Source organism: Silene latifolia, chromosome 2, assembly GCF_048544455.1.
Source record: "Silene latifolia isolate original U9 population chromosome 2, ASM4854445v1, whole genome shotgun sequence".
Classification (NCBI taxonomy): domain Eukaryota; kingdom Viridiplantae; phylum Streptophyta; class Magnoliopsida; order Caryophyllales; family Caryophyllaceae; genus Silene; species Silene latifolia.
In genome coordinates this window covers 139,240,123-139,312,211 of record NC_133527.1, presented here as the reverse complement: position 1 = coordinate 139,312,211, position 72,089 = coordinate 139,240,123, and the positions used below count along the sequence as shown (strand labels likewise).

The following is a 72,089-nucleotide window of genomic DNA, read 5'->3' as shown; positions in this document are numbered from 1 at the left end:
AGGGGACCTTGATTTTCTGATGAAGGGCGGAGGTAACCGTCTTGATGTCGTGGATCCAGAGATGCCCCAGAAGCATGTTGAAGGAGGCGTCAATGTCGACTACCTGAAAACTGGTTTGCCTTTCCAGTGGTCCGGTTGCGATGGTTAGATTGATAAGCCCTACGACCTTACGACGAGTGTCGTCATAAGCGCGTACTCCTTGATTGGTTGGGACCAAATCAGCTTCTTTGATACCCAGTTTATGAGCCGTTTTAAGGGGAATGACATTAACCGCGGATCCGTCATCCACAAGAACTATAGGTACATTCTTTTTGAGGCACTGTACGGTGATGTACAGGGCCAGGTTATGGTTAACTCCGAAGGGAGGGATATCTTCGTTAGAGAAGATGACCGGGTCATTCAGGTCGGGGACATCCCTTGTCACGTGTGCTACTACTTCTTCGGAGGAGGAGGTAGAGGGCACAGTCAGTTTTCCGAAGGCTTGTAGCAGAGCTTGTCGATGCTCGAAGGATGTAGCAATCAATTGACAAATTGAAATTTCGACTTTTGCTTTCTGCAGTTGTTTGAGGATCGAATTCTCGGGAGCCTTTTGTTGAGTGTCCATGTCCGGGATAACTTGGTCGTTCGTTGTTGGAACGACTGCTGAATTGTTCGGGTTTTGATAGGGCCGTCCGGACAGGGTGATACGTGCCTAATGTATAGTCTTTTTAGCCTATTTCAGCACGTATTTCCATGCATTTTTATACTGTTTTTATAGTATTTTGCCCCGAATTGGCTACTTTGGTTCGTTTTGTCCATTTTGTAGAAATGAACGCGAAAGTAGTGGAATCGTACGCTTTTTCGTCCTTTTTGCATGCATTTAGAGGAGACGGGATTTTCCTGAGTGAGATACTGCATTGGGAAGCGTCAAGGCACGGTTTACGAGGCAGTCGGTGATGGACTTGAGCTGATTTGAAGACAGAAGACTCGACCGAGCAGTCTTACCACTCGATCGAGTGGTTTTTACGTCCCCAGTTGGTCGATCGAGTTGTTTTCTACTCGATCCAAAGTTGCTGAAAACAGAGTTACTCGATCGAGTAACTATTCTACTCGATCGAGTATATTATGCTGAGTTTTGTTCGATCGAGTTGTTTTATTCCACTCGATCGAGTGGTTTCTGTGGGTATGGGCTTTAATTAGCCCGTGAGTTGTTTTATTTCGATAAACTTAATTATTTTCCTATTTAAACTTTACGTTACTAGGTTATTAGGTATCAATTCTCTACCGATTCTTTACTTAGCCTTGAACCATCAAACATTACTGCGTACTTCATTCCTCTTCACTGTAACTTTACTTTGGGATTTATTTCGCTCGGATTTTGTGTTCTTTACGCCGGATTCGCACGATTGTAATTCCTTTCTCTTCTCTTAATAATAATTAATCGTTTGTTTGCTTTAATTCCTTGTTTACTTCATTTATTCCTTTGCCCTAATTACTCTTTATGCAATTTAATTATAGTTTTAATATGTTGAATGCTGGTAATTAATCTGCTGTTAGTTTTGATAGTTTAATTAGCGATATGAGTAGCTAAACCCCTTTCCTGTTGGGATTAGGGGATCTGCGGTAGGAATGTGACGATATAGTAAATGAAACAGATGAATTAATTGTGATATTCTGTCACCATAGCAATTTAATTGTATTTATCGACTTAGTTGAGTGCACGCTTCTGAGTCATCTCTTTAATCTGGCTAAAATTAATCCTAGATCGAAAGATTGGACTAAATAGGCCTGCTATGAACAGTAGACTACCCTGGCGAGGATGAAAGTTAAGTTAGTGGCATTTTAGGATAGAAAGTGGACCGAAAGGACCTTTCCATATCCGTCTTGCTTTAATTCATCTGAGTTGTTTACAGCTGAGTCATTGGACTACCATAGTGAACCGAAATCCTGACATGTTCCTTCTCTCTTGATAGTTTAATCCTATTTTCTTGCCTTTACTGCTCTTGTCTCTACTTCTCTTCCTTTAAACTTTGTAGTTAGAAAACAATTCAAACAACCCCCCCCCATTTGTGACCAAATAGACGGACTTCTACAGATAACTTGCCTCCCTGAGGAGATCGACCTGACTTCCCTAGCTATATAGTTAGTTTAGTTAGTTTGTTAGTTTATTTTTGATAGGTACACGACAGACGTATCAAATTTTGGCGCCGTTGCCGGGGAGGCAATTGCCCTATCTGTTTTCGTTTCGTTTATTTTATCCGTCTCAGGGAATTTTTATTTCTTGAGGCAGTTCTTATTTATTTTCTTTCAGTCTTGTTTATGCCCAGGTCAGACAGGTTTGAGTTAGTTTCAGCTGATTCAGAGCCAGAGAGACTATTCAGGCATAGACTCCGTCTGCAGAGAAAATCACGAAAGGAAGACTTGAGTACTTTTGAGCCAGAGCTAGATCATTCTCTTTTCACATAGGACATTCCTATTTCTGCCGATCAACCAGTAAAGATGCCAAAACTTTCTAGTCATTTGGTGCCTAAAGCAACCTCGATTCCAAAGGTTTCAATCTCCAGACTGAGGATGGGAATACATTCGACATTCGTCCTTCCTACATCAATCTGGTGGAGAGAAACCTTTATAGAGGTGTGGTAGGTGAAGACCCGAGGAAGCACATGGAGGTCTTTACAGATTACTGTTTTACTATCCCCGCCACTAAGGGCTAACTCAAGACAAGATTAAGGAGGTTTTGTTTCCTTTCTCTTTGACCGACTCAGCCAGGGAGTGGCTGACTGATTTGGACCGCACAGCTGCAGGGGTTACAGATTGGGAATCTCTTGCTCTTGCCTTTTACAAGAGATATTTCCCTCCACAGCGCACCAATCTGCTGAGGGCCAAGATTACCAGTTTCAGGCAGAATCCCGATGAGACTTTATATGAGGCATGGTCCCGATTCAAGAAATTGGTGAGGTCTATTCCTCACCATGGTTTTGACCCATGGTTTATATCTAACCAGTTCTATAATGGGATATACGATGACCACAGAGCCATACTTGATGCGTCATCTAATGGGAGATTCCAGGAAAATACCGATGATGATAAGGGATGGGCCCTTATTGAAGAGATGGCGAATCACAGTGCTGAGTATGGAAACCCAAGGGATAGTATAAGAACAGTTCATGCAGTAGATAAGCAGGTTGTGGCTCAGCTGGAAGCCATGAATGCTAGATTTGACAAGTTAGAGTTACATGCTGCTGGGGAGCCTCAGACGGTCCATGTTCTTACTAGAGGGGAGATCGTCACATGTGAGAGGTGTGGGAGCAATGATGGTCACACTGCTGTTGGCTGTCTTGTGGAGAAGGAACAAGTCCTTGCCTTTCAACAATATAGGCAAGGAGGGGGTTCCTATTACAATAACCAAGGGGCAGTCCATCCCAATCTGAGGTGGACTAGTCAAAATGTGCTCAATCCTACCCCTCCTCCGCACCAGCAGCAGCCGTATGTCCCTCCACATAAGAATCAACAAGGCTTTCAGAAGCCTCCTTCCTTTACTCCTCCCAATCACGGTGCATCATCTTCCGGTGGGGTGAGTGAAATTGGTGAGATTAAGTCTATGTTCCAGTCCTTTACAAAGCAGTGGCAGTTGAGTGATCAACAGAAAGATGCATCCATTAAGGCACTTGAAACTCAAGTTGCCCAATTAGCCACGAATCAATCCACAAGAAAGCAGTGTCAATTACCGACTCAAAATGAGAAAAACCCACATGAGACTGTAAATTTAATCAATTTGAGAAGCGGTCGTTCATACGAGGGACAAGAAGTGTTGAAATCAGACCCGAGGAAGGCTATAACTGATGATGAACAGTGTTCTGTCGAAGGAAATGAGTTGACTGCTAAGAAAGTGCTCGATCGACTGGTTTCTCGAGGTCGATCGAGCAAATTTGGTGAAGAAAGTGGTCGATCGAGTGGTTTTTCTACTCGATCGAGTGAACAGGAAAAGGCGACTGTTCGATCGAGTGAAAATTCCACTCGATCGAGTGATTTTGTTGAAGAAACTACTTGATCGAATGGGATTTTTGGTCGATCGAGTAGTTTGGATGACGGGGAGCTTGATCGAGAGCCTGCTAGTGCTCGATTAAGCGAGAAATCACCTAAAAGACCTCGTTCGAGAGGTAAGAAGCGTCCAAAGGATACAGAGCTTGCTCCGGCTGATACATTGGAAGAGAGAAACAAGGGACTCGAGATACGTATCACGGTTCCCTTCCCGAGGCGTCTGCAGAATACTAAAGCTAATCAACAATTCGGAAAATTTTTCGAACTTCTGAGAAGCTTAGAAGTCATTGTGCCATTCACCGAATTGCTGACAAAGGTACCCTCTTACCTTAAATTTATGAAAGAAATTTTAACACGTAAGAGGCATATTAGTGATAATGAGACAATAGCTTTGACTGAGGTAGGGACGGCCCTATTTTAAAATAAGTTACCTCCCAAAAAGACAGATCCGGGTAGTTTTTCAATTCCGTGTCATATCGGTACGCACTTAATTGATAACGCGTTATGCGATCTTGGCGCTAGCGTGAGTGTCTTACCGCTATCTCTGGCTAAGAGGCTTGGTTTGACAAAGTTGAGTTGCACAAATATGACTGTTCAGATGGCCGACCGTAGCATATCACGGCCACTAGGTATAATAGAAGACATACCTGTTCAGATCGGGAGGTTCTTTATTCCCGTGGACTTCGTTGTTTTAGACATCCCCGAAGATGCACACACCCCTATTATTTTAGGGAGACCATTTTTCTCTACTTCCCGTGCAGTAATAGACGTCGGGGGTAAGACGACGACTTTTCAGGTAGGGGATGAGGAGCTGATATTTCATCAGTCTAAGTTCCAGAGGGCTCCCATGCAAGCTCAGCCTTGCAATGCCCTCTCTTCTATTGACCCTATTACTGACACTCAAGATGAAAATCTGGAGTATTGTGCTGCTATTGTTACCCCTCCGCCTCATATTGAGAGCAAAAAGGAGGAAAGTTCGTCTGTTTTCCTTGCTGCAGGTACAGATGAAAGCAATGAAGAAGCTGTCAAGGGACATTGTGCAATTAAGGTCAATCAAGTTGGGAATGACGATGCTAGAGCCGGTGATAAAGGAGCAAGGATGAGGAAAGTTCGTGCATATGTGGATGTGAACTATTCCCCTCTTATCAATTTAAATGATTCAAATTCAAGCTCGTGGAAGCTGAAGAGGGAGATCAATGTTGCTGAAATGACGTCCTCCAGTCAGGAGCCCTCCGAGGGGCTACTGAATTGCTTTGGGAACTGAGCGGGGAAATGCCCCGTGTAACACCTTGTAATAAATAATTTTTGAATTTTCCGTTGGATTTCTTTTATTGCTTTTAATTAGAACAATTAGTTTTTAGACAATGTTTAGCGTAGATTTAAGACTATAGACTGTTCCTATGCGTATTTGGTATTTTGGGATATTTTTGCACGTGTTTTTATGCAGGTTTGGGGAATTTATACGCAATTCAAAGGAAGAAATGACGAATTAAGGAGCTTACACGAGAAAAAGAGCTCGATCGAGTACTTTTTGTACTCGATCGAGTGAATTGTGGTCGATCGAGTGCTTCTTTTTAATCGATCGAGTAAAGCACATATGGGGACTTCTCGACCGAGTAGATTTCTACTCGATCGAGTAGATGGAGCATCAAAGTGCTATGAACAGTAGACTACCCTGACGAGGATGAAAGTTAAGTTAGTGGTATTTTAGGATAGAAAGTGGACCGAAAGGACCTTTCCACATCCGTCTTGCTTTAATTCGTCTGAGTTGTTTAAAGCTGAGTCATTGGACTACCGTAGTGAACCGAAATCCTGACATGTCCCTTCTCTCTTGATAGTTTAATCCTATTTTCTTGCCTTTACTGCTCTTGTCTCTACTTCTCTTCCTTTAAACGTTGTAGTTAGAAAACAATTCAAACAACCCCCCCCCCCCATTTGTGACCAAATAGACGGACTTCTACAGATAACTTGCCTCCCTGAGGAGATCGACCTGACTTCCCTAGCTATATAGTTAGTTTAGTTAGTTTATTTTTGATAGGTACACGACAGACGTATCATCGGGTAAGATGACCGATCTCTTTCGCCTACTTTTCTCTCTCTGGGACTATATAGATTTCCTCAGTATCATCTCTACAGATACCATTGATTTCGGGATCCCGAGGGTACTTTGGAGGGGTATTCCTCGGTGGGCAGTTTTTGTGAGGGAAATTTTTGTGAGGGTAAGTTTTGTGAGGGTAATTTTTGTGAGCTTGATTATTGTGGGGTTTATTATTGTGAGGTGGGTGCCAGAATGGTCGCGGGAGCAATCCATCCCGGTGAGGGTAGTTTTGGGTGCCTGGGGGACCCTCCCTCGAGCGTGGTGTTCGAGGATTGGAAATCAGTCGTCGGTAGGCGTCATCAAGTCGGGTAATCCTTTGGGAGAGATTGGCTATAGCTTTTTTAACTTGGTGAAACATGGCAAGCATAGTTGCGGCACTGAACACAAATACCCCATCTGAGGCATCCTTCTCCAGGGCATTCACCTAGTCATCAATTGGAAAGATGAGGTGTGAGCGGTCCAAGGTTGGCTCTTCATCGGAGATAGCATGGATTCCCAAAGGGTTTGTCTTGTTGTTTGGTTTAGTTGGTGGAGGCAAAGGTAATTCCTCTTTCTCGATCATGTCCTGAATGACGCGTTTGAGTTTGAAACAAGTTTTCGTGTCATGACCTTTCCCTTGGTGGTACTGACAGTAGGCATTAGGGTTCCAGAAGCGGGATTTCTTAGTATCAGACGGATCCGGGGTGGGTCCAATTGGTTGTAATTTCCCTTGGTCCATAAGACTTTTTAGGGCGCTTTCATAAGTTGACCCTATGTTGGTGAACACTCTTTGAGGGCGCTCAGCTCTCTTGGTGGTTGGCTCGAGGAGGTTGACCTCGTCAATTTTGTTCGTTTGACCATAAGGGCGAGATCCGGGTGATGTGGATCCCTGGTAGCCTCTACTAGTGGTTGTTGCTAGGACACCCTTTTGGAGGTCGTCTTCAATGCGTGTTCGAAGCATTTGCAGATCCTGGAATGTCTTGATGTTTTAGTATCTCAGTATGTTGGCATATACCAGGCGAAGATTGTTAACAAACGTTTCCACCAAGGTTGACTCACTCGGCTTGCTGACCAACTGAGTGCTTACTCTCCTCCAACGGGTCAAGAATTCGGTGAATCCCTCCTTGTCATTCTGGGTTAGGACCTCAAGAGTACGGGTATTAGCTTGGATTTCGACATTATCGGCATATTGCTTAGCAAACTCAACTGCAACCTCATCCCAGGTAGTGAGGTTCTTCGGGTCAAGGGAGTAGTACCATTGGCGAGGGATCGGTTCCAAGGAAGATGGAAAGATCCGGGTGAAGAGTTCCTGTTTAACCCCTTTTGTGGCCATGTAGTCTTTGAAGGCTTGAATATGATTGAGTTGGTGATCCACTCCCTTGAATTTGGGCACATCAGTCAGGGTAAAGTTGTCAGGTAACTGATCCCCAACAGGTTCAAATCTTCTATTGTTCTCAAGGTGGATATTGTTACCCCGGGCTAGGAGTCGTTCTTCCAAGAGCTTGAGCCTTTTCTCAGTTTCAGTCAAGGGTAGAGTGTTGTGTTCTCCAGCCTCTTTGTTTTCCAGGGTGTTGATACGGGTCTCGAGACGGTCCAGGGTGACCATAAGAGCGGTGAGTAGGCTGGCTAGCTGAGCAGTTGTGACATCTCTGTTGTCGTTGTTGTTGATGGATGAAGTTGAAGACGGGGCCATGGTTCTATGGCAGAAATACGGCTCACATTAAAACTCAATTTGCACCGTTCAAAGACTGAACGCAGATAACACAAGGGACGGAACAAAGATTGGACTCAACAAGACAAGGGTGACCGTGTGTGGTACCTCGATGCTGACTCGATTTATAACGTGACAGTGTTGACCGGACTTTGGCTCGCGTCCTACGTAGCGGCGTGACGCCATTGGACGAGTCTCGTGGTGAGACGACTCATAAGTAAAGACCCATAAGTACGTTTGCTTCGACTCGATAGACGCGAGGCGGCATTGGAATGGTGGACTGAAGTTTTCGAAAATAGAGATTTCCAAAAATATTCGTTTGTCGCTTTATGGACGGCTTCCGAAGATAGGGATCTCCGCAAGTTGGTCAGCTGAAAAGGTCATCTTAAGTTTGTTTGCAAAAGACGGTTTGAGTTTGATTCGGCTCGGAAAATAATGTACTGTTTCCCAAGACGGTTTTTGAAATTCAAAATTTTATGTTTTAAAAATCAGGTCTGAAATGTTTGAAAAGGTCTCGGGGATGGTGCATGGTCCTCGAGATCTCGAATGTGTCTCGAGAAAAGGGTGTGTCCTTTTCTCGGGTTTTGAATGAGCCATTGTCGGCGCGAAACGGGTTAAAATCTGTGTCTAGACGCGGCGATTATAACGGGCATAAAAAGGTGTTTTGAAATGGTTGTAAAAAACCTAGTTTGGAAATCGTTATTACGACAGCGTAGAAAGGCGTGTTGAAATGGTTATGAAAACCGGGTTTGAAAATTATCATTACGACGGCCCAGAAAGGCGTGTTGAAATGGTTATAAAAACCGAGTTTGAAAATCGTTATTACGACGGCCTAGAAAGGCGTGTTGAAAAAGCGACGGTCGGCGAAAGACCGAGGTTTGAAACGGCCATTATAACGGCGCAAAAGGTGTTTTTGAAAGTTTGAAAATGACACGGAAGGACTTATGATCACATAGCACCGGTCGGTGAAAGACCGAGACGTGAAACGGCCTAGAAAGGCGCCATTATAACGGCGCAAAAGGTGTTTTTGAAAGTTTGAAAATGACGGCCTAGAAAGGCGTGTTGAAAAAGCGACGGTCGCCGAAAGACCGAGGTTTGAAACGGCCATTATAACGGCGCAAAAGGCGTTTTTGAAAGTTTGAAAATGGCACGGAAGGACTTATGATCACCGAGGTTTGAAACGGCCATTATAACGGCGCAAAAGGTGTTTTTGAAAGTTTGAAAATGACACGGAAGGACTTATGATCACATAGCACATAGGCACTCACAGTTTCATTATATTATGCATAATGCTGACACGGGTTTTGGCTTAAAGGGTGGGTTACACACCAAGCAATCAAACCCCGATTTGCGAGAGGGATACCAATCCAAACAAAATGTGTAAGGAGGGTGCCCTAGCATCGTGCTCGAAGGTATGAAAGCTCTTTGACGAAACAGAAATGTGTAACGTCAATGGTATGCTTGACTCAATCAGGATTCAGAAAGCGGGGATAAGAAAACTCACGCCGACGAGACGAGCCAATTGGTCAAAAAGGGTTAGGTTGTGGGCCCGGACAAGGACCCGACCGTGACCGTAATATCAATTAATGCATTCCAACTAAGACCTCATTCGAGTCTCACCATCTAGGGACCACAAAGAAACAAGGGTCCTAGTTTTCGCCAGCGGAGTCGCCAATATGTGGACATGGCCACCTACACGCCAAGCCGATCTATTAGACGTATAGCGGTCTTTTAAAAGCCACGCTCGGCGGCGTAAAAATGCTTTCGACCAGATCGTTTTAGATTGGTCAGTTTCGTCTCGGTAAGGGTCTCGAAATGATTATAGATGTTCGGAGTCGCCACCAAGCATTTGTGGGATGCTTGGAACCCGTTCGAATCCACTTTATACCCCGGTCAAACGAAGCACAAAGAAGTGTTTGAGATAGGTACTAAAGATAAGGAATCGTCCCTTTTTAGCATCCTATCTCTAGAATGACTCTCATACGCCCAGGATAAGGTCGTCCACAATCCAAAGTTTCTGAGTAAGAGGTGAAGGTACGTATTGGGAAGCCCTGTAATCTGACAGCCAATCCCGCCCGCGGTAACGGCCTCTACTGATCGATCTTGGTTGGTTGAATGCAATAGTTGATAAAACGGTTTAATGCATGAATGCGCATCCAGTAGTTTAAACATAACATGTTATAGCTTTCTAAGTCAGTTGATTTAATCCAAGTATCAAGTATAAGATGTCGAGTTGGATTTATGGTTGATTTGCATTCAAGACGGAAATTAAACATCCATTTACCGAATTAGGTTTATGGTGCATAACACGATCCATTTGTCTTATTAAGGCATTTTGCAAATACGGTATTTGAATGAGTAAATTAGTCATCTGATCCGTCCTATATCCGGGTTAGCCGGAGTCGGGATCTTCCTAGACCAATGCTGGAAGGGGAACAGACCCTGCATCAGGCAGCCAGAAGAGGCGCGAGCCTATTGGCGATGCAAGAGGGCCTCCCCTGGTTTTAAGATAGAAAAAGAAATGGCATGTTTAGGCGCGAGTCAGTCAACGATATATGACGTGTTATGACCATTAAAAAACGTTTGTAAAACGTGTTGAAAAATGGGTATCTGAACCCGTTTTGGTTTGAGAAGACCGTTTAGGCCGCTTTTGTGTTGATTTGAAGAACGAGACTTGAATATCTAACCGTCATTGTTTTGGCGATATTCGATGTCGGGTTCGACTTTGCAAGCTTGACATGAATAGTTTTGAAAATGATTATGAACTATTTGTTTTAAGTTCATTTGAATATAATTAGTCAATATTCATCATCGTACTCGGGTTAAAATCCGACATGGTATATGGAACCAAGGATGACTTTGTATTGATGACTAATACATTTGTTTTGAAAATGTAAAGAAATGATGAAAGGCTTTAAAATACTTTCCAAAATGTAAAGAAATGAAATAAAAGGCTTTAAAATACCTTTTAAATGTAATTAACCAAATATTATCACCGAAACATGGATTAAACCATCATGGTATTAAGAACCAAGAGTGAAAAATGTTTTACGGTTAAAAACTTGTAAAAATAAAGAGGGTTCCAAAATACTTGAAATGGTAAAAACCGTTTACAAATATGAAAATAAGGGAGATGAAGTGACCAAACACGGATTGGACTTAATGTAGGGCAGGGTCTTTTAGGCGCGAGCCTATCTGCTACGTAAGTAGCCTCTGCCTCAACCAAAAGTCCGGTTTTGGCTCATTATTCCCATGATTTCGACAATGTTATGCATGATTTAGCATGTTATAGTCATGAAACAAGTAAAGACATGATAAAAAGACGATTTTTTTCACCCTCATATTACATGCTAGGCTTATGGCGAGAAGTCGAGGTAAGTGTATCAACTCGTTTGGTCGGAAAACTCGGTTTAAAATCGTTTTAGTAAGTAAAAAGAGTGTTTTGTTAAGTTTAGTGATGGTGTAGTGGTCGAGATGGTCGGTCAAGTGATTTAATGCACGATGACGGTACCAAACAATGTGTAAGGCTTGTGTTTACGATTGGTAGGTCGTAAACACGTGTCGGATTGTGACTTAGGAAGTCGACTCGAGAATTTTAAGGGAGAAAAGAGGGGGCGGACACTCGCGTAACCCTCAATGGTAGCATTTGAGGGGGTATTTATAGGAAAATGAGTGGTTGTGTGAGTTTTGAGCGACGTGGCCACCTGGGCTGCTCAAAGAAGTGCGAGCCATGTAGCACGTCTTCGAGGTGTCTTGTCACTATCACACAAGTGCAATCATGATTTGTTCTATCCTAGGATTTGGATGAACATGTTTGGTACTTGACTATGTAAGATTTCGGGAAATCTTAACATAGAAGCATTTGAATGGTTTTTTTTTTTTTGTGTTTGACTCGTTGTTGGAGTCGGGATTTAAATTTTTAGTCGGTTTTTGGTCCGGTGTCGGTTTTGACTCTAGTTAGTGTCATTGCGACCCTGTCATCATGCATTAAACACTCCATGTACTTTTGAAAAGTTTTATTTTGGAAATCGTTTTAAGTTTTCCGAAGTAAAGTTGTACACAAAATGTCGATCAAACGCCGCGATTCCTAAGCATGTTGCAGTCCGATAATCATCGGGTGTTTGTTGGAGTCTCGGCAGATACTTGGTATCTACACATAGACACTAAGAACTCGTTACCCTTAGCATTCTATGTCTAGAATGACTCTCGTGGATGCCAATGAACACGGATGTTCACATAGATCTGGAGTAAAGGGTGAGGGTACGTATTAGAAAGTCCTTTTACTGAACACCTAATCCCGCCCGCCTCGATAGCGGCCTCTCCTAATGATTAGGGAAATCGTTCATACTTGATATGCTGTCGATTATATGCATGCAATGCAACATCCAAGGTTTTGATCCTAGCATGTGAAAGTTAACTAAGTCGGTGAACATATAATTTAGCAGTAATTAATGTCGAATTAGGGTTTAGGATTAATTACTTGTGAAAACAAGTAAATAAATCATATATGATACAATACAATAAATATGTTGCGGTAATTAAAGTTACATAATTACAACGATTCAATTATTTACGTCAAAAATATATTTAAGACGGATGATTTGTGAAAAAGAAAGGAAAATAAACTAGGTTAGAAAATATGGACATATTAGGAGTGATATTATGGCTAATAGTCGATTAATACGTAATTAACGAATTAGGTCAAAGCAAGAACGGAAGTTCAGAGACAGAAATCAACCCGAAACAGGCGCAGCAGTGCTGCGTCCCTTGGAAGAGGCGCAGTGGTTACTGCGTCTGTTCCTGAGGTGAGTTCTGGCTGTGAAGTCAGAACTGCGTGTTTGTTTATGTTCATTGGTTGATTTAATGGTTGATTATTAATGTTTGACTCGGATGAAAGTGATTTAACATGTTATTTACATATGAAATTGTCCTAAAAGCGATAAAAACGAACTAAACAGGTTAAAACGAATTAAAGACAGGTTATAAACTAGTTACAAATCAAACAGGGTTATTAGGAAGACGAAAACGAGTTGAAAGAACTAGAGAAACTGGAAATAAACGGTAAAAATATGTACAAAGGATGAATTCAATAAACTTGATATGAGCGAATCGAGTCTCTAAAATCCGGATTTGATTTAAAGCCGAAAACCCGCAAATATTTTTTTTGGTGGAACTGTAAGTAATATTAATATCAAAACCAAGCCTACAAAAAAGAGACATCAAGTCACCAATTACAAACCATTCTCACGATTTTGACCTACCATATCTGAAATAGAGTAACCAGGCAAGAACCATTACAACTAATACACCAATACTACCAACAGCTGAACTAAATTACATCAAATCACACTGCTTGCACCATTCAATCTCCTCCCTTTTAAGAGTACCAGTATCACTACCCAGAAGCCTGAATCTGCATTCCGTTTTGATCTTTGAAATGAGAGAGACAGGGCAGTGCACATATCCTTCTATCCTGCAAGTATTCCTAGCATACCAGATGTGACAATGAACAGCAGCAACTAATGAACTGAGGACAAGTCTGATGAAACAAGTAAATTTCTTCATTTTTAGCACAGAAGCTGCAGTTAAATGACCAAAGAATTGAACATTGAGCCACAGTGAAAGTTGGGTAAAACAGAGTTTTGTATAGCAACAGTCATGGAAGAGATGAAAATGAGTTTCATCTTGAGTACCACACAGGAAGCAAGAAGATTGTTGAGTGATTCCCATCTTAATCAACCTACCAAGATTAAGTAATCTGCCATGGTAAATGTGCCACAGAATAAAAGAATGTCTTGGAATGTTAAATATATTCCAAACACTCTTAGCCCAAGGTACCTTTAACAAACTGTGCTGAGTTCACCATTCATAGCCTGCAGAGATTGAGTAGCCATCAGTATCAGTCATCCATTTCCCTTCAATAAGCGCCACTTTAAACATCTCCTTTACCTCACAAATCTTTCTCCATGCCCAAGAACTAGCATAAGTTGGTTTATAATCCAACTAAGAAATATTTTTCATATAGATCTTATCCACCCATTGGATCCAGAGGTGGTCTTTTTTCTTGGCAATCCACCAAACCAACTTACCCACAGCTGCAATATTCCACTGCTTAGTATCAATAAGGCCCAGGCCACCATATTCCTTCCCTTTGCAAAGAGTAGACCAAGCTACTAAAGGAGCCTTGGAGTAGCCCTCTCCACCCTCCCAGAGGAAATTCCTACACAAGGCCTTGATTCTGTCTATAACTCCCATAGGCAGGATGAAAATTTGGGACCAGTAGTTATGAATAGTAGCTAGTACAGATTTTACTAGTACTAATCTCCCCGAGTAAGATATTTTCCTCTTATTCCAACCCCTAATTCTTAGCAGCATCCTATCAACAAGCACATTATAATCCAGCTTGGTTAGTCTTTTGTGAGATATCTGAACACCTAAATACTTAAAAGGAAGAGTGCCCTTTTTGAAACCAGTATACTTCAAAATATCAGCTTCAGCACCAGGTGTGAGACCATTCAAAATAATATCAGACTTTTCATTGCTGATTTGCAGACCAGAAGCACCAGAAAAGCAATTAAAAACTTCCATGAAAGTCATAACAGATTTGATATCACCACGACAAAAAAGAAGCAAGTCGTCAGCAAACATGAGATGAGACAGTTTGAGACTCTTGCAAAGGGGGTGGTATTTAAATCCTTGGTACTCACAAGCTGCCTGCAACAATCTACTGAGGTACTCCATGCATAAAGTGAATAAAAGTGGAGATAAGGGATCACCTTGTCTTAGCCCACGTTTGCTAGGGAAGAAACCATGGGATTGACCATTGAGCACAATGGAATAGGAAGTAGTAGTAATACAATTCATGAGCCATTAGGTAAACTTAGGAGGAAAGTTTAAACTTTGGAGCATTTGGTGGATGAACTTCTATTCAATAGAATCATATGCCTTTCTTAGGTCCACTTTCAACATACAACGAGGAGACACAGATTTTCTAGTATACAACCTTACCAAATCCTGACGATAAGGATATTCCCCATTATACTCCTCCCCTTGATAAATGCAGCTTGAGATTGGTTTATAAGATTAGGAAGGATGACAGCCAATCTATTACAGAGCAATTTGGATATAACCTTGTAAAGTGTATTACAAGAGGCTATTGGCTTGAACTCCTTAACAGAAATAGGATTCTCTATCTTAGGAAGAAATACAAGGTTAGTATTGTTCAGTTGCTTCAGCATTTGACCAGAAAGAAAAAAATCCCTTACAGCTTTGCATATATCTGACTGAATAATGCTCCAACTAGCTTTAAAAAAACAGCTAGTATAGCCATCAGGTCCTGGGCTTTTATCATCAGGGATAGAGAAGACAACTTGCTTGATCTCATCAGGAGAGGGTACCTGACATAGAGCATCCCAATCATCATTCCCTACTTTAGACCCCTTCTCAACAATATGGGAGTAAAAACCTGTAGTAGATGCATTAGATCCTAGGAGCTGCTCATAAAAATTCACAAAAGCTTGGATAATATTATCTGTTTTTGTACAGGTCTTTCCCATATGATCCTCCACTCTCAACACTTTATTCTGAATTTGTCTACTCTTAATAACTTTGTGAAACATTGCAGAATTGGTTTCTCCATCCTTTGCCCATTGGCACTTAGATTTCTGCCTCAAATAATCATCACGAGCTTGAGCCAACAGTAAATAACTCTCCTTGGCTTGGTACTCAATATCCATGAGAATGAGGTCCCTAGGATTAGCTTGCAGCTTTCTTTGGCACTCCACAAGGATTGTATAAGCTATCTCAGCATTTCTTTCAACATCAGAAAATAAGTTCCTATTCAGAGTTTTTAGGCCAGGTTTCAATAGCTTCAACTTCTGCACCACCCTGAACATAGGAGAACCATGAATATAATGACTCCAACTCTTCTTCACAATGTCTTTAAAATCAGGTACCCTACTCCACATGTTAAAGAATTTAAAAGGTTTCCTGCGAGGAATCTTGTCAACTTCATAAGAAATGGCACATGGCCAGTGATCAAATGACCCCTCAGGAGCAAAATGTGCAAAATAATCAGGCCACACATCAAGCCAAGTAATGTTGACAACAACCCTATCAATTCTACTGAAGACTCTAGTCTCACTTGGCTGTTTGTTAGTCCAAGTGAAAAAAGCACCAGTAGTCTTCATATCATGCAACTCACACTCATCCAAAACCTCCTGAAAAGGTATCATTTCAGCATCCTTGACAGGCTTCCCAACTCTCTCACTGGCATACTTAACATTATTGAAATCACCAAGTACCACCCAGGGTTCAGTAATACTCCAACTCTTAAGGGCATTCCAGAGAGGAACTCTCTCCTCAACATTATTGAAGCCATAAACAAAAGTAGCATAGAAAATATGATCCCCCACTTTATCCTTAACTTTAAGATGAATATATTGAGCATCCATCTCAATTAAATCCACCTTGACATATTTATTTTTCCACAAAACCCAAATCCTACCACCAGCATGATAATTATGATTAGTTATAAAAGACCATCCATTACACATGTTATTAGCAACATTATTCAGAGAGCCAGGTTTGACCCTGGTCTCTAGGAGCCCAAATAATACCACCTCAGATTGATGCAAATACCATTTCACATCTCTTTGCTTGGTGTCACTATTCAAGCCCCTAATATTCTACATACCAAATTTAAGCATTAAGGGTAGAGGACTCCCCCCCCCCCCCCCTCTTTATCAACCATTTCTGCAGAATTAGTCAATTCAGCATTAATGCTTATTACAAAATCTCCTTCCTTGCCTCCTGGTAGCCTAGACTCATGCCTAGTCATTCTTGTCAAAATTCTTGCTGGAGTGAACATTGAAGCCTGAGGGATATTTGCAGGAGTATTGGCTGGGGTAATAAGACCTTCAGACTTATTCTCAGGACCTCCACCACCCTGCCTGGGATATTTGAGAACAGGATATTCTTTAGGGTCAAGATTGACCACAGCATCAGGTTTCTTCCTCCATACCTGTTTAGGAGCTGGATTAGTTGGACCATTGACAGGCTTCCTAAACACTTTAGCTCTCCCCCTGCACATATTAGTACTATGACCAATACCCTTGCATTTTTTAGAAGTGATTGGAAGCCAGTCATATTCAAGTAATACAGTGACCTCTTGCCCATTTTCATCATCAAAACGAATCCTATCTGGAAAGTGCTGATCAACTTCCACCTCAACCATAACCTTTGCATAACCCAAGAGAAGCTTATCCAAAGTACGATCATCCACTCTAACGAATTTCCCAACCAAGGAAGCCAGCTTTTCAAGACATTTAGCCCCCCAGAATTTCAAGTCAAGGCCCACTAATTTCACCCAAATTGGAATAGTTTTGACTGACACCTTAGTCATTTTGACATTGGGTTCCCAGGACCTAAGGATAATTCGCTTCCCATCAAACAAAAACATTCCCTGTGCTAACACTAGACGTTTATGTTCCTCTTTAGCAAAACGCACAACAAATAATCCATTTGGTTAAAAAGAGACCTTAGAAATCTCATAATTCTGCCAAATACAACGGAGATACCCTTCCATCGCCTCCCATGGAGGATTTGCACCAATCACATAACCATAAACCGCTAAATTCCAGTACTCTATTTCATCTTTCACATCATCCAAAGTGAGTTTCAGACCATTACCTTTGGTAGGGCTATCCAGTACCTCATCCTCCACAATCGGGGCAAGTGTTGAATCATTCTTCGGCTTAGATGATACCTTTGTCCATTCCTTCTCATCAGAACTCATAACAGCTTCACACTCAGCTTGTGAATAACTTGCTTTCGCAAGCATATTCGCAACCTCTAATCGAATTTTCGCAATTTCAGCCGCACGATCAGCAGTAGATTCAGAAGAACTAGGTTTCGAAAAAGTTCCAGTATCCTGTATATTCTGATAAATATTGGTATTATTTGGTATATTACTAGTTTGTGTATAATTTTGTGATACTGTGTTATTATTAGTATTAATTGATGATTTATTATTATTATGTGAGTTGATTTTATTAGACGGGGATTGAGAATTCTTCGCCATAGTTGACTTACTATTATTATTTGAAGTATTTTTAGTAGAAGAAAATTGAGAGGTTGATGTTATCTTCGCCATTGCTGAAAGATCAAAGAAACTCTAGAAACGAGAAAATCGCTTTCTCTCTGTAGCTTTCGCTCTCTTCATTCTTTTTGGTTTTTTTTTGTTTTAAAACCCGCAAATATTGATTATAAGAGATTTAAGTCGGAATTAAAGTGTGATATTTATTAAGAATATGTATTAAAATTATTATGTACAAAGAAAAGAGCAGAAAGTAAGAAAAGGAAGCAGAGGGGACGAACTAACAAAGAAGCGAGGAAGAAGAAAAAAAGCAGGAACTGCGGCAGCCTCTGGAAGAGGCGCAACAGTTGCTGTTTTTCCTCTCGACGTCTGCCTACTATTAATCCGTAAAAACAGTTTAATAAAAGGGTTTTAGGAATCGGTGTTAAGCATACTTTTGACTTAAATATTACATTAATTGATACAATAATAAATACAATAGTAAAAGATGGGATTTACACCCTCAGACTTACATGTTTGACGAAACAAGATTAACTAAGTTAACGTTTTAGTGATTGCTCGACTCGAATGTATGATAAAAGTGCCCTCGTAAGTGGATTTAGATTAAATTGATTGAAGTGTAGTGGTCAAATTAGTCGGTCATGCAACGAGACTGGTACTCAGAATGATCTGAGTTTACGTGGTCGATTGATCAAGCATGTAAACGTCAAAAGCTTGGAGCACGGTCTTAGAATGCAAAGGGGGAAGAGAAGGGTAGACACTCGCGTGAGAAATATGTGAGACAGCGGTCCCTATTTATACTAATCACACGCAGAAATTATGAAATGACTTGAACTAAGAAACAAATCTCGAAAAGATCTGAAAATTTGCAGAAAATGGTTGGGGAAGAGGCGCAGCAGCTGCTGTGTCCTTTCTTCGGAGGTTTCCTCCTGCGCAAGAAAGATTTCCGCGTTTCTTTTAAGGAATTGCGGTAGATCTCGACTTCCTTATTATTTGAAATATGATTTTCAGGAAATATTTTACCAAAAGGATAAAAAATAAATTATGGAATAGAAATATCCGGAATATTCAAGAACATTCCGACTCTGCATTTTAAACGGTTTATTAGGAAATTAAGCGGTTTTTGACCCGGACTCCAAATGAACTCTAATTACTGTCAAAACGACCGTAATGGCGTGTAGATGACAACCAAGGAATAGACACAAGTATTTGAGCTATTACTTGACGATAAACTTACGAATTGTCATAAATCGTTCCGCGTACCAAGCATGTGGCCCAATCATCACTGGCTGGGTGGAGGAGAGAGATGTGACTGAAGCTAGGTTTAGGAGAAAAAGAATGACGTGATTTTCGTTTTACGATTCCATGATTTATATCTTACCGCTGAACTCCCGTTACTCGATCGAGTTTGGGGCTTACTCGGTCGAGTGACATCCACTCAATTGAGTCACTGAGCTACTAGATCGAGTAGCCTTCACTAGATCGGGCTTCCCAAACTTAAAGGGTTATATGTCACGAGATCGAACTCGCAAGGCTTCCAAAGGTCTAGATCTATGTCTAAGGTCAGTCAACGATGGTCAATGGGTCCCTAACAGGGCGGGTATTATAGATATGGCTGAGGACAACCAAATTCCTATTATCCTGGGTTGACCATTCCTTTATACAATGGGGAGGTTATAGATGTTAGGAGAGGGAGACTGACATTAGCTGTAGGGGATGATACTATTGTTTTCAACTTAGAAAAAGCTTTGAAACATCCCATGATAGAAGAAACTTGTCATAGTATTGATATTGTTGATTTTATTATTGATGACTGTCTTGTTATGTGTTTGAACAGGGATCCTCTGAAGATTTCCCTAGTTTTTGATTCAGCTGTTGAGACAGGTTCATGGAGTCAAGAAGTTGACGAGATTGAAAAGTTGCTAACTGGAGAGGACTGCCCAAAGCAAAAGGTATATAGCTTAGGAGCCCATCTAAAGCTGCCGAGGTAAATAAACCTGAACTTAAACCCTTCACTCTCATCTTAAGTATGAATTTTTGGATTACTGTGATATGAACCCAGTAATTGTCAATGCTAGCCTAACTGAAGGCCAACTTTCTACTTTGTTGACCGTTTTAAAAACATATAACAAGGCCATTGGGTATAACATTGATGATTTACAAGGTATTAGTCCTGAATTTTGTACACACCGTATTAACTTGGAAGAAGGTCACAAGCCTAGTGCACATGGTCAGAGACAGTTAAATCTTCCAATACAGGACGTGGTAAGGAAAGAGGTACAAAATTACTTGATTCTGGCGATATTTATTCTATATCTGATTCTTAGTGGGTCAGTCTTATTCAAGTTGTACCTAAGAAGGGAGGTACTCCAGTAGTTAAGAATGATAAAAATGAATTAATTGCTACTAGGCTTGTTACATGATGGAGATTATTTATTGATTATAGGAAGTTGAACATAGCTATTAAGAAAGACCACTTCCCACTTCCTTATACTGATCAGATGTTAGAAATATTAGCATACCATAATTATTTCTGTTACCTAGATGGATACTCCGGTTTCTTTTAGATACTCATCCATCCCGACGATCAGGAAAATACGACTTTCACATGTCCATATGGTGTATTTGCATATAGGAGAATGCCTTTTTGTTTATGCAATGCCCAGCTACCTTCCAGCGTTGTATGATGGCCATATTTTATGATTACATAGAGTCTATTATGGAAGTCTTTATGGATGATTTTAGTGTTTATGGTACTGACTTAGATGTTTGTTTGAAAAAATTTGATTAAGGTTTCATAGCGCTGTCAGGATAGCAATCTTGTGCTCAACTAGGAGAAATGCCACTTCATGGTTACTGAAGAGGTGGTCTTTTGTCATTTGGTGTCAGGTAAAGGTATCCAAGTGGATAAAGCTAAGGTTGAGGTAATTGAGAAACTCCCGTACCCAGTGAATGTTAAAAGGATTTTTCAAAAATTGCTCAATCTCTAATCCAACTGCTCCACAAGGATACACCTTTTGTGTTTACTGATGAGTGTGTTAAGTCTTTTGACAGGATTAAACAGGCTTTTATCTCAGCTCCTATAATCCGATCTCTGGATTGGAGTCTACCTTTTGAGATTATGTGTCACGCGAGTGATTATGCAGTTGGACCCGTTTTGGGTCTTAGAAAAGATAAAGTGTTGCATGCTATTTACTATGCAAGAAAGACTCTTGATAATGCGCAAATTAATTATGCTACTATGGAGTGAGCTTCATGCAGTTGTCTATGCTTTAGACAAATTTAGACCTTATCTTGTGGGCTGTAAGGTGATTGTTCATACTGACCATGCAGCATTGAAGTATCTTTTGACTAAGCAGGAAGCTAAACCGTGACTTATTAGTTGGGTTTTATTATTGCAAGAATTTGATTTAAAAATCCGTGATAAGTCGGGTGCTGAGAATGTTGTTGCAGATCATCTGTCTCGTTTGAGATTTGCAGGAAGATAAATATTGTCTATTAATGATTCTTTTCCAGATGACCACCTTCTAGTTATTACTGCGGGCATTCCGTGGTTTTCAGATCATGCCAATTACTTGGTTGGAGGTATTATTCCTCCTGACTTATCTTATCGACAGAAGAAGAGATTTATGCATGATATGAAGCGATATTTCTGGGATGATCCATACTTGTTCCAGGAGTATGCATATGGTATTTATTAACGGTGTATTCCAGAGGGTGAGGTACATGCCATTCTATCTCACTGTCACTCTTTTTCTTGTGGTGGTCATCATGGTCCATCTAGGACCTTTGCTAAGGTGATGTAGTCGGCCTTCTTTTGGCCAACTATCTTGAAGGATGCTACTACTTTTGTTTGTTCTTGTGATGCATGTCAAAGGACATGTAATATTTTGCAAAGGCACGAGATGCCTTAAACTGGGATCTCAGAGGTGGAGGTTTTTGATGTTTTGGGTATTGAATACCAAGGGTCATTCCCTACTTCTCATGGGAATCAATATATTCTAGTAGATGTGGATTATGTTTCTAAATGGGTGGAAGTTATTGCCACTCCCACTTGTGATGCTAAGTCAGTTGTGAAGTTGTTTAAAAAAATCATCTTTCCACGGTTTGGAGTACCTCGCGCAATGATTAGGGACGGAGGTAAGCTCTTTGATGAGCGTTATCTTAATTCTTTATTGAAGAAATATGGTGTTACACACCGCAGAGGACTGGCCTATCATCCTTAAACTAGTGGGAAAGTAGAGGTTTCTAATAGAGGATTGAAATAAATCCTGGAGAAGATAGTGAGCAAGAGCAGAAAGGATTGGAGTCGTAAGCTTGATGATACTTTATGGGCTTACCGTACTGCATACAAGACCCTGATTGGAGCATCACCCTACCTTTTACTCTATGGCAAATCTTGGCATATACCTGTGGAGCTTGAGTACAAGGCTATGTGGGCTATAAAAGTGCTAAATATGGATCCCTCACTGGCGGGTGAGAGAAGATTGATGTAGTTGAATGAGCTTGATGAGTTTCGACTGCATGCTTATGATAGTGCTCAAGTATACAAGGAATGAACAAAGAAGTGGCATGACAAGCACATCTTGCAACGAGAAGTCTATGTTAGTGAAAAGGTATTGCTATTTAATTCTCATTTGAATTTGTTCCAAGTTAAGCTAAGGAGTAGACGGTATGGACCGTTCACAATTGCTGAGGTGAACAAATTTCGGTCAGTTACACTGCATACTAACAAATGTGAGACATTTAAAGTGAATAGGCAACGTTTGAGAATCTACTATGAAGGTGCCCATGTTGGGGTGATAAAGGTCTTTGACCTCTTCACCATTGATTCCTCTTACTGATTAGGTAATACGGTCGTGCTGGACCGCTTAAACTAGCACTAACGAGAGGCAGCTCGGAGTTTGAATTGTAATAATTTTTGATTTAGGAATTTAAATTTCATTAGTCGCATTTTAATTATGTTACTTCATATATTTTGAGTGATGTGAGGGAGAGAATTTGATGTGTTTACGAGTACTTTTGCAGCTAAGACGGATTGCAAGGCGAAAAATTGACGTATTTGCGAGAAAGTGGATAGAAATTGAATCCTCGATCAAGTGTCTACAGGCTCGTTCGAGGAACTCGAGCACTAGTTCGAGTATTATCAGGCTTGATCGAGGCACCAAGTAGAATTAATTAAAATTGCAATGTCAAGAGTTGGCGTTTCTGGAATTTGATGCCTCGATCAAGTACATGCAGGATTGATCGAGGAACCACACTGAACCTGGTTCCGTGTTCTAAATAACACGATATACCTCTTTTCCTTTTCTCATTCTTTTGCTTCTCCTTGTTTATTCTGCCACTCTACTTGCTCTTTTCTCCATAAACTCACATCATCCATTACTCTAATATCTCATATCATCATCAATTTTCATTCTAATTTGTGGTTAATTGACTTCTGGTGAATTAATTCACTCCTCTATGCTTATTTGTGTGATTCATTGCTCCAATTTGTCAAGTAAGTGTCCCGATTTTTGTCTTATTTTGTCCGAAAATTTGATTTTTGTTGCTTATATCTTGTGTTTATTGCTTTGAATCTTCCATTGCTCATATACAATTGCTATTTCTTTGCTTTTTAACCCATTAATTGATAAATTAAAGGCCTAATTTCGAAAATTTCGAAATTAGGGTTCATAAATCCGGGTTGGTTATTTGAATTAAATTGGTTGGTGATTGTGTTTATTTGCTTGGAATCTTCACTATTTATCATATAATTGCAATTTCCTTGCCATTTACATAGTTTACGTGTGATTTTCGACCTCAAAATCGAAATTTTCGACTCACCTAGTCTTAAAAACGTGGACGGGTTTGGGCATTAAATTGGTTTGTGATTATATGATTGTCTTTTGCAGGTATGTCAGGCAGAGGACAAAGCAATAAAAGACCACGGGAGAGGGGTGCTCCCGCCCGTCAACCGGTGGTAGTAGAGACTTCCGAGGAGGAAGAAGAAGAGCTTGGACCAATTGATGAATTTCCATTTGTTGAATTCCGGGACAATGAGCAAAGGGCAGAGTTTGTGGAATTGGGGGAAAAACATGATATGTTTCTTACTCGGTGTGTGGATAGAAAGGTATTGCAAACTTTGAAGATTGAGTCGGCCATGTACGACATGTTTTTTACAAATTGGGTTACAAGGTTTATTTGATTTGCATGAACTATCCTACTGACCCTTGACACTTGAGGTTATTAGTTCATATGTTTATCTCCCACAAGAACATATGATTTTGTTTAGGTTGTTCAATGTTAAGAGTTCATTGACTTATAACCAAATTTATCAGTTCTTAGGCCTTGACCTCCACACTGATTGTGATTTATATAGTTCTGCTGGTTTATCTGCTATTAGATTCTTTCCCCTGTTTACTTGTTTATGACTAGGTCGTCCTACTACACATGCTTAGTCTAATCCGATTTCGTGCTTCTCGACTTATAGAATGAATTAACAAACTTAATCAATGAATAAGGCCTTTAAACAAAGATTAAACGTGGTGGTGCAAACATGAAATAGAAACAATTAGACAATATTATAACATCTTAGTTTATCATGTTACAAATACTTTTTATCCATGGCCCCCTTCATTCCCTAGACAAGGTAGACTACTCTAGCATAATGTAAATGTAAACTAAACTAATGACAATTGAAATGATACACATAATGAAAATACAAATAGAATTACCTTGAAATGGAAATGGAAATGGAATTGAAGAACAATGCAAATTTAAATAACTTGAAATGGAAATTGTAATATAAATTAAAATGCCTAAAGGAAATTGTTTATAGTAAATTGACGTGGGCGTGTCGTTGTACACCCAATCAAAACACATTTATAATACTCAACAAACAACTAGTTAGCGGTAAGTCGAGGTCGATCCATGGGACGGTGTGCTTTGGGTTCTAAGTCTATCTATCTCAATTTATGCTAGTGTCACAATTGATGGGGTTTGTAGTTGTATTCTAAACTAATGAAAGTAACAAAGTAAAGCAAACAATGAACTAAGAAATGTAAACAAATGACTAAAAGCACTAGGATGTCATGGGGTCATAGGGGAATCATGGGAATTGATCATACAAACATGTTCTCAAATTATGAGCAAGCAATTATTGTTGTGATGGATTGAGTTGGGTTATATCTTACAATCCTAGGAAAGTTTGGGTCCCGGAGCCGAATCGATTAGATTGTACAACACCTACAAGTCGACTTAGTCTACCCTCCCCAACTATATGCATGGTCTAATGAGACTCGAGTTGGTTTATGTCTTACAAGTCTCATTGAAAAGATAGGTGATGGTAGTAAATGCAAGGATTCATAGGCTTAGCATTTCATCAAACATAACATGTGCATAAGTTGAGATCACAACAAGCAAGCAAATAAACTATGAAAGCATATTAATTTAAGCATGAATCATTCCCCATGTTTATTTCCCCTAATTACCCATTAATCCTAGCTAAGTAACTACTCACTCATGATCAAGTTTAACATGTCAACAACGTTGTCAATCATACTAACAAAGCCAAACATGATGAACAAGTAAGAAAGATTAACGATAATTAAAACAAGGATTAAGAGAATTATACCTATGGGGATTCCAATAATAATAATGCAAAGAATAATAGAAGAACTTGATGATTGATGGAAGGTTGTCAATCTCCCAATAAATCCAATAATCTTCTAATTACCCAAAAATAAACTTGAATTACTCAATAATAAACTTGAACAATGATTAAGGAAAGATTAATGTGTAATTTGTGGAAAGATTAAATGATAATCTATTCTAATCTACTCCTAATCTAATCTAAGGAAGGATTGATTTAACCTAATGAAAACTTGATGGTTTGATTATTACAAATGGGGTATTTATAGTAGGGATTCATTAGGTTAACTAAGGCTAAATTAGTAATTACACTTTTTAGATTTAAGCAGGGAAACGCCGGTATTTTTCGAAGGATGGGCATCTTTCATTGAGGCTTGTAGGAGACGAAATTGTGCTGCCTTGGAATCCGGGCGTCTTAGGCACGGGACGGGCGGATTCGGTGGTTTGGGCCCGGGCGTCTTTGACAGAAGACGGGCGGATTCTGGAGATTCTGCCCGGGCGTCTTTGGGGGAAGACGGGCGGATTCCTGAGAAGACGGGCGGATTCTCTTCCAGTGAATTTTCTTGTTTTTCCCAGTCAAAAGACGGGCGTCTTGTGGGGAAGACGGGCGTCTTGAGGAAGACGGACGTCTTGAGGGGAAGACGGGCGTCTTGGCGAAGACGGGCGTCTTGAGGGGAAGACGGGCGTCTTGGCGAACAGCTTCTTTGTTTAAGCTCGGATTGTAAAACGGACGTCATTTTCTCATCCGGACTCCTATTAGAGTGATTCAAAAGCCTAGATCACTTGTTTTTTCGACGCCGTTCCATCTAGCATATTTTCAGAGCCAAAGGAGCAACCCTTGGTTCGGTTTTCGAGCAATTTCTTCTTGTAATGCCTTCCCTCTCGTCATTCTTACTTTTAACCCTTTGATCCTTCTATATACACTTTATTCCTACATCTTTGGTCATCATTCTTGCCTCCTCTTCATACTAGTCCATCTAATATCATCAATAAGCTTCCAAATATGCACGAAAGACGGGAATTTCCGCCTTATTATCTCCTTTTCTACAAAACATATGAAATGCGATAGAAAAGCAAATAGAAAGGTTTTGACGGATAAAATGGCCATAAAATGTTATAATAGTATGCAAAATGGGTTCAATTAGGGGACTTAATGTGCGCAAATAATGTTCACATCATAAATCTAATCTAAACTAAACTAAGAACTAAACTAAGAACATGAAAGTAGTGTAGAAAATACTAAGAAGAATGGTGTGTAAAGGTGTGTAGGAAGTGTTGAAGTCTACTCCCTTTATATAGGAAATGAGGAGTGTAACTTAGAGTAAATACAAGGGGTCAACCCCAAATATTTTCTCTTAATTGCTTGAATAATTGCCTAGAGAATCCCATATTGGCCATTAACTCCTTCTTAAACACCCGTTTAATTCCACAATTAGCATCCAAAGAGCATCCTGAGATGAGCATCCAAGGCATTCTCCCATCTTCTCTACTTGGGCTTTAACACTTGATTTTATACTTGGGCTCATTTCTTCATTTTTCTACTAACATAAGTTAGTGTCACTTTTGCTTGGACCAACAGTCCTTATAAATTGTCATGCCATGATCAAGCTTGCCTCTACTTAGCCTTGCAAATTCCGATGTTTGCTAAAATGATGGGAAAAGCTTTTGATCGCTTAAATTCCTACCAAATGTAACAAATACAAGCAATACACCTAGAATGCAATATTAGCTCACAAAAACACTAAATAAAGCGCAATAGTCAAATAAATCGAGCTAAAATAGGGGGGGGGGGGGTTTACATATATATAAAATGGACACATCATCTTGGTCCACCATTTTATACTCCTATTCGGCCATCTATGCTCGTTGGTGATTTTGCTCAGGATGTTGGGGTTCCTCCTTCTCAGAGAGGACAGTTTGGCCAATTTGCAGCTTTTACTTGTGGGTCAGCTAGAGGTTCTTGAGGTGGTCATAGTAGAGGTCGGGGTCGACGTGGTGGCCGTGTTCTTGGCCCTGAGACGGATGCTTTGTTCAGGGAGATTGATGGGTATGATGATGCCACTCTTGGTGGCAATGACGATGATGGTGGCGATGCGCACTAGTGACAGTTGGTCACTACATCGCTCACTTTGTAGCTGGTTTGGGGGAGCTTTTACTACACAGCTGGTACTATCATTCCTTGTAATTTCTTTTATTGTATTTCTTATTTCCTTCTTCCTCTTATTAGTAGTTTCCTTTAGGTTGCTGGATTTGTTGTGTGATTGCTATGTTGTAGGCGTCACAATGAGGACACTGTGACATTTAGGTTTGGGGGAGTATATTTATTTCTGTTGTGTGATTTACTTTCAGTTATATGCTTTATTTATGTTGTATGCTATTAAATAAAAAAATCCATAAAAATTAAAAAATTTCAAAAATACAAAAACATGTTTTTCTTGTTTTAGGTCGAGTCATGGTAAATTGTTTAGCAATGATGATAATTTGCTTTGTCTTTGATCGAGGCCATTTCGTGTTCACAATTAAGTATATGTGGTCGTTGGTCAATGGTCGATACAAAACACAATTTATACTTCACAAACAACTCTACAATTAGTAAAGAGGCAAGTAAAGGTCGGATCCCAAGGGACGGGTATTGAAATGAGAATTCTATTGTAACTAGTAGTGTCTAGGGGTGTCACAAATTGGGTTGGTGTAGAAGGTCACTAAACTAAAATAACAATGAAAGTAAACTAGCAAGATGAATAAAATAAGGGGTGTAAACAATTGATTAAAGGCACTAGGGTGTCATGGGTTCATAGGGGAATCATGGGATATGATCATACAAACATGTTCTCAAATTATAAGCAAGCAATTATTGTTGTGATGGATTGAGTTGGGTTATGTCTTACAATCCTAGGAAAGTTTGGGTCCCGGAGCCGAATCGATTAGATTGTACAACACCTACAAGTCGACTTAATCTTTCCTACTCAACACATGCATGGTCTAACAAGACTCGAGTTGGGTTATGTCTTACAAGTCTCATTGAAAAGATAGGAGATGATAGTAAATCCAAGGATTCATAGGCTTAGCATTTCATCAAATATAACATGTGCATGTATTAAGATCAAAACAAGCAAGCAAATAAGATATGAAAGCATATTAATTTAAGCATGAATCATTCCCCATGTTGGTTTCCCCTAATCACCCATTAAACCCTAGCTAAAAGACTACTCACTCATTATCATGTTGATCATGCTAGCAAGGTTGTCAATCATACCAACAATATGAAACATGATGAATAGATGAAAGTAATTAGCAATAATTAAAAAGGGATTAAGAGATTATACCTACTAATGATTCCAAAATAATAATGCAAAGAATAATAGAAGAACTTGATGATTGATGGGAGGTTGTCAATCTCCCAATAAACCCAATAATCTTCTAGTTACCCAAAATAAAGGAAGAACAAGAGAGAGAATAAAGAACTAGAACTTGGATTAAAACTTGATTAATACTTGATTACAATATTGAAGAGAGATTTGATTGATATTAACTACTCTAAATATTGATAAGAAGAACATGCTCCTCTAATTAGCCTAATGGGGTATTTATAGTGAAAATTAGGGAGGATGCATTAGGGTTAACTAAGGGCTAAACTAGTAATTACACTTTTTAAGTTGAGCAAGGAGGACCCGGTATTTTCTGAGAGAAGGGCTTCTCTTTTCGTAGCTTGAAGAATGAAATCCGTGCTGTGCAGGAATCCGTGCGGATTAGAGTCGGGACGGCCGGATTTGGGCTGTGCAATCCGAGCAGATTCAGGAGAGGGACGCTCGGATTGTTGAGGGGGAATCCGAGCGGATTCCAAGGAGGGACGCTCGGATTGTGCTGGCTGGACGGGCGGATTGTCTGCAATCCGTTCGGATTGTTGGTCAGCTTCAATTCTTCTTCTTTTCTTCATAAATTCCTTGGGGATTTCCTTGGGGACGCAAGGATCCTTTCTCAACATTGTTCTTCTACTATAATATGTACAAAGGCCTTCTAGTCTTGTCTCTTCTTAATGCTTGGTCATTGAATACAATCAATTTAGCCTCGTTTTGCCATGAAAATGCAAGATTCTTACTCCTTTCCTACCAAGGGATCAAAATCTCAAAGAATATGCAAAACAAAGAACTAAAGATAAGAAATGACCCAAATAGGCACTAAAAAGCATGGAAACAATGGTAATTCGGGGGCTAAATATGCGCCAATTACGGTCACATCAAATATCCCCAAACCGAACCTTTGCTCGTCCCGAGTAAAGAGGTGACAAAGACTAGGACCAAAACTAACCTATCCTAATAATAATAGCCGATATGAGACAATTAGCGGGTCTCACTCCGCCCCTTCAACTCACAACAAGACAACCATGAGGTAGGATGCCTTCTTGCAAGGCAAGGTGGGTCTTGCCAAAATGGCGACACATCCAAACATTAAAGCACATAAAATCACATAATGGATGCATCTACAAAAAGAATAGCCACTTTCCTCATCTAAGTGGCGGAAATTACTTACAAGGGAAGCAATTCAAGGGTACACAATCCTTCATAGATGCAATTTATTCAAACTACTAAGCCTAGAAGGATACCAATAAATCACCTCCAAGTTGTGTCAAGCTAGGGTACCTTTGTCCTCAATCGTTAAATGCTTTCGTCTAGAGTAGACTCCCTATGGTGTTAGAAACACTGGAGGATCGCGGAATTCCCCCTCTTGCCTAGACAAGAAGAAGGGTCGTCCCCTCTCTACCATGCATAAAAATGGATACGATGGATGAAGGGATCAATAGATATTTGAGTTTCATTTTGGGAGTTTGCTTTTGTTTTTGTTTTTCCCCCCAATTTCATGTGGCATTTGACATTTGAGAACACTTTCTTGCCATTTCTTTTTTATTTTTGGCATTTCAATACTTGACAACTTTTTTTTTTTTGCATTTCTTTTTGAACATTTTCAAAGTCACCCCAATTAGTAACGAGGGTGCCTTGTATTTGAAGCTTTTGGAGTCTATTTTTGCTCCTCTTTTCATTTGATGCAATTTTGCAAACTTTCTTTCATTTTTCATTTCATTGAACTCAAATTGATTTCTTTTTGTGCCCATTCCCTTTGATGACAAAAATATGGTAGAACATGGATGATGGATGTATGGGTGCATGGTTTCAAGGGTCACCTTGGAATAAACGGTAGCCAAGGAGTTATCACACCACAAGGTACTCTTGACTAGGCCTTAAACCATGGGTCAAAGGATACTAGCATGACACATCCTAGGGTGTTTTACAAGCATTCTAACAAGCAAAGTCTTAAGAATAAAAAGCATCTACTAGGGCCTATATACACTTGTCAAGCTTCCCAAATAGACGGTTTCGCAAAATTTTTCGAACATGCAAACTACATGCCATGATGCAACTAACATATAAACATTCTAATGCAAATGTTTCTACCAACTAATATGTCATATAAACTAAATGCAAGTCCTAAGTTCACGTTGTTTTTACCGCATCAATCAAAATAAAGCCACATAGTCATTAACATAAAGAGGAAAAAGGAGATTGGAAAGATCATACCATGCGGTCTTCAATATCCTCATGTCTCGGATGTGGCGTAGTCAATAAAAGTGAACAAGGATAAAACAAACACAATATATACAAGATAATATATACAAAGGAAATGAACTTGTTTTTGGGTTTTCAATTTTTCAAATTTTTATGATTTTTGAAAATTTTCAATTTTTATGGGTTTTTGAATAAAAGTTAAGTGTTAGAATTCCCATCCCCACACTAATATGGGCATTGTCCTCAATGGCCAAAATGATGGAAATTATGCAAAGATGATGCATGATTTCTATACTAAATGCAATTCTACACTAAGCTATACTACATGATGCATGGTTTTTGTTATGACGGAGAGGATAATTTAGATTACCTCCCGTTGTGTATGCATCAACTTCCCCAAACCAAATGAGACACTATTGCTAATGTCAAAGCATTGGGGTAGTTCATGCACACACTATGCTATGCATGAAACTAGATTGTCATTTTGGATTTTACAAATGGGAACAATAAAGAAGAACACCTCAATGGAACCGAGGTTTGAGTCCTTTGATGTTGCTAGGACTAAACCAACAATGATCAAAATTAAATAAAGTACAAAGAGATATAGACACAAACCATGGGAGTGTAGGAGTCTCCAAGGCTTGCTAGTCCTCCATCATGCTATCATCATCATCACTTCCCTCATGAGAAGTGGTCACATTGCCACTTTCCTTGGCACTTTCTTCTTCACTTTCTCCATCATCTTGTTCATCATCATCTTCACCATCTCTAACAACCTCATTGTCTTCCACCACGTCCCTAGATGCACCCGGAAACAAGGCTTCTTTATCCGCCCAACTAGGCAAAGGACAAGATGGATAAAGGAGTCCTTGCCTAGCTAAATGTAGGAGGGGAGGATATTGAGCCAAATATGCATTCTTCCGATCTTCATAAGCTTGTTTGTGCATGGCTTGCATAAGAAGAGTGACATAGTCTTTCCCAATTTCAACTCCTTCCGGTTTGAACTCTTCATACACAAAGGGGTAAGGCGGTATAACAATGGAAGAGGAGGGGGTTTCATGATCACCCTTTTGTTGTTGAATGATGTACTCGGCTTCTTCGGATAGGGGAAGTAGATAGTTGGTCCGGTGGACACTTAGGCGACAAATCTTCGAGGGTAAAGTGAACGATCTAGTTTCACTAGTTAGCCATCCATATTTAGTGTCAATGGGGTTATGGGCAACCCACTTGAACTTATTAATCATAATGTGCATATTAATAAGATGGCCACCTTCCTTTGCCTTGTACTTGCTATCCTTATTGAAATTAGGATCAAAGTGCTTGGCTAGGACCGTGACTAGGCCGCCATTAACAATAACGGTCGTACCCTTCTTCCCATTATCAACATTAAGCCATCTATCAACCAATAGCCTTAAAGAATTGAAAGGCTTGGTATGGATTCTTCCGACATTCAAAGCCGATTCAAGGAGGATAAAATCAAGTCTTGTGAAATGATTGGTGTCTTTCCTAGCAATTATGGTATTTCCCACAACTTTGTGCCATACTCTTATGCCCGGATGATGGACCAAAAGAGCACGACAAGCATGAAAATCATCAAATTTCTTCCCGGAGATTGCCTCCCAAAGAGGCTCGGGGTCATACTTTCCATAATGCTTAAGATATCTCGATTCATCGCTAAGACCCAAAATTTCACCTAATTCCTTAAAGGTAATGCGTCTACTAATGTTAGCTAGACGAAACTCAAGATTTTACCTATCCTCAATTTTGGTAACTTTTAAAGAACTTAAGAATTCCAAGACAAGGGAAGGGTATGTCGATTCCTTTGTTTCAAACAATTTCTTCAAACCCATGGCATTGAAAAAGGCTTTTGTTTGTTCAAGAACACCCAATTTCTCCAAGGCATCTTCACATATGAATTTGGTGGATTGAATTGATTTCATAGCAAACTTGACAAATGTATTTCTATGGGTATCGGAAATAAAAGTTACCTCCGGATAATGCAAGAGTTGATCGATTACCGGAGTAGAAGGTGATGCTCCCATAGAAATTTGTTGTTGTTGTGGTTGCACTTCCAAGTTTGGTGTTGATACCACCATTGCCAAAGCTTTCTTTGTTTGGAGAGCTTTTTGCCTTTGAGAGAGAGCCTTTGCCTTTGGTGCCTTTGTTGCTCCCTTTGTCCTTGCCATTTGATGAACTAACCAAGAAAAGAATCAAAAATCTTCAATTTGTAGAATGCCCAAATCGATTTGAAGGTGAAAGGCTCTGCCTTTATGAAATCAAAAATCGACTCAAAGGTTGAAGATTTTGTTCTTGGTTTTGATTGTTATTGAAGATGGAGTGATTGATTTGTTGTTTGAAGGATGGTTTGATTTGATTTTGGTGGATTTTGTTGAGGGTTTTTGTTTTTGTGATGGAGAGGATGAGGGTTTTGATGTTGTGGGTAGTGTTTATGAATGAATGAATGAAGGAATGAAGGTGGGAGGGTATTTAAAGAAGTCGAAATTTTCGAAAACGCAGGGGCAATCCGTGCGGATTAGGCCCAATCCGTGCGGATTCTGCAGCTTCAAAATTTTCAGAAGCTCGCCTAAAGACGGGCGGATTCTGGGGAATCCGCTCGGATTCTTCTGTGATGGGACGGGCGGATTTGCTGCAGGACGGACGGATTTCAGTCCAGAGGAATTTCTTTGTTTTCTTCAGCTGCAAAGACGGGCGTCTTCTTCACAAGACGGACGGATTCTATGAGACGGGCGTCTTTCCATAAATCCGCTCGGATTCTTTAACAGTCAAGAATTCTCAATTTTCAGCTCAGCTCAGGACGGGCGTCTTCTCAGCAGGACGCTCGGATTGTCGAAGACGGGCGGATTTTGTACAATCCGCTCGGATTCTGGTCCTTTGTACCCGGATTCATTCCATTCGTGCACAATGCATTCCCCTTTACCATTCTTCCATTCTTCTTCATTTCTTGTGTTCTTCATTGTGGGGGCACTACTAAGGCATGAATAGCCTAGGCAATTCCCATCCCCACACTAAGGTAAGGCACTACACATCAATTGAAGTCGTTAGTCCCTCCCTCACTTCTCTCTTACATGACAATTATTTTGATCAAAGTAAATGAAAATCCAAAAATGACAAAAAATGCAATACAAAAATTGAAATGTAAGTTAGGGAGTTAGAAATATTTACAAGTGGTGGTTTAGGGAGGACTCCACCAAACTCTCATTCTTGATGAGATGTCAAGGGGGCATGTTCAAGGTGTTGTTGATGTTGCTCAACACCTTGAAGAAGTAATCAAAAGCTTGTTCATTATTATGGTAGAGGTCCTCAATAGACCGTGGCCCTTGTTGTTGATCATGATCGATGGCATGCCCAATGTAGGGATTAAAAATCCCTTCAAACTCGTCGTCCCAAAGACCACAAACTTCATTGAGTTGATCATTGAAAATCTCTTGCTTAGATGGAGACAACTCTCCCAATTTCTTCTCTTGGCCAATGAGGCCATCCTCTTCTTCCTTGGTTGATTTTGATGAGCCTTGCAAGCTCTCCTTGTCACAATTCACTTGCTCTTTGAATGGAGCATCTTCATCTTTCTTCTTCCATTGGAGTTCCGATTTCTTCCTTTCATCTTTCCGGCTATAATGATCAATCATGAAACATGGCTCATGCAAACGAGGAGCTCTCATGGTTTTGTTAAGATTAAAAGTTATGCTTTCATCTCCCACTTCTAGTGTGAGCTCTCCATGTTTCACATCAATCACCGCACCGGCGGGTGTGTAGGAAAGGTCTTCCTAAGATGATAGGAATGTTGGAATCTTCCTCCATATCAACAATGACAAAGTCTACCGGGATGAAAAACTTCCCAATTCGCACGGGGACATCTTCCCATATCCCTAATGGTGTCTTCGTCGATCTATCGGCCATTTGGAGTGTGATATTGGTGCATTTAAGCTCTCTCATTCCCAACCTTTTACTCACCAAGTACGGCATGACACTCACACTAGCCCCTAGATCACATAAGGCTTTGTTGATCGTCGTGTCGCCAATGGTACACGGTATTGAGAAGCTTCCCGGATCCTTTAACTTTGGAGGTGAACTCCCTTGAAGTATTGCACTACTCACCTTAGTGAAGGCGATAGTCTCAAGTTTCCGGATCGACTTTTTCTTTGTGAGGATATCTTTCATATACTTTGCATAGGCCGGAACGTGATTGATTAATTCCGTGAAAGGAATTGAGACTTCTAAATTCTTCACAATCTCCATGAACTTTCCAAGTTGATCATCAAATTTGGGCTTGGCTTGACGACTTGGAAAAGGAAGTCTAATCACAATGGGCTCCTTCTCTTTGGCCTTGTCTTCATTTTTCTTTGAACTTTCTTCTTTTGATGATTCCCCTTCTTTGGGGCTTTGCACAATTTCTTCCTTTTCACTAGCTTCCACAACTTCATCCTCAACTTGCTTCTTCGGTGCCTCATACCTTGTACCACTTCTCAAGTGAATGGCACTAACCGTTTCATGTCTAGGGGGATTAATTTGAGGTGGTAATTGCCCCTTTTGTCTTTGTGAGCTTGAAGATGCTAGTTGAGTCAATTGTGTTTCCAACATCTTGGTGTGAGCTAGAATGTTGTTGATAGTGGTGTCTTTTGCTTGGCTATCTTTTTGCATTTGAGTGAAAAATTCTTGTTGATTCTTTTGCATTTGGAGGACCGCTTTTTGGACATCAAAACCTTGGTCATTTTGGTGATTGTATGGATTTTGATTTTGGTAACCTTGGTTTTGATTGTAAAAGGGTCTTTGATTTTGGTTTCTCATGGGTGGTGGAGTGTATGTTGTTTGAGGGTTTTGAACATTTTGGCTTTTGTATGAGAGATTTGGATGGAACTTGGTGTTTTCATTGTAAAAATTTGAATAAGGGGTACCACTTTTGTAAGCTTGGAAAGCATTAACTTGTTCGGTTGTTCCCCTACACTCACTTGGGTCATGACCCAAAGTTCCACAATTCTCACATATCCCACTTGGGATTGATGAGGATGCCGTCATGGCATTGACATGATGCTTTGATGATTTTGAGTTTTCCTCAAGTCTAGCCATAGCTTATTCAAATTTCAAGTTGATTGTGTCAATGTGAGCACTAAGTTGAGCACCCAATTGAGTAACGGAGTCCACTTCATGCTTTCCTCCTCTAGTAGCCTTGCGAGGTCTACTATATTGTGAATTATGGACCGCCATTTCCTCAATCTTGTTCCATGTTTGATTGTCATCAACTTTGGTGAACATTCCATTTGATCCCATATTGAGAATGTTCCTTGAATCTTCATATAAACCATTCCAAAATTGTTGTACCAAAAACCATTCGCTAAGTCCATGGTGAGGACATGAGCGACAAACACCTTTGAACCGCTCCCAAGCTTCATACAAAGATTCTTCATCCCTTTGCTTAAAACCCGTAATTTGAGCTCTTAGCATGTTAGTCTTTTCCGGTGGGTAGAATTTTTTGTAGAAAGCTAGAGCTAACTTCTTCCAAGAATCTATTCCAAGGGTGGCCTTATCAAGGCCCTTCAACCATTGCTTTGCGGTGCCGATTAACGAAAAAGGAAATAAGACCCATCTAATTTGGTCTTGAGTCACGCCCGTTTGAGAGATAGCATCACAATAATTGCAAAAGGTTTCCATATGAGAATGAGGGTCTTCACTTGGCATCCCCCCAAATTGGCTCCTCTCAACTAATTGGATGAAGGCGGACTTGGCAATAAAATTTCCGGTTAGATGTTGTGGTGTAGGAGTACCATTTGGTAGATTCTCCTCGGTGGGTATAGAGTGTGACGAGAATTTAGGCATTGTAGGTGGATTTTGTGTGGTATTGTTTAATGGGTTCTCTTCTCCTTCTATTGCGAAAGGATTGACAAACTCACTAGTGGGTTGAACAACTTCACCAACACCTCTCAAATTCCTCCTAACAAGTCTCCTATTATTCGTCAAGGTTCTTTCGATTTCACGGTCAAAAGGTAACAAATCACCTTGTAACCTTCTAGACATGCAAAATATCAAACAACTCAAAAACAATTAGAACAAACCTTGAGGAGTTTTTACTTCCCCAAGGTGAAAAAGACACAACTAATAACAATAAAAGAAATCTTAAATCAATTAAACACCGTCCCCGGCAACGGCGCCATTTTTGATCGAGGCCATTTCGTGTTCACAATTAAGTATATGTGGTCGTTGGTCAATGGTCGATACAAAACACAATTTATACTTCACAAACAACTCTACAATTAGTAAAGAGGCAAGTAAAGGTCGGATCCCAAGGGACGGGTATTGAAATGAGAATTCTATTGTAACTAGTAGTGTCTAGGGGTGTCACAAATTGGGTTGGTGTAGAAGGTCACTAAACTAAAATAACAATGAAAGTAAACTAGCAAGATGAATAAAATAAGGGGTGTAAACAATTGATTAAAGGCACTAGGGTGTCATGGGTTCATAGGGGAATCATGGGATATGATCATACAAACATGTTCTCAAATTATAAGCAAGCAATTATTGTTGTGATGGATTGAGTTGGGTTATGTCTTACAATCCTAGGAAAGTTTGGGTCCCGGAGCCGAATCGATTAGATTGTACAACACCTACAAGTCGACTTAATCTTTCCTACTCAACACATGCATGGTCTAACAAGACTCGAGTTGGGTTATGTCTTACAAGTCTCATTGAAAAGATAGGAGATGATAGTAAATCCAAGGATTCATAGGCTTAGCATTTCATCAAATATAACATGTGCATGTATTAAGATCAAAACAAGCAAGCAAATAAGATATGAAAGCATATTAATTTAAGCATGAATCATTCCCCATGTTGGTTTCCCCTAATCACCCATTAAACCCTAGCTAAAAGACTACTCACTCATTATCATGTTGATCATGCTAGCAAGGTTGTCAATCATACCAACAATATGAAACATGATGAATAGATGAAAGTAATTAGCAATAATTAAAAAGGGATTAAGAGATTATACCTACTAATGATTCCAAAATAATAATGCAAAGAATAATAGAAGAACTTGATGATTGATGGGAGGTTGTCAATCTCCCAATAAACCCAATAATCTTCTAGTTACCCAAAATAAAGGAAGAACAAGAGAGAGAATAAAGAACTAGAACTTGGATTAAAACTTGATTAATACTTGATTACAATATTGAAGAGAGATTTGATTGATATTAACTACTCTAAATATTGATAAGAAGAACATGCTCCTCTAATTAGCCTAATGGGGTATTTATAGTGAAAATTAGGGAGGATGCATTAGGGTTAACTAAGGGCTAAACTAGTAATTACACTTTTAAGTTGAGCAAGGAGGACCCGGTATTTTCTGAGAGAAGGGCTTCTCTTTTCGTAGCTTGAAGAATGAAATCCGTGCTGTGCAGGAATCCGTGCGGATTAGAGTCGGGACGGCCGGATTTGGGCTGTGCAATCCGAGCGGATTCAGGAGAGGGACGCTCGGATTGTTGAGGGGGAATCCGAGCGGATTCCAAGGAGGGACGCTCGGATTGTCTTTGGGCCGGACGGGCGGATTGTCCGCAATCCGTTCGGATTGTTGGTCAGCTTCAATTCTTCTTCTTTTCTTCCCTTTTCTTCATAAATTCCTTGGGGATTTCCTTGGGGACGCAAGGATCCTTTCTCAACATTGTTCTTCTACTATAATATGTACAAAGGCCTTCTAGTCTTGTCTCTTCTTGATGCTTGGTCATTGAATACAATCAATTTAGCCTCGTTTTGCCATGAAAATGCAAGATTCTTACTCCTTTCCTACCAAGGGATCAAAATCTCAAAGAATATGCAAAACAAAGAACTAAAGATAAGAAATGACCCAAATAGGCACTAAAAAGCATGGAAACAATGGTAATTCGGGGGCTAAATATGCGCCAATTACGGTCACATCAGTCTTTGCATTTGAATCCCAATTAAGTTGTCCATGTACATTGTTTTGACATGTTATTTATGAAAACAAAGCTCATAACTCAAGTCTTAACCGTAATAATGTCCCTTATGCCAAGTAAATTTGACAATTTTATGTTTGTAATGTTAGAGTTAGTGTCCTCCACAATAGTGCGTTCAAATAATAAATCTCATTAAAGGAATATCATCAGATATTTAATCATTTAATCCTCGTCAGTTGATTAATGTAAATCGATAACGGTTGGCTGACTAGAGTTTGACGTTATTGTCGTGAGACGACGGTGATCAACTGACCCCTTTCGGTCACACCTATAGGAACGAACTCCAATTGATAACTAATTAATTGTATGAGATACAATTTATTTAGTCCCGTGTTTTATTGACTAATAGGTTAATCCATTATTTTTAGAGAGATTTCGAGTTGCGAACTCGAGGTACGACAGTTATTATTTAATTATGCGATAATTGAATAATAAATTTTAGGAGACGAGTTTTAGTTAATTAATTGTTAATTCACTAAAATTGTACTAATTGATTAGTGTGATTAATATTAGTACGTAAATAATATGTGTAGCGGTACACATATATTTACGGAGTGATTTGGACGAAATTAATTGGAAGCATTTAAACATGAAACAATGTTTAAATAAAATTTACACGTATTTATTTTTAAAAAATGAGATTTTTTTCAGGGATCTCACACCTTTTTAATTAGTTGTTGGGGTTAGTAAATGTTGACTACGGGACTTGATTTGTATTAGCGGCTTAATTGTGGTAATTGTCGACTCTTGACCCTTGTCCATTGGCGAGAGCCGATTAGGTTGGAGATCGGGTTACCTTATCTAAGTTTAATTGCCAACCTAGGTTGGGACCGAGAGGGAGAACCAAAGGAGGGCACCCCTAGTGTTGTGTTTGAAATCAACCTTCGAGAGAAGGGGAGGGATGACCTGGATACCGACATGGGCTTAATGACCTTAGTCAATACTAGGCTACCTTGAGAATTACATGTGTTTTCGGGTAGTTGGGTATTAAACTTGGGATACTAACCTTCGAATTACAGACGTTGTAGATATCCAGTTTCTGTCGAGTCTCCAACAAACACCTGATGATTATCGGACTACAACATGCTTAGGAATCGCAGCGTTTATTCGACAGTTTTTGTAAACTATACGTCGGAAAACTTAAAACGATTTCGAAAATAAAACAATTCAAAATCTTTCCAAAGTACCTAGAGTGTTTAATGCACGATGACGGGGTTACAATGACACTAAGTAGAGTAAAAACCGACACCGGACCAAAAACCGACTCAAAAATTCAAATCCCGACTCCAACAACGAGTCAAACCAAGTCAAACACAAAAAAAAACTTTTCAAAACCCCCATGTTAAGTATTCCCGTAATGCTTCATGGTCAAGTACAAATCATGTCATCCAAAACATAGGATAGAAGAAATCATGATTACAATTTGCGTGATAGTGACAAGACAGCTCGAAGACCCACGAAATGGCTCGCGCCTCTTCGAGTAGCCCATGCGGCCACGTCGCTCAAAACGCACACAACCACCCATTTTTCTATAAATACCCCTGAAATGCCACCATTTGAAGTTACGCGAGTGTCCGCCCTCTCTTTTCTCCCTTAAAATTCTAGACTCGACTTCTCAAGTCATAAACCGACACGTGTTTTCGACCTACCGAACGAAAACACAAGCCTTACACATTGTTTGGTACCGTCATCGTGCAATAAATCACTTGACTGACCAGCTCAACCAACTATGCCATCACAAAACTTAAGACACTCTTTTTACATTGCTATAACGGTTTTCAAACCAAGTTTTCCGACCAAACAAGTTGATACACTTTCGTCGATTTCTCGTCTCAAGCCTAGCATGTAAGTATGACAGTGTAAAAATCCTCTTCTATCATGTTTTTCATTTGTTTTATGACTATAACATGCTAAAACATGCATAACATGATTCAAACATAGGTTAAATAAGCCAAAACCGGATTTTTGCCGGAGACAGGGACTGTTTATATAGCAGGGAGGCTCGCGCCTAAACCCCCTCTGTAATACCCTTCCTTTTAGGGACCCGTTGACCAACATTGACCGACCTTAAAAGCATCTGATAGCCTTTGGGAGTTCGTGCAAGAGGTGCCTAGTGTTGTGATAGACTTTGGGATGAGTGGTACTCGATCTAGTCGGGGCTACTCAATCGAGTAGCTTGGGTACTCGATCGAGTAGGGGCCACTCGATCGAGTAGGTTTGTTACTCGATCGAGTAGCGTCTTTACAGCGGGGATTTATAATCGTGTTTTGGTAGAATCGCAAATCATTTCCGCCTCCTTCCTTCAGACCTAGATGCCGCCTTACCTCACTTCCCTCACCATAATTCCTTCCATGGGAGCCTTTGAGTATGCTTGTGCCTTGGGGATAGTTTGCTTGAGTCGGGTAGTGGTCTTGACGCCGATATACGATGCGTAGGTATGTCATCATCATCATCTTTGTCATTGTTGTTCCTTGTAGGGTTGTGGTAGTAGTAATAGGCTTTTATGTTGTTTGTATAGGGGTTTTGCTTGCTTGGTTGATGTCATGTGATTGAACAAGGAATCGCTGCGGTTGGCTAAAGGTAGGTTCGCCAACTCAGTTTCTGTTGGTTGTTTAGTGTGATGGTTGTTGTATTGATTGTAGTGTCTATGTGGTTGATTAATTATGGTATTCGGTTGGTGTTGTGCTGTTCCGTTGGTTGTTGTTGGGGTGCAGCTGATTGTGGTTGATTGTCTATGGTTATCGAGGTGCGTCCTTGGCTGAGTGGAGTCACTTGCGGGAGTGGCTTCACGCCCTAGTTTCGCCTTCCGTAGAACCCGCCACGGGAGGGATGTGCACATTAATTGGACAAGGTTATCGCTCAGTATGATGAGAGGATCTTAGGTGGGCACGGCTGCGGTTCCCCACTAGGAGGGTTGGTCCAGTGGACAGTCTGTGACGGTGATAGGTTGGAGTGGTGGTGACCTGTGTGTGAGTGTTTGGTTATGTTTGTATTATGTTGGTAGTTGATATTGTGTCTTGCCTCAGTTACTAACCTTGTGTGGTTGTTTCTTGTTTGTCTCTGTTGTGTCTACCGTGATCCCTTATGGTGAGCTGTCGGTCTTAGCAGGTGATGTCTTGGATGGTAGCTGGAGTCCTGGCGGGATAAGTCTTCATGAGTCATGGTAAGAGTAGTTTACATAGTATTGACGAGGTGTATTGTTTGTATTAGTAGTTTTGGTTTAAATCACTTGTAAAGTATTTATAAATGTTCTTTTATCGACTTTTGATGATTACTTACCTCGGGCAACCGAGATGGTGATGTCCTTATATGCTAGAGAAGGTCATGTTAAGGCTCCTTGGTATATGGGGGTGTCACAAAGTGGTATCAGAGCGACGGTTTTGGAACCTGTAACAAATGAGCCTAATAAACGTAGAGAGTCTAATAAAATGAACCTGGTGTATGTATTTTGGGAGCCTCAGCTGATGCTAGATTTTGGGTGAGTAGGTGCCCTCGTTTCAAAATCATGGCCCCATTATGCTTAAGCCAGTCACCGGGTGTGGGGATGTTGAGTCGGCAATTATGTGCCTAATGTGGGTAATAGTTATGTTGGAATTGTTTGTGATGAAGCTTCTGTTGAAATTAGCATGTGTGTGATGATAATGAGAAAAGTGAAAGTTGTGCACGGATGGAAGTGTGTGTGTGAAAAGAGTAGAAGTGGTGAAATCTTATAGTACGAGACAGTGTATAGAATGTGGTGATGGTTGTTTTTGCTCCAAATAGTTGATATTAGTAGTTCATATAAAGAGTTTATAAGTCTCGTAAGTAATAATAGTAACAATAGTTAATAAGTTGTGGATTTGTAGTGATGATTATCAAAATAATATTGGATGAATATGATGGATGATTGGTTAAATGCTTCCGCATGTGACATGATTAAGTTGAGTAAGCTAGTTTGTATATGTTGTGGCATAGCTAAATTTCTATTAGACTCGGATGATACATGATAGTTTAATGTTCGATGAGTGCTTAGAGTAATATGAGTATAAGTTTTATTATTGAAGTTGTAGACGAAGGATTAGACAAGAAATAATGCGTTGAATGTATGCGTGAATAAGTTAATAGGGTGGTGAATTGTTTTGTGTGATGTTCGCTATAGAATGGAGTGATATGTATCGTGGTTGGGAGAAACCGTTGCGTTACATTTGAGTAGTAATAGTGCGTTGTGAATGAGTATAGTAACCTGTGACGATTTCCGAATTTGGTTTGGAATCGGCACGTGTTGTTGTTTTGCAATAATCTTTGGTTAATCTCGTATTTCCTACCATGTACCTAGCCTTGCTTGACCGAGTACGAGTGCCTACTAGACCGAGTAGACCTCATTCGATCTAGTTAGGAAGCTATAACGTCGAGGAAGTAGGAATTCTCTACGGGAACTCGACCGAGTAGCTACTACTCGATCGAGTGAAGGCCACTCGATCGAGTCCCATACTTACTCGATCGAGTAAGTGCTACAGTACCGAAAATTTGCGGGTTCATAACCCTTTCTTTTGTTCACTTTCTTATTTCCACCTTATTTCCGTAAACCCTAGTTCCCTTTTTCCACTCAAATCCTTTGATTCTTGTTGCTTGTGGTGCTTCAATCTAGTGATTTTCTTGCTTAAATTCATTCTTTTACTTCCTAATTGACTAAGGTATGAATGCTTACTCTATTTTGATGTTTTTAATTAGTTAGAATCATGTAGGATGATGGGAAAGTGTTGAAAAATCGATTTACATGCGTTAAAACTTGCTTTTAATTGTTGCAATATGATCTAGATGCTTCCCTTTGATGATTAATGTTGTCATGTATGCAAAAATCGAATTAAAGTGGATGTAATATGGACCGAAAATTTTAGGGTTTGAGAAATTAAATTGATTTTTGGTTGTCTATTGTATGGAAAAGGATGAAAATTGGTTAATCTATGATGTATATATCATGTATAGAGTCAATTTTTGTGATTTTCACCCAAAATTTGTCTTAAAACTCCATCTTAAAAGTGCCCCAAACTGAAATTCGTCTATTGTTATTGTGAACTTAGGTTGTATATGAGTATGTTTTGAAGGTTTGAGTCCTAAAAGTAGTAGTGGTTAAGTTAATCCATGCTAAATATGTCAAACAATTTACAACTGTAGAGACCGTCTGATTTATAAGAATTGGAAATTTTACTTGTAATTTTGGAATTTGTTGGTGATACGTAAGATGATTCTTCTATAATCAAACATGTATGCTTTGTACGTTTTGGTGTATATGTGGTGGTATATTTAAATTGTATGTTGAAACAGATGCCGAGACTGAACCTAGGGACGAGACAGAGTAAGAGGGGTAGGGCTTCCGAACCCGAAGTTGGGGAGGGGAGTGGACCGGTAGTTCCAGCTATACCCAAATACCCGTCTGTGGTATTTGTAGACTTCACACAACGACTGAAGTTTGTAGCCTTACAGTCCCATAAGATGAGACCGACCCGCTGTGTTGACACGACCCTCTTGGATGATCAGGGAATTGAGACTGATGTCAGGCACATCTTTGAGACCTTGGGGTTCACCGAACTTTATCGCCTACGAAAGTATTCGTATGCCTTTCTGACCCTCGAGTTCATGAGCTCGTTTAAATACGAGCCGGTGGAACAAACTGTGGAGTTCTGCCTCATGAACACCAGTTTTGTCTTGACCATGGACATGTTTGCTTCTCACCTTGGCTTGGCTAAGCCTCCCAAGGGAGCCATTCGTGACATATCGACTGAGTCTAGGGTTTGCAGTCTTATACCTTGTATCACTGGGAAATCAGCTCCCACTGCCAGTAACATATTGATCAATGATCTGCAACATGTCACATTAAAGATCTTTTTTCGTGTTGTGTCGTGTCTCCTCTACGAGAGATCATATATGAGTAAGTTGAACTCGCATGAGTTGATGCTTCTGATGGCGTACCTTAACCCCGAGTGGACTGAGAGAGTGACCTTTAGTGCTCCCGCTATGATATGTGCCAGTCTCGCTTTGATGGCCTCGTCTAGCACTAGAATCCTGAGTTGTGGTGCTATTGCCACCCGTTTAGCTGAGAAGCTAACTTCCTTTGAGGCTTCCCCGGATTACACCCCTCTAGCCACCCTGGTACCTACCATGAACATAGCTTACTTCCTCGACCTGAAATGGTTGAGAACCTTGGAGGATGGTAGTTTGGCGTGGAGGGTGTGGGGCATGAGTTGGATGAAGATACCAGCACAAGAGCACCTCCCACCGACAAAGCCTTTACCCGCGGCAGTGGTAGCTGCCGATTCTGACGAGGAGGAGGATGAGGATGCACGTCCTGCGAGGCAGATCTACTTCATCGACCTGGAGATCCTCCGAGTCATACCTGAGCCGAGGAAGGGGGAGAACGTGAGAGCTGAGGAGGATCGGCCTAGGATAGGGAGAGGGCCACGCCGAGTGCGGGAGAGGATGGCTGAGACACAGCCACAGCCGACAGCGCCACCACCGCACCTGTTTCCTGGTTACCCTTTTCTTGGTACCCAGGAGACATGTGAGAGCTACATGGCCGAGAGAGTGTCCTCTACCTTGACACTCCAGAACATGCATGAGATGGCGTATGTGTGACACCCCCATACTCCAAGTGCCTTATCAGGACCACTCAGGTATAGGAACGTCACCATCTCGGTTACCCGAGGCAATGATAATCATAAGACAATGAATAAACGTACTTTAAAAAGGTAAAATACTGTTTAAGTGATTACATATCCCAACTCAAAACTGTTAAATGAAATACAATCCAAAAACCGAAACTGTCTACTAGCAAAACTGAACAACTACAGACATCGTCTGACACAGCGGAAGACTCTTCTAATTGCCAAGTGGTGACTCATCCCAGCTAGCCCAAAAGCATCATATCAAACCTGCTCAACAACTGCTCACCATCCCCGAATGGATCACCATAGTTTTACAAAACAAACCACGAGGTCAGTACTAATTACACAATACAAATCACAAAAATCCAAATGCCAAACAGCTCAATCGTCACATCAAACTCCAGTCTCCATAATCAATCTCCACACAACTGACTACACACTAAAGTGTATAGTCCTGCCAGAGTACCCATCGCAACATATACTCCACACCGCCAGTCGGGGACCGCAGCCGTACCCACCTATGCTCCGCTCATCTCCATCGAGCGATAAACCCATGTTCAGTAATGTGCACATCCCTTCTGTGGCGGGTTCCACAGAAGGCAAATCAAGGGCGTGAAGCCACTCCCGCAAGTGAATCCACTCAGCCAGGGACGCACCCCGAAGATCACAGACAGATACAACAACAACAACAATCAACGATATTAATCAACAACCGTCACAATCACCAGCGGTATGATAAATCAACAATAAGAATACAACCACCACACACATCATGTAATTAGTACCAAGTAGGGAAACCCTACCTGGAACAGGAATCACCAAGATCGTCACAATCAGCTAATCAACATCGTCCTTCACTGAAATTACTTCCTATCAAACATACAATCATTCAATCACGATCTAACATCAACAATACTCCCCAAAACCCCCAAATAACCTAATTAGGGTTTCAACCAACTTTAACAAAACGTTATAAAAATTATATAAAAAACTTACCCTCGACACAAGGATCACAACGGTGTAAAGAACAAGATGATCCAACACTCCTAGCCTTGGGGATTTGTTAACAACGCGAAGAAGGAGAATAATGTAACTCTTTTTCTCTCTTGAAAGGTTTTAGAAAAGTGAAAACTGATTAAGAAAGGTGACGGAATCCTTTTATACTAATCACGCGTTATTAACAAAACCCGGCTAAAATAACCCGCAAGACTCACTTACTCGATCGAGTAAGTAACTTACTCGATCGAGTAAGTAACTTACTCGATCGAGTGCCCCTTACTCGATCGAGTGCCACGCATACTCGATCGAGTACCCATCAGATAGACTATTGTTTCGTATAAAAACATACTTACTCGACGGAGTAAGCTCCACTCGATAGAGTATCCATAGACATAGAAAACCGTAGTATTACAGTCTTCCCTCCTTAAAAAGAACTTCGTCCCCGAAGTTCAACCCATACTCGAAACAAACATACTAACTCAGAACAAAACCCCAACCTATAAAACATGAACTCTTAACACCAACTCCACTAACTATTCCTACCTCCACAACATGGCCCACGATATCGTATCAACTACATCATAGACTCTCTCGACACTAACTCCATACACTACCAACTACCATTCACAAACGCTGCTAGCTCTGTTTCACTAACATATTATCCAATAGAAAATCCAATATCAAGGCACTCATAAACATCAAAAGGAATATTACATTCTACCACCCTTAAAAGGAACTTCGACCTCGAAGTTTACTCACACTCATAAACATCAGCATCCAACTGCCAAAACTATCGAACTCATAAATATCATCATCCAACTGTCAACACTATCCAAATATTCTCACATTCCTAAACATCGAACTACTACAAGCACGACCATGCCCTTTAACAAAATCAATCACAACAAAGATTTATCCTTTGTGCTACACCAACACTCTACATCCAAATATACTACAACATGCACAACCATAAAACCCTCTTTTATCGCATCCTACTCCTCTTAAGACAAATGTTACGTCCTCGTAACTCACTAATACTAAATCCTAGCTATATCTTTTCATTATCCTCATCACCACCGCATGTCAAAGATAACCGCCTATAATCTAAACACTCACCATTCCTATATCCAAGGCTCTCTTACTTAAATGGTTCTCATACCTCAATTCACTCGGCACACCACCTAACATATACCACAAAATCTTTAGCTTAACCACAACTTCAATTGTTCCTTATTACCGCCAAAATGACATAGTTCTATATACATGCATCTATCTCCATACTCAGAACTCACGATTCACAATTATTACACACACTCACACTAGATCCTCAAGTTCTCCCTTTTATTACCACAAACTCATCCACAACTTACCATGATACTAATTGATCAGACAAGAGTTGGTCGTCACACATCCAGTTAAACACATTTATAATTCTCAACAAACAACTAGTTATTGGTAAGTCGAGGTCGATCCATGGGACGGTGTGCTTTGGGTTCTAAGTCTATCTATCTTAATTTATGCTTATTTCACAATTCATTTGGGTTTGTAGTTGTGTTCTAGACTAATGAAAGCAATAAAGTAAATAAAGGTGTAAACAAGTATTAAAGAGTACTAGGATATCATGGGGTCATAGAGGATTCATGGTATTGATCATACAAACATGTTTACAAAGTTGCAAGCTATTAATGTTGTGGTGGAACCGAGTTGGTTTATGTCTTACGGTTCTTAGGAAGAGTTGGGTCCCGGAGCCGAATCGATTAGATTGTATAACACCTACAAGTCGACTTACTTTCCTCCTAATCACTTCTATGCATGGTCTAACAAGACTCGAGTTAGTTTATATCTTACAAGTCAAGTTGAGTAGATAAGAGATGGGTAAAAATGTAAGGATTCATAGGCTTAGCATATCATCAAACATAACATGTGCATAGGTTGACATCACAACAAGCAAGCAATTTAATTATGAAAACATATTAGATTAAGCATGATTAATCCCATGTTTGTTTCCCCTAATTACCCACTAATCCTAGTTAAAAGATTACTCACTTATTATCATAGTAAACATGTCATTAATGGTGTCAATCATCACAACAAGTGTAAACATGATAAGAGAATGAGGAAATAAACAATAAAGAGTAAAGAGTAAAGGAATTGTACCAACTTAAGATGATCCAAATAATAAAGCAAAGAATAATAGAAGAAAACTTGATTGATTGATGAAGAGTTGTCAATTCTCCAATAATAACCCAATAATCTTCAATTACCCAATAATAAACTTGAATAATAAACTTGAACAATAATTAAGGAAAGATTAATGTGTAATTTTGTGGAAACATTAAATGATAATCTATTCTAATCTACTCCTAATCTAATCTAAGAGAACTTTCTACTAAGAAAGCTTTTTTTATAATCTAAAACCTTGGTTAAGAGAGCCTTACAAATGGGGTATATATAGTAGTGCATCATTAGGTTAAGCAAGGTCAGATTAGTAAATAACAATGCTAATTGTTGAGTTGAGGAAGTGCTCCTCTCGAAGAAAGATGCTAGTCTCCTTTTTTCTAGTCTTTCAGAAATATGCGCATCTCGAGTGGAACAAGGAAGAGGACGTTTTGGACTGTGAAGGAATCCAAGTGGCCAGGTAGTCGGGACGAGCGGATCACAAGGCCTTAGGACAAGCGTCTTGTTGTTGGGACGCTCGGACTATTAAGGGAGAAGACGAGCGGATTTAGAGCAAGACGCTCAGATCACTGGGAAGTGTACTTCTCTTTTCTTACTGTCTAACAATCCGCTCGTCCCAGGCAGAAAACGAGCGTCCTGGGCCTCAAACCGAGCGGGTTGAATTTGTCCCGAGCGGGTTGAGCTGTATCATGCCTTACTTGAGCTCGGATTGTAAAACGGACGTCATTTCCTCATCCGGACTCCTATTGGAGTGATTCAAAAGCCTAGATCACTTGATTTTTCGATGCCGTTTCATATAGTATACTTTCAGTGACAAAGGAGAAACTCTCGGTTTGGGTCTGAGCAATTTCTTCTTGTAATGTCTTCCTTCTCGTCATCCTTGCTTTTAAGCTTATGAGCCTTCTATATACTCTTTATTCCTACATCCTTGGTCACCATTCTTGCCTCCTCTTCATACTAGTCCATCTAATATCATCAATAAGCTTCCAAATATGCACGGGAGACGGGAATTTCCGCCTAATTGTCTTCTTTCCTACAAACATACGAAATGCACTAGGAAAGCAAAATAGAAAGCATTTGACGGATAAAATGGCTATGGAATGTTATAATAGTATTCAAAATGGGCTCAATTAGGGGACTAAATGTGCGCAATTATGAGTCACAACACTAATGTCCAACACACTATACTCACTGTCTCAACAAAAGATTACGGACCACCTGCAGCTTTCAGATCTGTATAACACATGTTCCACGAATCACTTGCCATTACTAAGTTAACCAATGCCTCCTCTAAAAGAACATCACAAGTACTCCAACAACCTCTCGCAACAGCGTCCCATCAACAGGTTATCATTATATCACGAAAACAATAGAAACATACACAACTCTCTTCCATATCATACTCTACCCTCACTCTCAAGCTGAAACTAGCAAGAAACATCAACAAACAAAACAACAGTATATATGTACAACCCGAAACTCACAGGAAGCAACATAAAAAAAACAACAATCTATGTATAACTGGTACTTTCGAAATTCGAATCGTAATCATCCCACCTACTCCACCACAACCAGTGACGGCATCGCAACACCGCTACCAACAGCCGCACCGCAGCGCGAAAATACCCGCATCACAACACAGCGTACCGTGCCCGGATCACCACCCGAGGCACAACAACCACATCGATAAACATCACAACCACATACAATTTCCATAAACACTGACTCAGTATAACTTTCCGAACAAGAAAACTTACTCAAAACTGCTTTACTAGATCATAACACAACATATTATACGGAATAAACAGACAAGAATCTCATGAATATCATCCATACCTTTTCACGGAACAAACATATATCATGAATACACATGCAAGTATAACTAGCCATGCCAGATCACCCAAACTATCACTTTTGAACATCATTCCATTAGTTTACCGTACCCAACATATAACACAAAACACTCATATAATAACTTTATGACTATCACACCATACCACTTATCGTGCGGTCAGAACCTCACATAAACGTTTATACACATCCTAGACCCATAATCACATCCAACTAGTTAATCCTGATCACGTAAGTTACCACTCGATAAAGGTTACCTCACTCCCGAGCTTAACTCGTATGCCCCTCATAACATATTCTCCCATTCGCATAACCATCACCTCCTACCAAGTATAACCATACCATTAATATTCAACTGCTAGCACCCGCCTCATATAACCACATCTTATACTTCCTTACAACCATACATTTCAATCCGACCTTTACAAAATCAACTTTTTTAGAATTGTTATTGTTCTTATCCATCATCACCTTTAACCACTATTGACAATACCACAATACCACCACTGCTCGTATAACAATCTCTTACACTCACCTCTAAATATAACAGTTCATTTCCTATCTTCGGTTAACATTCCAAATAACGAACATCAAATTCATCAACAAAATTACCTCCACATTATGTCCAATCCATCCTTTGTTGTATCGTCACCCAACTCACCACCAAGATCTTCTATCGTGCAAATACTCTACCAACTTCTTACTCCCTTAATTCTTCGAAGATCCTGACTAATCATGTTGTCCTGAAACTCCTATATAACCATTAACTCACATCCACATGACAGTATCATACATCTCGACGATTCCTTACTTCTATATCACATAACTCCGGTCAATATTTTTTTTTCTCAGCTTATTTTTATCTTTCCTTTCTCTTTAAACTCAATAATACCAATTAATAGCTCAACTCCTTATTACTTCGACCTAACTCTTTAGTGCGCCGGTTACCTTCGCATTGCTCCAAAGCTCAAATCCCATTATTTCATATCAATATCATCTCACTCTTTCTTACCATGGATCTTTCCTTATCATGCTATCACTCACACTTATCACCAATTAGTTTTTTTTTTTTTTTTTTTTTTTTTTAAAATCCCATTTATAATGTTACTTGCCCAAGGAAAAAACACATTAATTTCACCTCTTGATAATAAAAATTCCCAAACTCATTCACTATCTTCAAATCCACGTCGCAACAGGTCTCCATAAAGTCCACTATATACCTGATGATTATCGGACAGTTCGTGCTTTGGAATCGCGGCGTTTGATCGACAGTTCGTGTACAACTTTACGTCGGAAAACTTAAAACGATTTCAAAAATAAAACATTTCAAAACTTTTCAAAAGTACCTGGAGTGTTTAATGCATGACGATGGGGTCGCAATGACACTAACTAGAGTCAAAACCGACACCGGACCAAAAACCAGTTGGAGTAGTGTCCTCCACAATAAGTGCGTTTACATATTTAATCTCGTAAAAGGAATATCAGGGATTTATTTGTTTATTTGACAGCTGGTCATCGTTAATCGGTAATGATTGGCCGACTAGCATTTGGCATTGTTGTCGTGTGACGGCGGTGATCAGCTGATCCCTTTAGGTCACACCTATAGGATGACGCCCAAATAGAATAAATTAATTATTTGTATGAGATACGAGATAATTAATTCCTTGTATTATTTGACTTTTTAGTTAGTCACATAAATGTATTATTTGATGGCGGGTTACGAACTCGGGACAAGGAGATTTATTATTTAATTATGTGATGTTTAAATAATAAATGATTAGAATTTATTAATTAATAGTTAATTAATTAATTTTATACGATATGGGTATATGTTTTGAGGTGGAATTAATTAGCTATTTAATTTTACAAGAGGTTGTAAAATTAGCTAAGTGGGATAATACTGACACATTGTATGTTGATAAAATAGTCTTATGACCACATAATAGTTAAGTAGTCATTGGTAGTTAATTTGTATTATTTAAGTGTTAAATAATAAAATTAATATTTAATTATATATGATAATTAAATATAAGATTTTGTTGTTGTTGGAAAAATTGGTAGAAAAAATTGGTCTTTTCTTGTTGTTTTGGAAGGCTCACTTGGAGCTTTTAAAGACCATTTTTTCTTCTTATTTTGTTCATCTTAAAACATTTAAAACACATATAAAATAAACTTATAATATTATCAAAGTAATAATATAATTAGTACATCAAAAATACAAATAAACAAGGTTTACTACTACATATATCTAGTTAGTATTATAGTAGTATTTTGGGTTGATTCTTGGGTGTTTCCTTAGGAGACCATCTATTTTGGTGGTTTGTTGTCTTGGAGGATCATTCATTTTCATAGCTCAAGAACAACATCAAGGAAGGAGTGTAACACCCCCATACTCCAAGTGCCTTACCAGGACCACCCGGGTATAAGGATGTTACCATCTCGGTTACCCGAGGCAATGATAATCAAATAAACAATAATGAAACAACGTTTAAATAGAAATACTTTAGTGAAAGGTTACAATCCAAAAACCAAACCAAAATACGTATACATGTTCTCAAACCAACTGTCTACTAATCTAACTGAAATGTTTATGAAAACTACTAAGCTACAGCGGAAGACTTCTATCATCAGACCGTGGCACATCCCAGCTATCCCAGTACTCAACTCATACCTGCTCAATATCTGCTCACCATCCCCGAATGGATCACCGCAGGGTTTTAAAACAATAAACCGGGGTCAGTACTATTCACACAATTTATATAACCAACAATACAGTATTCAAATCAGCTCGAGCAGTCACACACAATCACCCACTCCAATCAATCTCCGTCACCGACTGTCCACTTGACCAGCCCTGCCAGTGGGGGACCGCAGCCGTACCCACCAAATCCCCGCTCATCATACCGAGCGATAACCCTGTCCCATTAATATGCACATACCCTTCCGTGGCGGGTTCCACGAAGGGCGAAACTAGGGCGTGAAGCCACTCCCGCAAGTGACTACACTCAGCCGAGACGCATCTCGAGAACCAGAGACAAACAATCAGCAATCACAATACAACATCAACAACCGTCTGAATTAACCAACAATCACTAACCACAACACAATCACCACACATTATGTAACTAATACTGAGTCGGAAAACCCTACCTGAAAAGCACAACAATCAGACGATCTCACAGCTGATATCAAAACGCTTCCTCTACGAATCCTCCTCCTAATATACAAACACATAATCACTACCAATCATACAAACAACAAAACCCCCAAATCCCCAAATTAGGGTTTAACCAACTTTAAAGAAACATTATACAAACGGTATGCAGGACTTACCCTCGACGCAAGGATCACAACGGTATAAAGAAAGGTGAAATCCGACCTTCCAAGCTCCGGGATTTGCCAACAATGCGCTTAAAGCGAATGACGTAGTTTGATTTCTCTTCTCACAGTGATTAGGTTTTAAAAAGTGTTTTAAGAACAATGACGGAAGTATTATATACTCTAATCGCATTATTAACAAAACCCGAGAAATCATCCCCCGTAAACCGGCTACTCGATCGAGTAGCTAAGGTACTCGATCGAGTGCCCCTTTACTCGATCGAGTACCCACGTTACTCGATCGAGTACCCAACAGGTCAGAAACTATTTTAATCTGCAACTCGCCCTTACTCGACAGAGTAAGGCCTACTCGATAGAGTACCCCAAGACTCATAAATGCGTAGTATTATAGTCTTCCCTCCTTAAAAAGAACTTCGTCCCCGAAGTTCAAACCACAACAAAAAAAAGACACACACTACGCACTCCCGACTCAACAACCAAAACAAAACTCAACATAAAACATATTACTAACCCAAACTCAACCCGACTCAACGACAACAACCATACCGACACAACATAAAAAGGGTGTAAAACTCTTAAAAACTCTTTGCGATCATCTCCTACCCCCCTAAAAGAAACAAGGTTACGTCCCCGTAACCATACATACCTGATCAAAAAGGAAAGGGTAACGCTCTCTCATGGCATCATCTGCCTCCCATGTAGCTTTCTCAGTCTCGTGGTTAGACCAAAGCATCTTAAGCAACATTGTCTCACCATGTCTAGTTTTCCTAACCTTTCGATCAAGAATCTGTTTAGGCACCTCAAGATAAGACAAGGACTCATCCAGCTCTAAGCTCTCTGCCTCTAACACATGTGACGGGTCACTCACATACTTCCGCAGCTGCGATACATGAAACACATTATGCACTCTCTCTAACGCAGCCGGTAAAGCCAGACGATATGCAACCTCCCCAACTCGCTCTAAGATCTCATAAGGCCCGATGAACTTCTGACTCAGCTTGCTTTTCTTCCCAAATCTCATAACCCCACGCATAGGAGACACTTTCAGAAGAACCTTATCCCCAACCTGAAACTCTATATCCCGGCGATGTAGATCTGCATAACTATATTGCCTATCTTGAGCTGCTCTCATCCGTTCCCTGATCATCTTTATCTGTTCAACCATCTCATGTACCATCTCTGGTCCTAGAACCACTGCCTCAGCATTGTCGTCCCAACAAATCGGACTCCTACATCTCCTCCCATATAAAGCCTCAAACGGTGCCATGCCAATACTAGTGTGATAGCTGTTGTTGTAAGAAAACTCTATCAAATCCAACGCCTGTTCACTACCACCAAAGTCCATCACACAAGCTCGTAACATATCCTCAAGAGTTTTGATTGGTCTCTCGATCCCGACTGTCGTCGCAGGATGAAAAGCTGTACTCATCTTCAAAGTTGTTCCCAAAGATTCCTGCAACTCTTTCCAAAATCTTGAGATAAATCTCGCATCTCTGTCAGACACTATGTCCTTAGGGACTCCATGTAACCTTAGCACATTCTTTCGATAAGCCATAACTAATTGTGCTTTAGTCCATGTATCTTTCATTGGCACAAAGTGAGCTGACTTGGTCAGTCGATCCACTATTACCCATATCATGTTGTTACCCTGCTGACTCTTTGGCAAACCCATGATAAAATCCATAGAAATGGATTCCCACTTCCACTCAGGTATCTCTAAAGACTGAATCTTACCTTGTGGTCGTCGCTGTTCCCCTTTAACTCTCTGGCATGTCAAACAACGGGCCACAAACTCAGCTGTTTCTTTCTTCATCCCAGGCCACCAAAACGTGTTCTTCAAATCCTTGTATAGCTTGTCACCACCTGGATGTACTGAATACGGTGTACAATGTGCCTCTATCATGATTGTCTTTTTCAGCTCCTCATCATTAGGGACACACCACCTACCATCGAACCTCAAACTACCATCTGTATGAATAGAGAATCGAGACACTGTCCCTTTCTCTACTCCAGCTTTCCACTCAACCATCTTAGGATCCATAGCCTGTTTACCTCGAATATCATCATAAAGATCAGCCGCATGTCAAATCTCCCACAAAGATCCCCTCTCTGCATCATATGTATCCCAAACTTCCCCACCTCATCTCTCAACCTCGTCAAAGATAGAGTTGTACACAAGGAATGTACACTCTTCCTACTCAAAGCATCTGCAACAACATTGGCTTTCCCTTCATGGTAGATAATATCCATGTCATAATCGCCAATCAGCTCCATCCACCTCCTCTGTCTCATGTTCAACTCCTTTTGAGTGAACATGTACTTGAGACTCTTGTGATCCGAAAATACCTTAAAGGTCGCCACATAAAGGTAATGTCTCCATATCTTGAGAGCAAACACCACTGCAACCAACTCTAGATCATGTGTAGGGTAGTTCTCCTCATACGGCTTCAATTGCCTAGAAGCATAGGCAATCACCTTACCGTTCTGCATCAACACACACCCCAACCCATTCTTTGAGGCATCTGTATAAACCTCAAAGCTCTCGATCCCTTCAGGCAATGCTAAGATAGGAGCTGTGGTCAAACGCTCCTTTAATGCTTGGAACGCCTTCTCGCAACTCTCATCCCAACGAAACCTGTTCTCTTTCCTCATCAAAGTTGTCATAGGTCTAGCTATCTTGGAGAAATCTTTCACAAACCGTCTGTAGTATCCAGCTAAACCCAAGAAACTCCTAATCTCAGCAACATTCTTTGGTGCTTCCCACTTTGTCACTGCCTCAATCTTCGCTGGATCCACAGCTACTCCCTCCTTAGAGATCACATGCCCCAGAAAAGCAACTTTCTCTAACCAGAACTCACACTTGGACAGCTTAGCATATAACTCATGCTACCTCAAAGTCTAAAACACAATCCTCAGATGCTCCTCATGTTCCTCCTTAGTCTTAGAGTAGACTAAGATGTCATCGATAAACACCACCACAAACTTGTCCAAAAACTGTCTGAAGATTCTGTTCATTAAGTCCATAAACACAGCCGGTGCATTAGATAACCCAAACGGCATCACCAAGTACTCATAATGACCATACCTCGACGTGAAAGCTGTCTTTGGTATGTCCATCTCTCTAATCTTCACCTGATGGTATCCCGACCTCAAATCAATCTTAGAAAAGACTGATGCACCACTCAACTGATCAAACAGGTCATCTATCCTTGGCAAGGATACTTGTTCTTCACTGTCACTCGGTTCAGCTCCCTGTAATCTATGCACAATCTCAAACTCCCATCTTTCTTCTTCACGAAAAGAACTGGTGCTCCCCACGGCGATACACTAAGTCTAATGTATCCCTTCTCTATCAGATCATCTAACTGTTTCCTGAGCTCCTCCATCTCTTTAGGACCCATCCGGTACAGTGCCTTAGAGATTGGCCCCGTCCCCGGTTTCAACTCAACGGTGAAATCTATCTCCCTCTTCGGTGGCAACCCCGGGATCTCCTCTGGAAAAACATCTGCAAACTCTCCCACCACTGGTATCTGATCAATTGTCGGACTCTCTATCCGGTCATCTCTCACATGGTACAAGATCAAAGGACATCCCTTCCTCAGATAACACTTTAAGGTGACAGCTGCAATCAACTTAACTTTGGGTTTGACTAGAAACCCACGATAAGACACACTAACACCCTTAGGCCCTCTCAAAGACACTTTCTTTTGATGACAGTCTATCTTAGCTTTATACTTTCCCAACCAATCCATCCCAACTATCATCTCAAAACCGTCAAAAGGAAACTCTAGCAAGTCTACAGGTAGATCAACTTGCCCAACTATCATAGATACATCTCTAAACAACCTCCCACATGATACAGACTCACCCGAAGGTATAAAAACTTTCTCGCTTACAGACTCATATACCTTCAAACCCAACCGTTTAACATGACTCGAAGATACAAACGACTGAGACGCCCCCGAATCAAACAAAACAAAGGTATGAATACCGTTAACAAGAAAAGTACCAGTGATAACATGTGCATCATCCTCATTTTGTCTTCTTGTCCATCATGAACAGACTTTCCATCGGTCTTTGTCCACCTCCGGGACAAGATCTTGGCTGATGTGGTCGGCTTATCACCCGACCCCTGATTGTTGTTGTTCGTAGCTGGTTTCTGATAAGAATTACCGCCATTGCGGTTACCTCCACCTTGATAGCTCTGACTTCCCCGGTTAGACCATGACCTACCTGGTCCATTACTCGCATAACTCTGTGTAGGTCCCTGAGAATAGCTCCCCCGAGCCGATCCCTGAAAAGCTCCCGGTCCACTCGTGCGCTCATGTCTCTTGTGGCCTACACCACCACAGCCATAGCAGGTCATCCCCCAACTACCACTACCACTCACACGGCCACGCCCAAAGGAAGCCCCAAAGATCGAATCCCGACCTTAAGAAAACCCTCTATCTTGGGTGTGGTTGCCTTTCCTATGACTAGATTGGCCACCACCCTCACTCTCAGCCTTTCTTTTCTCGGTCACTCTCTCCGAGCCATCTCCACCAACCTCTCGGCTCTCCCGGCCCCTCTCATAAGCTTCCTTAACATCGGTAAGGACTCCCACGGGTAACTTATCCATAATCTTGGGTGTCAACCCTCTCTCAAACCTCAGCGCCAGGTTCTCCTCACTCAAACCCATATCCTCAGTGTACCTAGACTTCTCATTAAACTGCTTATAGTACTCAGCCACAGACATGTCAGATGTCATCTTAAACCCATCAAACTCCTCCCTCAGCTTACTCCTCACAAGTTCCGGTACAAAATCCTTCCTCATAGCCCTCCGAAACTCTTCCCAAGGTATAGCAGGTAAGCCCTGGTTCGCATACATCTCCCTAGCACTCACCTTCACCGTATCCCACCACTTGCAAGCTGCTTCCCTTAGGTAGAACGCAGCTTGTTCTACTCTCATCTCATCAGGACAGTGAACCAGGTCTAGTATTTTCTCCATCTCACGATGCCAGTTATCAAGAAGGTTTGGTTCCCCGGTTCCCGTGTACTCTTTTGGGTTAAACCTCGCTATATAGAGACTGATCTTAGAGTGATAAACCTCCTTATCCTTATTCACTTTCTTTAAGGCCTCAGTAAGAGCATCTTGGTGCTCCAACATCTTAACGATATCATCCATATTCATGGTCTCAGCTCTCGCATAATACGTGTTTCTCTTGGGCGGCATCTTGAAACTATATAAGAAAGGGTAGACATAAATATACGCACTAAAACCTCAAAACACGGAAGCTGACTGCCCAGAACACACTCGATCGAGTGCCCAAACCTACTCGATCGAGTAAGAGGCTACTCGATCGAGTGCCCACCATACTCGATCGAGTGCCCCGACTCCAGACCCCAAACAGACCTTCTGATCTCTAACATACTCGACCGAGTAGCCAGGCTACTCGATCGAGTGACCCCCTACTCGACCGAGTAGCCAGGCTACTTGATCGAGTGACCCCCTACTCGATCGAGTGCCCGAGGTACTCGATCGAGTGCCCAAAAACACGATTCTGGTTGCAAAATCGTCAAATACCCACTCGATCGAGTCTGTCCCACTCGATCGAGTCAGTCCCACTCGATCGAGTCATGCTAACTCGAATATGCTACCCGCATGCTATATCATATCCCAACATATAAAACAACTTTATAAACACAACATTATATCATAGTTAAGCATACTATGCTACTCAACTCTTCATATGATTAACGAAACAACTATATCATGTTATCAAACGCCACATAGTAAACATCCAACATGCTTCTTATTCCAACACAGTTCTATATGTCTCATCAATCTTTCATTCATATTCTCAACTTCTACTCCAAACATCCAACAATTACAACATACTTCATCACATCCACACGCAAGAGAACAAACAACACATACGACTTGACATACACCCCCCATGTGACCGGTTCAAAATTGTAGGGCGAGTTCGCGACTTTAGGACGTCTCCCAAGACTTTGCATTATCTCCTACAACCTTTACCCCGGGTTCATTTTATTTTGACTCCCTATGTTCATTAGGTTCATTGGTTACAGGTTTCAGGATCGTCGCTCTGATACCATTTTGTAACACCACCATACTCCAAGTGCCTTACGAGGACCACCCGGGTATAAGGATGTTACCATCTCGGTTACCCGAGGCAATGATAATCAAATAAACAATAATGAAATAACGTTTAAATAGAAATACTTTAGTGAAAGGTTACAATCCAAAAACCAAACCAAAATACGTATACATGTTCTCAAACCAACTGTCTACTGATCTAACTGAAATGTTTATGAAAACTACTAAGCTACAGCGGAAGACTTCTATCATCAGACCGTGGCACATCCCAGCTATCCTAGTACTCAACGCATACCTGCTCAATATCTGCTCACCATCCCCGAATGGATACTGTAATACTACGTATTTATGAGCCTTAAGGTACTCTATCGAGTAGGCCTTACTCTGTCGAGTAAGGGCGAGTTGCAGATTAAAATAGTTTCTGACCTGTTGGGTACTCGATCGAGTAAGGGGGCACTCGATCGAGTACCTTAGCTACTCGATCGAGTAGCCGGTTTACGGGGAATGATTTCTCGGGTTTTGTTAATAATGCGATTAGAGTATATAATACTTCCGTCATTGTTCTTAAAACACTTTTTAAAACCTAATCACTATGAGAAGAGAAATCAAACTACGTCATTCGCTTTAATCGCATTGTTGGCAAATCCCGGAGCTTGGAAGGTCGGATTTCACCTTTCTTTATACCGTTGTGATCCTTGCGTCGAGGGTAAGACCTGTATACCGTTTTTATAATGTTTCTTTAAAGTTGGTTAAACCCTAATTTGGGGATTTGGGGGTTTTTTTGTTTGTATGATTGGTAGTGATTATGTGTTTGTATATTAGGAGGAGGATTCGTAGAGGAAGCGTTTTGATATCAGCTGTGAGATCGTCTGATTGTTGTCCTTTCCAGGTAGGGTTTCCCTACTCAGTATTAGTTACATAATGTGTGGTGATTGTGCTGTAGTTAGTGATTGTTGGTTAATTCAGACGGTTGTTGATGTTGTATTGTGATTGCTGATTGTTTGTCTCTGGTTCTCGAGATGCATTCTCGGCTGAGTGGAGTCACTTGCGGGAGTGGCTTCACGCCCTAGTTTCACCCTTCTAAAAACCCGCCACGGAAGGGGATGTGCACATTAATGGGACAGGGTTATCGCTCGGTATGATGAGCGGGGATTTGGTGGGTACGGCCGCGGTCCCCCACTAGCAGGGCTGGTCTAGTGGACAGTCGGTGACGGAGATTGATTGGAGTGGGTGATTGTGTGTGACTGCTTGAGCTGATTTGATTACTGTATTGTTGGTTATATAAATTGTGTGAATAGTACTGACCCCGGTTTATTGTTTTAAAACCTGCGGTGATCCATTCGGGGATGGTGAGCAGATATTGTGCAGGTATGAGTTGAGTACTGGGATAGCTGGGATGTGCCACGGTCTGATGATAGAAGTCTTCCGCTGTAGCTTAGTAGTTTTCATAAACATTTCAGTTAGATCAGTAGAAAGTTGGTTGGAGAACATGTATACGTATTTTGGTTTGGTTTTTGGATTGTAACCTTTCACTAAAGTATTTCTATTTAAACGTTGTTTCATTATTGTTTATTTGATTATCATTGCCTCGGGTAACCGATATGGTAACATCCTTATACCCGGGTGGTCCTGGTAAGGCACTTGGAGTATGGGGGTGTTACAAGGAGTCCTTGAGTTGTGCCCAAAACTTGCCTTATACAATGTAAGGAACTTTTGTCTTAAGGTGGTTTAATACCATCTTTTATACTTTTATTTGCATGCATGTAGATTTAGACTATTTTAAATTAATTTGTAATTTTAATATCATAAAATGAGTATTAATATGGTCTAAATTACTAACAAGTGGTATCAGAGCATTGTTAAATACATGCATGTTGTCTTAAGACGATTTTAGTAATTTATGAGATAAATTAGTAAACTTGATATTATGTCATTAACATTAGTTTTTTATCACATAATATGGTCTTGCATGTGTATAATATGGTCTTAGATGATATGGGATGAAAAATTTGATTTTTGTTAATTTATTTACTTTTTATGACTTAAAATGGCACAAAATTGAGTTAAAATGCATTAAAATTAATTAAGAGTTAATTAAATTTGGTTGCATGTTAATTTTATGCATGTTTATTTAGAAATAACCACATGAATGTTCTATTTATGATAAAAATAGATATTTTAAGTTAATGTGACTAATTTATTTAGTTTAATGATTTTTATTTCATAAAAATTGGTAAATAGTGGTTATTTTGTAAATAAATATTGATTTAATTTTAGGGCTCGAAATTTTTGAATTTGTAGCTCCTGGAATATGTTCCAAAATGTATAAAATTTAATTTTAAAGTTATTTCAATTTTTATGGTTTGATTTAGAATTAAATCGTAAAAATTGTCCGTTTATCGATTAAATTGTGAAATCGTTTTAAATAAACTTCAGAATTAAAATTTTCACTTACATGGCATTTTTGGTGTAAGACCAGAATGTTCATGGCTTTGAAATTTAATTTTCCATAAATTTGTTAATTAAATTTTTATTTGATAATTGTGAATTATTATATCATTTTTGTCATAATTGTGTTTTAATTCCCATATAAATTCAAGATAATTGTTGAGAATAATTATTTTGATATTAGATCAGATTAGTATGATGAGTAAGTCATAAAATTGTTATAAGAATTGATTATGAATTTTTATTGGTAAAAATTCCGTCAAGGCAAGCTCAATGATCATTGTTGGTAAGTAAGACGATTTGGCATGTCATATTTACATAATGCATTTTTATTATGTTAGAAATATTTAATCTCATTAATATAACATATTCATATATGTGACATTTAATTTAGTCATAAAATTAAATCTAGATCTTATGCATGCAAACTTTAATAAAAGCGATGGAAAAATCTATTTCTCACCATCTAATTTTCGGATATATGGACACAAATGAGTTCTCCTTCTCACTTGTTCTTGAGCTTCCTTATAATGGATGAACAAGGATCCAAATTAGAATCCCTCCCAAAAGTGAATACCCAAGGAAACCTCTTAATAACTAATATTATTATGATCTAGTAATAATATAAGTTTTACTATATAATTGACACAAAAATATTGTGTATTTCCTCTTGAAAATTTCGGCCAAGATGAGAGATATGTGAGTTTTTATTTCTCTAAGTTTTTCACAAAATGGAAGAGAGAATATGATAATTTCTTACACTAGAAATTATTATGATGTAGTGAATAATTGTAGAGGAAAAACCTCTTAACATCACTCTTGAAAACCGGTTGGAGGGGGGGTATTTTAAGCCCAATGCATGCAAAAGTTGCTCTTCTCAAAAGCTATAGGGTTGCATGGCTACTAGTTAGCTTTAATCATGGTGTTTTTCCACTAAAACAATTAACACAATTTAAACCTTATACTCCCTCCATAATTTCGGCACATATGATATAAAATGGGAGGTCCATTTTATTTTGTCATTCGTCAATTGTAACATATGTGACATGTTACTTGACATGTGAAATTGTAATGTATTTTTAACATATTAAAAATCAACATACTCATAAAATATGTCATATACAATATCGACTAGTAATTCGTAATTACTTGTACCAAAACGGTTTATCAAATTATAAATTATAACGTCTTGTATTTATAATAAATTATTCACTCAATTTCAATTTCAATTGTTTCGTAAACAATAATTTTATCTATGTAATAAAACAATTCGATTACTTAGACCGTATCCAATTTAATCGAATTATAATAAGATACGTTAATCTTACTCACAAATCATCCGTCAATTTTAAGTAATTTAATTAACTCGTATCGGCGTACGATTAATTAAATAATCAATTAAGAGTATTTCCCTATAGATATGACCTAAGGGGATCAACTGATCACCACCGTCGCACGACAATAATGTCAAACTCTAGTCAGCCAATCATTACCGATATGTGTGGACCAGTTGACTGTAAAATATTACATCCCACATGTATTCTTAAAATGAGATTTAAACATGTGATCACCATGATCAACAGTTGTGATCGCATTATTGTCGGAGGACACTTATTCCAACATATTATTCATTTAGATGAAGGGATTTTAACATTACAGTTATGTAATTTTTTCCTAATATGGCCATAGGTAGAAGTTGGTATTTCCCGTAATGTAAGGGAATATCGACTTGTTTTCTAATTAATTGCGATTTCGTGTCGCCTAATTTGTAATTAATTAATATTTTTTTGTTTTAATTTTATTAAAAATTGTATAATAGGGTATTGTTATGTAATTTAATTATAAGTAATTAGATGAAGCATCTAAAGACGGAGTATTCATGAAGACTGTGTTTTCGGAAAGGCGTTCCGAAATCCTAAAGAAGGAGGCCATTGTTATGAAGATTCTAGGGACCAGGGAGTTGGTTTCCAAAGTTTAATAATTTAAGTTAATTAGATTAACTAGGTGACCATATTAGGACTTGTTTGTTTTAATTCTTATATGCTTTCATGCCAAATCGTCACTACATGTTTTATTTTTGTTGTTATCAATTTAATTGTCTAGCATTCACCAATTTTGTTCACTTAAAAGTGATAGACAATTAATTTGATAAGATCTCTCACATTTAGTATAAAAATTGAGATTAGCCTTACCAAATAATAGCACCTATGAATCCCTTCTTCATTAGAGGTAGGTTCGGATCACCGAGGTACACTCTTTTTACGTTGGGTAAGTAGGGTTATAAAAGTTATTACGCGTGAAAATTGTTTGGACTCAACGGGATAAATATGGGTTGAATCGGTCCACTGTGCCCATATTTATTCTGGAGTAAAAAGATAGATTTTAAGAAAATCTGTCAACCAAGAGTTCTAGTAGTAGAATTAGTCAAAATGTTGACTCACCAAATTTATATAAATGTGGGTTGAATCGGTCCACCGTGCCCGTGTTTTTATATAAAATTGGATCTTGGAATCATTTATATAATTCAGTGGGAGATCATTTTATAAATGGGAACTTGTTAAAATAGTTTCACAAGTTAAATACTTTTTAGATGATAAATGTTATTCTTTCCTTTCATTTCCTTTGTAGTAATCACGATAACTTCTACTAGTGAAATCGTCACCATAGCTAGAGATTCATGGCTACGTTCTTTTATGGAAAATTATGTTATAATAGCCGACGGTAGTAATTTTAAAGATTGGGAGGAACAACTTCGATTAGCTGCCGCAGGTGATGGCAAATTACGCTACCTTGTCGATCCCTCACCCCCTTCGCCTAGTACAAGGGCCACTGCCGATGTAAGGGAGGCTTTTTAAAATTATCAAAAGGAATCCGCTGCACTTAAAAATGTTTTGATTTTTTCAATGGATCCTGCTTTACAAAGGCAATGTTTCAAGTTTCGCAATGCACATGAAGCATTCTCGAGACTTTCCACTATGTTTTCTCAAGCCCCGGGGATAATTCAATATGACACCGCAGTTCATTTCTTTGAGGCTAACCTCAAAGATGGTCAACCTGTAAGTTCACACGTACTTAAAATGATTGAGTACGTGGAAACTTTAGAGGGGTTGGGATGTAAGATCCCCGACGAACTAGTGGTGGACCGAGTGCTCCACTCTCTCTCTCACGTCAAAGGATTTACCCAATTTAGGGTAAATTATAATATGACGAACATGAGAAAGAGTTTACATGAGCTCCATTCTCTGCTTGTGCAAGCATAGAAGGACATGGGATTGAGTGCACTACTACAGATACAGGCTATAACAACGGTTAAAAACCGTTGTTATATAAAAAAGCGGACGTTGTTAAAGCGTCCGTTGTAAAAGGTTTTAACAACGGTTGGTTTTCTTAAGGAAACCGTTGTTAAAAATATTAACAACGGTTTTAAGTATAAAAACCCGTTGTGGAAAGTGTGACTCAATTTTGGGGGGAAAGTTATAACAACGGGTTGTAATATACAAAACCGTTGTTATAACTAACGACAACGGGTTGTTTGTAAATAACCGTTGTTGTTTGTTCTTAACAAAAAAAAAAAAAAAAAAATTAAATATTACTAGATGCATGTATAATTACGGCCCGTTAGAATTCCGATGCATGCAGAATATCCCTTAAATTAATTACCAATGGTTTTGAAAAAACTTATAAATGTGACTAGCTATAAATATTAAAGCATCCTTTAGTATCTAACATTCATTAATTGAAACAACATGGCAATGAACCCTAATTTTATCAACAACGAAGAATGGCTTACACAAACGATTGAAGATGATGGGAAGGTTCTCGTCGGGCTTCCCGCCGATCAACACCCATTAATCAAAGCATCCCTTGAACATCAACGGAATTATTGGATTAAGAGGCGTGAAGCGATCTGCTTGTCAACAAAGCCTCATCATCATCATCATCTTCATACCCTCGTCTACACATTACTCGCAACTTGGCTGCAGCCGAGAGATATGTTGAGTTGTACTCTTCCAACCTTATCTCCACATGCAAGTCGTGTCCTTGCATATATTCAATCTGTTATTGCAAAATATGAAGCCAATAACCCGGAAGTTAGCGGTATACCAGAGTGGCGTGATTGGCGGCAGGTTGAGAAGCGCTTTTTACGCTTAACCGGGGTTGTTCCGGCTTATTATACATCTTTTGATTTCTGATAATGGCTGTAATGTATTTGGTTTAAAATTAAATGAAATGATCATTTTGAAAGTGTTGAGTTATGCTTGTTTGATTTGCTTCCATTTTTTCAACTCCATAGATCAGTCATCATCAAGATCCAAATTATTACTGCCATTATTGTCCAATAAGATTTGAAAGTATTGAGAGATATGATGATCTTTGATTATGGCACAACTTCCTAACATATATATTAATTAAAAAACAACTCAACCCACACATTGCTTAGTATAAATACATTGCATTATCTCAACTAACATGCATTTCCATTATCTCAATATATTCTCCAAACCCTAACTGCTAAAACAAACTCCAAATAAATTAACCCTCTCCTTAATCTTTCAAAACAAACTCCAAACCCCAACAAAATGAATGATATCATCCTTAAGACTCTTACTATGCTCGATCCGTACTGAAGGACGCCAAAGAAGATGGAAATGAAATAATTAGCAGATGCTGAACGGAACCTAATGGTCGATAAAAACACATACATGGAAATGAAATAATTAGAAAAATAAAATAATGACGATGAAACAAACCTGATAATTACAGAACGTACGTAAAGAGACGATGAAATCAACAGTGACGACGAGAAGATAAAGCGACGATGAGAAAGAGAGAAAGATACGATGAGAAAGTGTGTGTTTTGTGTTTGTTTTGTTTTATTTCTTTCTTTGGGTTTGTGTTTGTGTATGTATTAAGGTTTGTGTTTTGTGGCTGCAGCAGACTTGTGTTTGTGTGGTTTAGAGTATGGAAGGTATTGACAACGGTTATTAAACAACAACCGTTGTGAAATATGTTTTAACAACGGTTGTAAAGAAAACCCGTTGTTAAATAAGTTTTAACAACGCGTTTCAAAAATAACCGTTGTGATTATTTTTCACTAACTTTGCGCCAATTTTGCGCCAAATTATTAACAACGGTTGTTCATGTGTGACCCGTTGTTAAAACGAATAACAACGGTTTTTATAACCATACCCGTGGTAATTGATTTTAGTAAAATTTGCTCCATACATTCTACAACGTCTATTGTGATTTTTGTGAATAATCGTTGTTAAAGGGGCGTTGTAGTTGCCTGGATTTGTAGTAGTGGTGGGAGCACGAGGAAAGATGTGCTTGCGATAAATGTGAAGGGGAGGAAGCAGTTTAAGAGGAATGCAGGTAAGAAGCCCGTACAGGTGGGGGGGCAAAGGCAAGGATATTGTGAATATCTCTACCAAACCTAAACCTAATAAGGGTAATCCTCTTAAAGATACTTGTAATTATTGTAATAACAAGGGACATTGGAGGCGTAATTGTACTAAATACCTGGATGACATAAAAGCTGGCATTGTGAAGCCAACATGTAATTTCTCAACCGAATCTTTTATGATAGACATAAATTATGCTTCAAATACAACTTGGGTATTAGATACTGGTTGTGGTTCTCACTTGTGTAATCATTTGCAGGGCCTAAAAAGCATAAGAAAGCTAAACAAGGGTGATGTCGATCTCCAAATGGGAAACGGGTCTAAGGTAGCTGCCGTCTCAGTAGGAACTTATGTACTTAGTTTAGCTTCAGGAATGCAGTTGCATCTTAATAATTGTTATTTTGTACCAACGCTATCTAGAAATATAATATCCGTATTTGTGTTAGACACGGAAGGTTTTTCCTTTGTAATTAAAGACAATTGTTGTACTTTTTCCCTTAATGGGATTGTATATAGTCAAGCTATTGCAATCAATGGTATTTATATTCTAGACACTTGCAACGATGTTTATCATTTAGATAATAAAAGACTCAAAACATATGATCCTGATCAATCTTATTTATGGCATTGTCGATTAGGACACATTAACGAGAAACGCATTAAAAGACTAGTGTCAACTGGTATAATTAAACCTTTTGATTTCGAATCATTTGGTACATGCGAATCTTGTCTTCTTGGCAAGATGACTCTCTCACCTTTTCTAGGAAAAGGATCTCGAGCTAGTGAGTTGTTGGGTTTAATACACACTGATGTGTGTGGTCCAATAATGATCCTTTGCTAGAGGTAATTATGACTATTTCATTACTTTTACCGAGGACATGAGTAGATATGGGTATATCTACTTAATGAGGTATAAAAGTGAAGCTTTTGATAAGTTCAAAGAGTTTCAGAATGAAGTAGAAAACCAATTAAATAAGAAGATTAAAGCATTACGATCAGATCGTGGTGGGGAGTATTTAAGCAATGACTTTAGAGATCACCTTAAAGACTGTGGTATTGTATCTCAGTTAACTCCTCCTGGCACACCAGAATTAAATGGTGTGGCTGAAAGGAGGAATCGAACTTTATTAGATATGGTCCGATCAATGATGAGTCAAACAGAGTTACCTAAGTCATTCTGGGGTTTTGCCATTTTATCTGTTGTATGATCACTTAATAAAAGTCTCACTAAAGCAACTGACAAAAATCCATATGAGATATGGAAAGGGAAGGTCCCGAATCTGCAATACATGAAAGTATGGGGTTGTGATGCTTATGTCAAGAGCAGGTCTGACAATAAGCTTGCACCTCGTTCTGAAAAATGTATTTTTGTAGGCTACCCTAAGGAAACTTGTGGATATTACTTGTACAATAGTAGCGAGAACAAAGTGTTTGTGGCTCGTGAAGCTGTCTTTCTAGAAAAATAGTTTATTTCTAGAAGACAGAGTGGAAGGAAATTTGAACTTGACGAAGTTCAAGAGCCACAAACTGATGTGACAGTGCAGGAAGATGTTCCTTCTACGTCTAAATCAGTTATTGTTCCTTCTGAACCTAGGAGGTGAGAAAGGGTTAGTCGCCAGCCTGATAGATACCTTGGTGTTATTGAGGAAAATGGTGACTATGAGGTTTTACTTTTGGAAAGTGATGAACCCATGACCTACAAAGCAGCTATTACGAGTTCTGACCCTAAGCTATGGCGCGAGGCCATGCAATCCGAAATGGATTCCATGTACGATAATCAGGTATGGGACCTGGTTGACTTACCTAAAGATGTTCGACCTCTTCAGTTTAAGTGGATATTCAAGATTAAAATTGGCATGGATGGACATAAGGATGTCTACAAAGCTAGATTGGTGGCAAAAGGTTTCACTCAGGTTTATGGTTTACACTATGACGAAACTTTTGCACCAGTTGCTATGCTTAGATCTGTTCGGATAATGTTAGCGATTGCTGCATTTCATGATTATGAGATATGGCAAATGGATATCAAAACCGCTTTCCTGAACGGGTTTCTGGAAGAGGAAGTGTTCATGACACAACCTGAGGGTCTTAAGCAAGCGTCTAGGAGTTGAAATCATCGTTTTGATCATGTTATTAAACAGAATGGTTTTTCTCGAATTGTTGAGGAACCATGTTTATACATGAAGTTTAGTGGGAGTAAAGTTATTTTCTTACTTCTTTATGTGGACGACATATTACTCATTGGGAATGATGTAGATATGCTTGCTTCTGTTAAGAAGTGGTTAGGAAATCACTTCCAAATGAAAGATTTGGGAGAAGCTCAGCGCATCTTGGGTATCCGGATCTATAGGGATAGATCTAAAAGGATATTAGCATTGAGTCAAGAAGCCTATATCGATAAGATTCTTGACCGATTCAATATGAAAAACTCCAAGAGAGGTTTTCTACCTATGGGCAGTGGGATCACTTTGAGTAAGTCACAGTGTCCTACTGAGCCTAAGGATATTGGACGCATGAATTCGATTCCCTATGCTTCCGCTGTTGGAGCGATCATGTATGCTATGATGTGTTTTCGTCCTGACGTCTCGCATGCGTTAAGTATGACGAGTCGTTTTCAGAAAACTCCATGTGAGAGTCACTGGATAGCCGTCAAGAATATTCTGAAGTACTTTAGAAGGACTAAAGATTCATTCTTAGTGTTTGGAGGAGAATCTGAATTACGTATAAGAGGTTATACGGATGCCAGTTTCCAAACCGATAGGGATGATTTGAAATCCCAGGCTGGTTTTGTCTTTTTGTTGAACGGAGGGGTGGTTTGCTGGAGAAGTTTCAAGGAGTTTGTGACTGCTGATTCTACAATGGAAGTTGAGTACATTATAGCCTCTGAAGCTGCAAAGGAAGCTGTTTGGATTAGGCAATTTTTAGAGGGACTGAAGGTAGTTCCTACCGCCGAGGATCCTATCACTTTGTATTGTGATAACAGTGGGGCTATTTTTCAAGCAAAAGAGCCCAAGTCTAGTAACAAGTCTAGACATGTACTTAGGAAATTTCATGTAATTAGAGATTTAATCGAAAGGAAAGAAATTACAGTTTGTAAGGTTGGAACAGCTGACAACATCGCTGATCCTTTAACCAAGCCTTTGTCTCAAGCTAAACAGTATAGTAATGTTGTTTCGATGGGGTTGAGACGAATGCCAGAACTGTTGTAAATTATATGATATGTAATAATCAAAATATTGTATTTATTATTTCATATATGATAAGTTGCATTTATCGTTATATTCAGTTTTATGTCTGAATTTTTTATACTTTGTTTTTATCCAAATAGGTTGTAAAGACAATGTCGAACCCTATTAAGTGAAGTGGATTAATATTGTATTTTGTCCCTAATTACTTAATGAGGTGACGTCTCGGAGTGACTAGATTGTAAGGCGATAGATGACAAGTTCGACTGTCATATGGTCATAGTGATGACTGGTCGATTACATAAGCATATTGTGAGACAATTTGTCGGACAGTGACCGTTTATAGAGTCCTTTTGTTGCTAGGTCGTGGCGAGGATTTCTATTTATTCCTTCGAGTTAATTCTTTAGACTGGTGACTATTTGTCCGAGTTGATGCGGTTTTCCGGTGGCTTTGGTTTTTGTTCTAGGTCGCGCCGTAAAAGGAGGCCGATGAGCATTTACTGGGTCATTGTGATCTGTATCGAACGAAGAAAATAGGTCAACAGGATTGTCCATTTAAGTCATGTTTTATCTCAAGGCCACTCAGGAGAGATGACTGTGAATGCGTGGCCACGCTCGGATGAGATCTATAGTAGATTATCCGGTCAGACAGTCATTTTCCGGATCGAGGAAACCACTTTATGATATGATCACGTGCAAGAACGACCTGAAAGACATCTTGCATTGAGTGGGAGATATTATTGGACAAGAGAATTGGTAACGCACACTTGTGTCGGACAAGTGGGAGATTGTTGGAGTAGTGTCCTCCACAATAAGTGTGTTTACATATTAAATCTCGTAAAACGAATCTCAGGGATTTATTTA

The 72,089-nt window shown here is 39.6% G+C and overlaps 1 non-coding gene across 1 annotated transcript; it reads left to right on the top strand.

Moving 5' to 3' along the window:
• Positions 1 to 36,450: 36,450 nt before the first annotated feature.
• LOC141645681 (small nucleolar RNA R71) lies at positions 36,451 to 36,557 on the top strand. Its single transcript, XR_012545158.1, has one exon. It is a non-coding gene; the product is annotated as a small nucleolar RNA R71 (small nucleolar RNA).
• Positions 36,558 to 72,089: the final 35,532 nt, after the last annotated feature.